The 56455-nt window shown below is 41.5% G+C and overlaps 1 protein-coding gene and 1 pseudogene across 12 annotated transcripts; one reads left to right on the top strand and one right to left on the bottom strand.

Moving 5' to 3' along the window:
• Window positions 1-24411: 24411 nt before the first annotated feature.
• KRBOX4 (KRAB box domain containing 4) lies at window positions 24412-51798 on the bottom strand. 12 transcript variants are annotated; one of them, XR_008497011.2, is made up of 8 exons: window positions 51680-51798; window positions 50712-50822; window positions 48564-48608; window positions 36213-36339; window positions 35781-35891; window positions 27866-27909; window positions 26909-27027; window positions 26288-26302 (listed from the first exon to the last, which is right to left on the bottom strand). XR_008497011.2 is itself a non-coding variant. In XM_054471016.2 (7 exons), the coding sequence occupies exons 3-6, from the start codon at window positions 48576-48578 to the stop codon at window positions 27866-27868; spliced, it is 297 nt and encodes a 98-aa protein (XP_054326991.1). In that variant the 5' UTR covers window positions 48579-48608; window positions 50712-50822; window positions 51680-51798; the 3' UTR covers window positions 24412-27027. The 12 variants fall into 12 exon arrangements, 11 of the variants coding, with proteins under 11 accessions (XP_054326991.1, XP_054326993.1, XP_054326987.1 ...); XM_054471016.2 differs by having other exon boundaries at window positions 24412-27027; XM_054471018.2 differs by having other exon boundaries at window positions 24412-27027; window positions 35796-35891.
• On the top strand, window positions 42166-44998 carry LOC129025396 (vezatin-like; annotated as a pseudogene).
• Window positions 51799-56455: the final 4657 nt, after the last annotated feature.

Genomic DNA, 56455 nt, shown 5'->3' with positions numbered 1-56455 from the left:
TATAAATTTAAGATATGTTCACTGTGGAGTAGAGTATGACTATTTATTTATTTAGAGATGGAGTTTCACTCTTGTCGCCCAGGCTGGAGTGCAGTGGCACGATCTTGGCTCACTGCAGCCTCTGCCTCCCAGGTTCAAGCGATTCTCCTGCCTCAGCCTCCCAAGTAGCTGGGATTACAGGCACCCGCCACCACACCCAGCTAATTTTTTTTTTTTTTGTATTTTTAGTAGAGACGTGGTTTTGCCATGTTGGGCAGGCTGGTCTCGAACTCCTGACCTCAGGTGATCCGCCCACCTCAGCCTCCCAAAGTGCTGGGATTACAGGCGAGAGCCAGCACGCTCAGTGAGTATGACATTTTTAAAAGAACAGTATAAAGCATAAAATATCCTATGTGGGGCAAACTCCCAGATTATTTTCCTAAACAAATAGAAAAAAATGCTTTCTTAAATAGGGTAAGAGAGGATGAGTCATCAGGATCCCTGAAACAAAGATCTCAAACAGGAGACCTTATGTATATTATTCATCAATATCTTCAGTGCAAAAATGCAAAGCCATTACAGAAAGGGCACATAGTAAGCTTTTACATACTTTCCTTAGGAACAGTGCTTAGAACTTAAAATTCTCCATGTTTTAAGAAAGTAACAATTTTATGGTGAAGCAATATTTAAAATTTTCAGAGTATCTTCCATAACAGCAGTATTATTTACAGTAGTGAAAAAATAAGACAATATCCAATGATAGATGATTAAAAATTGATATGTCAATTAGGTGAAATAACATGCACCAATTAAGACTACTGGCAAATTTGGGAAAATGTTCATGGTAAATCATTAAGTAAAAAATATAAAACAATAACCATATGATTAATATTGTAAAAACAGGAAGTATATGAACCATTATATCAGTGATTCTGGGTGGTTGACATATAAAAATTTTGTGATGAGTAAGGTTATATGCACATATAAGTATAAATTTGTATTTCATCTATATAAGTATAAATTTGTATTCACCTATTTCATAGGTGAGTGTGTATATAGATAAACACATGGAACAAAAAGGTATATCTGTGTAGTGTGGAGGGAAAAAGAAAAGAAACACACCAAATTATTAAGTAAATTGGCATTTGAGTGTGGGGATTATTGATGTGTAAAAATTTTTTTGAATGTAGTCTCCAGAAATCACCAATAAAATATATCGTTTAAAGTGTATCTTACACATGCTTATTTTCTTTTCCCATCCATTTTGCCACTCAGCTTTGTCTTTAATATGTAACATCATTCTCTTCTTAAAATGATCCCATTTTCACATATGTATACATATTGCCTATTTGTTTTCCATATGATTGAGTTTACAGGTTTGAGTGTGTACATAGTTGACCCTTGAACAACATGGGTTTGAACTGTGTATGTCCACTTATATGTGGATTTTCTTCCATATGTGCCACCACTGAGACAGCAAGATCAACCCTTCTTTCTCCTCCTCAGCCTATTCAATGTGAAGATGACGAGGATGAAAACTTCTTATGATCCACTTCACTGAATGAATAGTAAATAGGATACACATATAATACACAAAATGTGTTAATGGACTGTATACATGATCAGTAAGGTTTCTGGTCAACAGTAAGCTATTAGTAGTCAAATTTGGGGGGATTCATAAATTATATGCAGATATTTTATTGCTGGAGAGTCAGTGCCCATAATCCCATGTTCCAGGGTCAACAATATTTTGCATCTCGAGACTGGGTATCCTATAATATTTGGAGGCAGTGGCTCTCAGTATGTTGTTCAGGCTGGTCTCAAATTCCTGGGCCCAAGCAGTCCTGCTCGGCCTCCCAAGTAGCTGGGAATACAGTATCCTATGATTTTAATAATATCTGTATGTGATTTTCTGATAAAATCATCTCAATCGCTTGTTATTCTATAATCACCAAATCCTGTGATATAAGTTACTAGTTAACAAATTTTACAAGTGAGAGATGTAAGGAATGCTTAAGTGTTCAAGTAATGAGACAAAATGAACTTCTGAAGAAAGCTCTTTTCACTGTGATATTTGTGAGTGCTGCTGAATGCTTGTACTCCCTCTTGTCCCTGTCATTCTGTTAGCAGTTAAGGCAGAAACACTAGATGACCCCCAATGATTAATGCCCTATATAATCCCTTCCCTGAAGGTGGGCAGAACTGAGACTGCTGCTAGCCAATAGACTATGGGCAAAGGTGATGGGATGTCACTCCCATGACTACATTATGTTATATAAGACTGTCTTAGCAGACTGGAGAGATTTTCCTTGCTGGTTTGATGAAGTAAGCAGCCATATTGAAGAAGCCCATGTAGCAAGAGACTGCAGCTGGCTGATAGTACTTGAGGGAGCCCTGAGCTAAGACAATGGGACCTGAATGGAAAGATCCTGGTGACAAGAGGAGTGAAGAGAGACAAGTCCAATAGACCAAGCTACTTTTCCTCACAAGGAATATACTAATTGGTACATGGCTTGGGATAGATCTGGAAATTCACAGCAGCCAGGTGCAGAGCTTTTAGTAGAAAATTGTATGCCAAGGAAATCAGACTTGAAGTTCAGATTCCACCGGTGATGATGGGCCTTGTTAAATACCACAGGCTTTCAGTTGGAACCTCTGAAGGACTGTACCTAGGAATTAGGAAGGAGTAAACATAGACCAGATCTTAAGATTGATACCACACCTTGAATGAGCTCACTAACTGAATTCAGGTAATTTGCTCCTACTATAATTACCTTCAGAAACTAAAGCTTGGCTGTGTGTGGTGGCTCATGCCTCTAATCCCAGCACTTTGGGAGGCCAAGGTGGGAGAATTACTTGAGGCTAGGAGTTCGAAACCAGCCTCACAATATAGTGAGACCTTGTCTCTACAATAAATAAAAAATTAGCCAGGTGTGGTGGCTCACACCTGTAGTCCCAGCTACTCGGGAGGCTGAGGTGGGAGGATTGTTTGAGCCCAGGAGTTCAAGGCTGCAGTGAACTATGATTGTGCCACTGTACTCCAGCCTGGCTAACAGAGCAAGACACTGTCTCTAAACAAACAAAAGAAACAAAAGCTCATCTAGAGCTTCTACAATTTCTTATGCACAATGGCATTCAATCAAAAATTGCCAGGTATACCCAGAGTCAGAAGAAAAAAGTGGACAATAGAAGCAGGCCCACAGGCCTTTCAGATATAAAAGCTATGAATCATGGATTCTAAAATAATTGAATAATATGGTCAAGGAAATATATAACATTCATAAGAAAATATGAATTATTTTTAATAATCATTTATGCTTATTTAAAAATTTTCCTGGAGTTTCCTTTATTTTCTTGTTTGTCTAGGGTCTCAAATATACCATCTAATTTATGGAACTTCCCTTTTCTTTGGCATTACAATTCTGGATAGTTATTAACTTTGAGGGATGGGACTGGATTAGAGAAAAGGTACTGGCTCCATAGCAAGCTAGAAACTTCTTCTCTATAGAATAGTTATCTGCAGAGGATGATATTGCTTTGCTTCTGATATGCTTTGGCTGTGTCCCCACCCAAATCTCATCTTGAATTGTATCTCCCACAATTCCCACGTGTTGTGGGAGGGACCCAGTGGGAGGTAATTGAATCATGGGGCCAGTCTTTCTCATGCTATTCTCATGATAATGAATAAGTCTCACAAGATCTGATGGTTTTAAAAATGGGAGTTTCCCTGCACAAGCTCTCTCTCTTTGCCTGCTGCCACCCATGTAAGACATGACTCGGTCCTCCTTGCCTTCCACTATGATTGTGAGGCCTCCCCAGCCACATGGAACTGTAAGTCCATTAAACCTCTTTCTTTTGTAAATTGCTCAGTCTCGGGTACGTCTTTATCAGCAGCATGAAAACAGATTAATACAGCTTCCAAATCCTAATGGATTGTACTGTGACGCACAGGGACTTTCCAAGGGTGTCATACAACATTTCTATCTGGCACAGACACGTCAGCTCCATATGATATACTAGGTCATATGGCCCAAGAGACAGTGTGCATGACAGATCAGGTCTGTTTAAAAGTTATTCTTGCTCTGGGCCACAGCGAAAATTGGCAATTTTGTGGGTTAGTCAGTAAATGGACTGGAGCAGCATGACAAAATGAGGTTTATGGTGCCTAACACAAGCAGTGGTTTCTCAAAAGTAGTATAATTCTCTGTTGCAGATTTAATGGCCTTGCTCCAAAATCCCAGGGATGCTCTCACACTTCATTTTTTCCACCCCTGACACCTCCACGCCAAAGTCTGCCAGATCATATGATCTAAGCAACAAGGCTGTGTGTACCAAAGCTGTGTACTGTAGAGCCTTTCCTGCTCTAGGCCCCACTCAAAGCTGGCAGCCTTCTGTATCACTTGGTGTATGGGACAGAGAAGCACTTCTAGATGTGTAATATGTTACCTTTAGATCCCAAGGAGGCTTAACATGGGCTGTACTTCTCTTTTGCAAAATTAAACTTGGTCTCGTTGAGCTTGTGATATTCTACAGTCATTCTGTAGGATCTATCTGGTTTTTGAAAAGGCCAGAATGATTAATTAAACAGAAATATAATAGTAACCACCACTCCTTCATCATTTAGGTCTTTAATGGTGACACTATCATCCCCTAGAGTACAATATTGTTTTAAATTTACCATCTTGGCCAGGATGCCATTATTGCCTGGACCCATTAAGTCCCCACATGATAGGAGGGCCATGATGATGCTTTCAGTGTCTGTGTATTGATGTCAACTTTGAAAGCTTTTTCTGATAGTCCTAAAAATTTCTTGGTATTTCCTTTCCCAAGTGTATAGTCACCCAAATAAATGGCCATAGGTTACTTTGGGGAGAGACTAGGGTAAGCATTATAATCTATGCCTGCCATAAAACTGTAGGGTTCTTCCTCTGAGGCACATGGACAACTCTGTAGACAAATGGTTCTAGATCTGAAGATTGGCTCAGGTCTGGGAACTGAGCAAGGAACACTCATATTTTAATGAGGTAGTTGTCCTCAGACACCTGCTCTTTGAATCTTTCCTTTTTCCGATTGTAATATTAAATAGCTGACCTTTTGGGTACCCATCAATTTAACTCTTAGGAATGCCAGGCTTATCAGCAGAATTGATACAATTGAAAAAAGAATTAATGAGCTTGAGGCTGGGCATGGTAGCTCATGCCTGTAAACCCAGTACTTTGGGAGGCCAAGGCAGGAGGATCACTTGAGGCAAGGAGTTTGAGACTCAGCCTGGGCAACAAAGTGAGAACCCATCTCTACACACAGACACACACAGACACACACACATAGACACACACAGACACACAGACACACACACACACACAGTCCCAGCTTAGCCTGGGCAACAAAGTGAGAACCCGTCTCTACACACACACACACACACACACACACACACACACACACACACACACACACACACACACACACACACACACACACACACACACACAGAGACCCAGCTACTTGGGAGGCTGAGGTGGGAGGATCGCTTAGGCCCAGGAATTGGAGGCTACAGTGATCATGCCACTATACTCCAGCCTGGTCAACAAAGCAGGACCCTGTCTCTAAAAAATTTTTTTTTAAATAATAGAATTAATGAGCTTGAGAGTAAGCGTTCAGGGTTTCACTATTTAATATGATGTTGGCTGTGGCTTTTTGTAGCTGCTGTTTAACAGACTGAGGAATTTCCCTTCTATTCCTAGTTTACTGAGAGATGTTTATTTTCTTTCATGAATATATATTAATTTTCCAAGTGATTTTCCTGCAACCATTGAGATGATCATGGTTTATTTCTTTTTCTTAAGACAGCATCTCACTTTGCTGCCCAGGCTGGAGTGCAGTGGTGCAACCATGGCTCACTGAAACCTTGACCTCCTGGGCTCAAGCAATCCTCCCACATCGGCCTCCCAAGTAGCTGGGACTATAAGCATGCACCACTATGCCTGGCTAATATTTTAATTTTTTGTAGAAACAGAGTCTCCCTATGTTGCCCAGGCTGGTTTTGAACTCCTGGACTCAAGCAATCCTCCCACCTCAGCCTCCTGAATAGCTGGGACTACAGGGATGCACCACCACACCCAGCTACTTTTTAAATTTTTTGTAGATATGGGGTCTCACTGTGTTGCCCAGGCTAGTCTTGAATTCCTTCACTCAAGCAATCCTTCTTTAAATCCTCCCAAAGTGCTGTGATTACAGGTGTGAGCCACTGTGTCTGGCCTGCCTTCATTTTTGAATATTTTTTCTGGGTTTTGAATTCTATATCAACAATTTTGTTTTTTCTTTCTGCATTTTGAAGCTTTCATTCCTCTGTGTTTTGGGTTGCATCATTTCTGACATGAAGTTATCTTCCATTCCTCACCTTTCCTTTCAATCTTCAAGAATATTTCTAATATTTTAATAGATTTTTAAAAGTCCACCATATTTGTCATTTCTTGGTCTATTTTCATTATCTGATTTTTTTCTTAGCTAGGCATCACATTTCCTATATCTTCACATCTTAATATCTGATTGGATATTAAATAAATTTACATAATAAATTTACATTGTTGAATGCTATTTTGTTGTATTCCTTTAAAGAATGTTGGACTTCATTCTAGCAAGTGGTAAAGATGCTTCATTCTTTCAAGACTAATTTGTACCTTTGTTAGGGTAAGTTTAATGGTATCCTTCCCTCTAGGGATATTTTTATTAATTAATTAATTAATTTATTTATTACTTTAAGTTCCGGGATACATGTGCAGAACATGCAGGTTTGTTACATGGGTATGCGTGTGCCATGGTGGTTTGCTGCACCCATCCTCTAAGTTCCCTCCTACCAGGCCCTGGTGTGTGTTGTTCCCCTCCCTGTGTCCATGTGTTCTCATTGTTCAGCTCCCACTTATGAGTGAGAACATGCAGTGTTTGGTTTTCTGTTCCTGTGTTAGTTTGCTGAAGATGATGGCTTCCAGCTTCATCCATGTCCCTGCAAAGGACATGAACTCATCCTTTTTATGGCTGCATAGTATTCCATGGTGTATATGTACCACATTTTCTTTATCCGGTCTATCATTGATGGGCATTTGAGTTGGTTCCATGACTTTCCTATTGTAACTAGTGCTGCAGTAAACATACGTGTACATGTGTCTTTATAGTAGAATGCTTTATATTCTTGTGGGTATATACCCAGTAATGGGATCACTGGGTCAAATGGTATTTCTGGTTCTAGATCCTTGAGGAATCACCATACTGTCTTCCACAATGTTTGAACTAATTTACATTCCCACCAACAGTGTAAAAGCGTTCCTATTTCTCCACAGCCTCACCAGCATCTATTGTTTCTTGACTTTTTAATAATAACCATTCTGGCTGGCATGAGATGGTATCTCATTGTGGTTTTGATTTGCATTTCTCTAATGGTCAGTGATGTTGAGCTTTTTTTCCTATGTTTGTTGGCCACGTAAATGTCTTCTTTTAAGAACTGTCTGTTCATATCCTTTGCTCACTTTTTGATGGTTTTTTTTCTTGTAAATTTGTTTAAGTTCCTAGTAAATTCTGGATATTAGACCTTTGTCAGATGGGTAGATTGCAAAAATTTTCTCCCATTCCCTTCGAGGGCTATTTTATCCCCACTACTAAGACATGACTCCCGTGGGGTCTCCACTGATTGCCTGGGGGTGATTGACAAGAACTCTCCACTCTGACTTGCTAGAACTCACACATTCCATCCCTGTGTGACCTCTGGAAACTCTTCAGCTTACAGCTCCCCAACTGCTCTTTCCCTTGCCTTGTGGAGTTCCACTACACACAGCTTAATATTCAGTTACAAACCTAAGGGGACCTCATGCAGATTTCTCTTGTTCTCTCTTGTCAACTCCCTTTTCTGCTGAAACTTCCAGTAGCTTTGGACTTCCTGAGTACTGACCTCTTAACTCTGTGAACCATCATGTTCTTCTTCAAACCCCTGTCCCTGTATCACATTTTGCAAAGTACATCCAGGCAGGAAGCCAGGGCAATCATAGAGCTCACCTCATTTGTTTTCCTTTTCTCAGCTTTATAATCCTGTACTGCCTTTGTTCAATATACAAAAACTGTTACCTCATATAGTGTATATATATTATTTCTAGTTGTTTATAGCAGGTGGGTAAGTTTGGACCTGATTACTCCATCATGGCTGGAAATGAATTTTGGTATATTATTTGAATTGGGATTCTCAAAGCTTCTTGACCCCACAATTTGATCTCTTTCACTGGATTTTTATCAATTTTAACCATTGTCTCAAATATTATTCCTGTTCCAATGTTTCTGTCTTCTCTGGGACCCCAGTTATATGTGCTTTACCTTTTGGCTGTGTCCCAAATGCCTAACACTGTCTGTGTTATTTGCATTTTTTCCCTCCCAGTGAGACAAATCTATTGACTTGTCTTCACATTCATGAATCCTGTCTTCTGTTGTGTCCAATCTGCTGTTAAAACCCATACAGTAAGTTCTTGGCTACTGTATTTTGTTTCAGTTTGTAGCATAAATATTTCATTCATTTTTAGATATTACAAATATTTTGAAATCCTTCATATTTTAATCCATTTCCTTTACATCTGTTATATTAATGGTAATTTAAAGTGCTTTTGGCTAATTCCAGTATGAAAATCATCTAAGTTTTCTGCATTAGTTTTCTATTGCTGCCAAAACAAACCTCCAAAAACTTAGTGGTTTAAAACAACACCTATTTATTTATTTAGAGACAAAGTCTCACTCTCTTGCCTAGGCTGGAGTGCAATGGCGCAATCTTGGCTCACTGAAACCTCTGCCTCTCAGGTTCAAGCAATTCTCCTGCCTCAGCCTCCCAAGTAGCTGGGACTATAGGCACACACCACCATGCCTAGCTAATTTTTTTGTATTTTTAGTAGAGATGGGGTTTCACCATGTTAGTCAGGCTGGTCTCGAACTGACCTCAAATGATCTGCCCGCCTCAACCTCCCAAAGTGCTGGGATTACAGGTGTGAGCCACTGCATCTAGCCAACAACACCCATTTATTAATTCATAGTTTTGTAGGTCAGAATTACAGATGGGCTTAGCTGAGTTCTGTCTCACAAGGTGGAAATCATGATGTAAGCCAGGCTAGGAGCTTATCTGGAGGCTGAATCTGCTTATATGCTCATTAAGGTTCTTGGCTGAATTCTGTTTCTTTTGATTGTAGAATTGAGGTCCTCATTCTAGCTGGCTGTCAGCCAGGGGCTACTTTCAAATCCTGGAGGTTGTTCAAAGTTCCTTACTATGAGCCTTCTCCATATCAGTAACAGAATCTCCCTTGTGTTCTAATCCCTCCTGTACTTCAAATCTGTGACTCCCTCTTTTGCCACCCAACAGGAGAAAGTTCTCTGCTTTTAAAGAGCTCATGTGAAAACATTAGGCCCACTCAGACAATCTCCCTTTGGCCATTTAAAGTAACATAATCACAGAAGTGATATTTTATTGTATTCACAGCTTCTCCAGACACTCAAACTATTGAGGGAATGATACAATGAAGAGGGTCTATCACTGAATTATTTTTCTCAGCAAGGAACATCCCTGAGAAAGAGAATGCATCCCTGAGGGGAGGCCTCTGAAATGGCCACTTTGGGGATGGCTGTCTTTTACGGTTGTAGCTGAGGGATGAAATAAGCCCCGGTCTCCTGTAGCGCTCCCAGGCTTATTAAGATGAGGCAATTCCCGCCTAATAAATTTTGGTCAGTCTGGTTGTCTGCTCTCAAACCCTGTCTCCTGATAAGATGTTATCAATGACAGTGTGCACCCGAAACTTCATTAGCAATTTTAATTTTGCCCCGGTCCTGTGGTCCTGTGATCTTGCCCTGCCTCTGTTTGCCTTGTGATATTCTAGTACCTTGTGAAGTATGTGATCTCTGTGACCCACACCTATTCGTACACTCCCTCCCGTTTTGAAAATCACTAATAAAAACTTGCTGGTTTTATGGCTCAGGGGGCATCGTGGAACCTGCCGACATATGACGTCTCCCCCGGACGCCCAGCTTTAAAATTTCTCTCTTTTGTACTCTGTCCCTTTATTTCTCAGACCAGCCGACACTTAGAGAAAATAGAAAAGAACCTACGTGAAATATCGGGGGTGAATTTTGCCCGATATCTGACGCCCACGTGGTCTTTCTTTTTTCCTAAGTGCATGTGGGAACCTGATTCCCTTTGGTAGGTGCAGAGAAATGTCATTGGTTTGGGTCCACAGATACACGTGTTTGACTCCCTGATGACTGGTGAGTAGTCTGTGTATGGTCCGGGTTAACTATGGGTCACACGGAGTATAAAAATTATACTTATCTCTTCTATATTAAACTCCGGTTAAAACAGAAAAAGGTTCAAGTGCCCATGGGAAATATGGTCACTCTATTCAGGGCAGTGGTAAAATTCTGTCCTTGGTCTCCTGAAAAAGAAATCTTAGACGTAGACCTGTTGAAACAGGGAAGGGTCCGAGTAACCATGGAAAATATGGTCACTCTATTCAGGGCAGTGGAAAAATACTGTCCTTGGTTTCCTGAAAAAGGAACCGTATATGTAAAAGTATGGGATCATGTTGGTTCAACATTCTGGGAGCTGGTCCCGGCAGGGAATTATGTTACTGTCACTGTTTGGGGTGGTTGGGCCTTGGTGTGTGCTGTCTTGGTGGTGTGCCAATCCCGTGACCCCCTGCAGTTGCCACAGTTTTCTGCCTTTTCCTCTGTTTCTCTGCCTTTTCCTCAGCCTTCCTCTCCCACACGGCCTTCGTTATCTGCTCAGCCTCTCCCTTCGCCTACTCCTCCCCCACCTAACGATACTAAAAATTCAATGTCTAACTCTGGTAACTTTGGCTTAACGTTACCCCCAATGATCTTAAAAAAGTTTTGAGGGCCTAGTAGATACTGAGGCTGAAATTAATATTCCACATAACTCTTACAGTGCTCCCAGTCAGCATATGATGGAAAACATGGGGTTTGTTCGTGGGCTTGGTCTCGGTCCAAAGCATGAAGGGATTACTAAACCCCTCCCAATTACTATAAAATAAGACAGTAATGGTTTAGGTTATTCTTTTTAGTGGCGGCTGCTGCCACGCCTCCTGATCCTATCCCTTTACAATGGAAATCTGACACACCCGTTTGGATTCAGCAGTGGCCGCTTTCTAAAGAAAACTGGAAGCTTTAACTCAATTGGTTTCTGAACAGTTACAACTTGGAAATGTGGAACCTTCTCTTTCCCCCTGGAATTCTCCTGTGTTTCTAGTAAAAAAGAAATCAGGCAAATGGCGGATGGTAACCAATGTAAGGGCCATTAATGCTGTAATTAAACCTATGGGAGCTGTCCAACCTGGCATGCCTGCCTCTGCTTTAATACCTAAAAATTGGCCTCTCATAGTTATTGATCTTAAAGATTGTTTATATTGCTTTACATAAATTGGATTGTAAAAAAATTGATTTTACTGTACCATCTATCAATAATCAGGAGCCTGCAGCTCGTTATCAATGGAAAATACTTCCTTAGGGAATGCTAAATAGCCCTACAATCTGCCAGCTTTATGTTGGATAAGTGCTTTCACTAGTTTGAGCCCAATTTCCCCAGGCCTATATTCTTCATTATATTGATGATATTTTAATTGCCGCCCCCACTGATAAAGAATTAATTGACTGTTATCAAAGTTTGAACCGCCGTGTTATAGAGGCTGGATTACACATCGCTCAGGATAAAATTCAACAGACCACTGCTGTTCACTATTTAGGAATGGTGGTCGATAAACTACGTATTCAACCTCAAAAAGTTCAAATTAGGAGAGATACCTTCAAAACTTTAAATGACTTCCAAAAACTTTTGGGTAACATTAATTATTTAAGACCTACAGACAAGCTTATTTCTACCTCTTATACCTCTGCTCAAAAGGCAGAGTTAATTGCTGTAATTACTGCCTTACAGGATTTCCCCAAACTTTTAAATATTGTCTCTTATTCTACTTAATGTGGGAAAGAGGATATGCTTGTGTTTCACCAGGAGATCATCAAAAGAAAACCACAGAGAAAAGACGTCTGTGTCAGAGACTGTCCTCAGATGTGGTGAGATCTGTGCCAACTCCTCAGAAGCTGGCACACCAAATCACAATGGGTCTGATTCAATCCTCCCTGATGGCAATGGAGACCCATCTAACTAATCCCACTTCTCCTGATTACCTTTCTTTTTCTCCTTACAAACCTAAAAATCTCACCATTTCTATTAGCCTTAAAATAACATCCCTCTGTTCTTCTCTTCCTCCTTCAGCACTGAATCTCGCTTACACTAGGTTTTATTTAATGATTCTCCTCCTTATACTTTCTGTCTCACCAGTTTCCTCTCACACTGATTTACCTGCTACACATAATTATTCTTATTGGGCTTATCAGTTACAGATGACCATTGTCCTGCTCAATCAGGAGAAGAAGGCACTGCATTTAATGTTACCATGGGTTATAAATACCCTGCTCTGTGCCTCGAACATGCACCTGGTTTTATCCATCTAGAAACTCAAGTCTGGGCTGCTTATCTTCTGGGAGATGGCCAAATAGGAACAGCTCTGGTCTATAGCTCCCAGTGAGATTGATGCAGAAGATGGCTGATTTCTCCATTTCCAACTGAGGTACCTGGTTCATCTCATTAGGACAGTGGGTGCAGCCCATGGAGGGCGAGCCGAAGCAGGGCGGGGTGTCGCCTCACCCAGGAAGCGCAAGGGGTCGGGGATTTCCCTTTCCTAGCCAAGGGAAGCCAGGAGTGACTGTACCTGGAGGAGTGGTACACTCCTGCCCAAGTACTGTGCTTTTCCCACAGTCTTCACAACCAGCAAACCAGGAGATCCCCTTCCATGCCTGGCTCGGCAGGTCCCACGCCCGTGGAGCCTTGCTCGCTGCTAGTGCAGCAATCTGAGATCGACCTGGGACGCATGAGCTTGGCAAGGGGAGGGGGGTCAGCCATTGCTGAGGCTTGAATAGGCGGTTTTGTGCTCACAATGTAAACAAAGAGGCCAGGAAGCTCAAACTGGGTGGAGCCTACCACAGCTCAGCAAGGTCTACTGCCTCTCTAGATTTCACCTCTGAGGGCAGGGCATATCTGAACAAAAGGCAACAGACAGCTTCTCCAGACTTAAATGTCCCTGCCTGACAGCTCTGAAGAGAGCAGTGGTTCTCCCAGCGTGGCGTTCAAGCTCCGATAATGTACAGACTGCCTCTTCAAGTGGGTCCCTGACCCCTGTGTAGCCTGACTGGGAGACACCTCCCAGTAGGGGCCGACAGACACCTCATACAGGCAGGTGCCCCTCTGGGATAAAGCTTCCAGAGGAAGAATCAGGCAGCAATATTTGCTGTTCTGCAACCTCTGCTGGTGATACCCAGGCAAACAGGGTCTGGAGTAGACCTCCAGCAAACTCCAATAGACCTGCAGCTGAGGGGCCTGTCTGTTAAAAGGAAAACTAACAAAAGGAATAGCATCAACATCAACAAAAAGGACATCCACACCAAAACCCCATCCGTAGGTCACCAACATCAAAGACCAAAGGTAGATAAAACCACAAAGATGGGGAGAAACCAAAGCAGAAAGGCTGAAAATTCCAAAAACCAGAATGCCTCTAAACATCCAAAGGAACACAACTCTTTGCCAGCAAGGGAACAAAACTGGACAGAGAATGAGTTTGATGAGTTGACAGAAGTAGGCTTCAGAAGGTCAGTAATAACAAACTTCTCTGAGCTAAAGGAGTATGTTCTAGCCCATCACAAGGAAGCTACAAACCTTGAAAAAAGGTTAGATGAAATGGTAACTAGAATAACCAGTGTAGAGAAGAGCTTAAATGACCTGATGGAGCTGAAAACCACAGTATGAGAACTTCGTGAAGCATACACAAGCTTCAATAGCTGATTCAATCAAGCAGAAGAAAGGATATCAGTGATTGAAGATCAAATTAATGAAACAAAGCAAGAAGACAAGATTAGAGAAAACGAGTGAAAAGAAACGAACAAAGCCTCTAAGAAATATGGGACTATGAGAAAAGACCAAATCTACGTCTGATTGGTGTACCTGAAAGTGACGGGGAGAACAGAACCAAGTAGGAAAACACTCTTCAGGATATTATCCAGGAGAACTTCCCCAACCTAGCAAGGCAGACCAACATTCAAATTCAGGAAATACAGAGAACACCACAAAGATACTCCACGAGAAGAGCAACCCCAAGACACATAATTGTCAGATTCGCCAAGGTTAAAATGAAGGAAAAAATGTTAAGGGCAGCCAGAGAGGAAGGTGGGGTTACCCACAAAGGGAAGCCCATCAGACTAACAGGGGAGCTCTCTGTAGAAACCCTATAAGCCAGAAGAGGGTGGAGGCAAATATTCAACATTCTTTTTTTTTTTTTTGAGATGGAGTCTTGCTCTGTTGCCCAGGCTGGAGTGCAGTGGTGTGATCTCGGCTCACTGCAAGCTCTACCTTCTGGGTTCATGCCATTCTCCTGCCTCAGTCTCCCGAGTAGCTGGGACTACAGGTGCGTGCCACCACGCCCAGCTAATATTTTTGTATTTTTGGTAGAGATGGGGTTTCACCGTGTTAGCCAGGATGGCCTCAATCTCCTGACCTCATGATCCACTGCCTCGACCTCCCAAAGTGCTGGGATTACAGGCGTGAGCCACTGAACCCAGCCTCAACATTCTTAAAGAAAAGAATTTTCAACCCAGAATTTCATATCCAGCCAAACTAAACTTCATAAGTGAAGGAGAAATAAAATCCTTTACAAACAAGCAAATGCTGAGAGATTTTGTCACCACCAGGCCTGCCTTACAGAGCTCCTGAAGGAAGCACTAAACATGGAAAGGAACAACTGGTACCGGCCACTGCAAAAACATGCCAAATTGTAAAGACCATCAACCCTATGAAGAAACTGCATCAATTAACAAGCAAAATAACCAGCTAGCATCATAATGACAGGATCAAATTCACACATAACAATATTAACCTTAAATGTAAATGGGCTAAATGCCCCAATTAAAAGACACAGACTGGCAAATTGGATAAAGAGTCAAGACCCATCAGTGTGCTGTATTCAGAAGACACATCTCACGTGCAAAGACACAGATAGGCTCAAAATAAAGGTATGGAGGAAGATCTACCAAGCAAATGGACAGCAAAAAAAAAAAAAAAAAAAAAAAGCAGGGGTTTCAATCCTAGTCTCTGATAAAACAGACTTTAAAATAACAAAGATCAAAAGAGACAAACAAGGCCATTACATAATGGTAAAGGGATCAATTCAACAAGAAGAGCTAACTATCCTAAATATCTATGCACCCAATACAGGAGGACCCAGATTCATGAAGCAAGTCCTTAGAGACCTACAAAGAGACTTAGACTCCCACACAATAATAATGGGAGACTTTAACACCCCACTGTCAATATTAGACAGATCAATGAGACAGAAGCTTGACAAGGATATTCAGGACCAAGCCAACATAATAGACATCTATAGAACTCTCCACCCCAATCAACAGAATATACATTCTTCTCAGCACCACATACCACTTATTCTAAAATTGAACACATAATTGGAAGTAAAACACTCCTCAGCAAATGTAAAAGAACAGAAATCACAACGAGCTGTCTCTCAGACCACAATGCAATCAAATTAGAACTTGGGATTAAGAAACTCACTCAAAACTGCACAACTACATGGAAACTGAACAACCTGCTCCTGAATGACTACTGGGTAAATAACAAAATGAAGGCAGAAATAAAGATGTTCTTTGAAACCAATGAGAACAAAGACACAACGTAACAGAATCTCTGGGACACATGTAAAGCAGTGTGTAGAGGGAAATTTATAGCACTAAATGCCCACAAGAGAAAGCAGAAGAGATCTAAAATTGACACCCTAACATCACAATTAAAATAACTAGAGAAGCAAGAGCAAACACATTCAAAAGCTAGCAGAAGGCAAGAAATAACTAAGATCAGAGCAGAACTGAAGGAGATAGAGACACACACACAAAAAGCCCTTCAAAAAAATCAATGAATCCAGGAGCTGGTTTTTTTTAAAAGATCAACAAAATGATAGACTGCTAGCAAGACTAATAAAGAAGAAAAGAGAGAAGAATCAAATAGACACAATAAAAAAATGATAAAGAGGATATCACCACCAATCCCACAGAAATACAAAGTACCATCAGAGAATACTGTAAACACCTCTACGCAAATAAACTAGAAAAGCTAGAAGAAATGGATAAATTCCTGGACACATACACCCTCCCAAGACTAAACCAGGAAAAAGTTGAATCTCTGAATAGACCAATAACAGGTTCTGAAATTGAGGCAATAATTAATAGCCTACCAACCAAAAAAAGTCCAGGAACAGATGGATTCACAGCCGAATTCTATGAGAGGTACAAAGAGGAGCTGGTACCATTCCTTCTGAAACTATTCTGATCAATAGAAAAAGAGGGAATCCTCCCTAACTCATTTTATGATGCCAGCATCATCCTGATACCAAAGCCTGGAAGAGACACAACAACAAAAAAAGACAATTTTAGGCCAATATCCCTGATGAACATCGATGCAAAACTCCTCAATAAAATACTGGCAAGCCAGATCCAGCAGCACATCAAAAAGCTTATCCACCATGATCAAGTCAGCTTCATTCCTGGGATGCAAGCTTGGTTCAACATACACAAATCAATAAACGTAATCCATCACATAAACAGAACCAATGACAAAAAACACATGATTATCTCAATAGATGCAGAAAAGGCCTTTGACAAAATTCAACAGCCCTTCATGCTAAAAACTCTCAATAAACTAGGTGTCGATGGAACGTATCTCAAAATGATAAGAGCTATTTATGACAAACCCACAGCCAATATCATACTGAATGGGCAAAAACTGGAAGCATTCCCTTTGAAAATGGCACAAGACAGGGATGCCCTCTCTCACCACTCCTATTCAACATAGTGTTGGACGTTCTGGCCAGGGCAATCAGTCAAGAGAAAGCAATAAAGGGTATTCTGTTGGGAGCAGGCCCCCCAAAATCTGGCCATAAACTGGCCCCAAAACTGGCCATAAAGAAAATCTCTGCAGCACCGTAACATGTTCATAATGGCCCTAACGCCCAAGCTGGAAGGTTGTGGGTTTATGGGAATGAGGGCAAGGGACACCTGGCCTGCCCAGGGCAGAAAACCGCTTAAAGGCATTCTTAAGCCACCACCAACAGCATGAGTGATCTGTGCCTTAAGGACATGCTCCTGCTGCAGTTAACTAGCCCAACCTATTCCTTTAATTCAGCCCATCCCTTCGTTTCCCATAAGGGAAGCTTTTAGTTAATCGAATATCTATAGAAACAATGCTAATGACTGGCTTGCTGTTAATAAATATGTGGGTAAATCTCTGTTCGGGGCTTTCAGCTCTGAAGGCTGTGAGACCCCTGATTTCCCACTTCACACCTCTATATTTCTGTGTGTGTGTCTTTAATTTCTTTAGCGCCGCTGGGTTAGGGTCTCCCCGACCGAGCTGGTCTTGGCAGTATTCAATTAGGAAAAGAGGAAGTCAAATTGCCCCTGTTTGCAGATGACATGATTGTATATCTAGAAAATCCCATCGTCTCAGCCCAAAATCTCCTTAAGCTGATAAGCAACTTCAGCAAAGTCTCAGGATACAAAATCAATGTGCAAAAATCACAACCATTCCTATACACCAAAAACAGACAAACAGAGATCCAAATCATGAGTGAACTCCCATTCACAATTACTACAAAGAGAATAAAATACCTAGGAATCCAACTTACAAGGGATGTGAAGGACCTCTTCAAGGAGAACTACAAACCACTGCTCAACGAAATAAGAGGACACAAACAAATGGAAGAACATTCCATGCTCATGGATAGGAAGAATCAATATCATGAAAATGGCCATACTACCCAAGGCAATTTACAGATTCAATGCCATCCCCATCAAGCTACCAATGACTTTCTTCACAGAATTGGAAAAAACTAAAGTTCATATGGAACCAAAAAAGAGCTTGCATAGCTAAGACAATCCTAAGCAAAAAGAACAAAGCTGGAGGCATCATGCTACCTGACTTCAAACTACATTACAAGGCTACAGTAACCAAAACAGCATGGTACTGGTACCAAAACAGATATATAGACCAATGGAACAGAACAGAGGCCTCAGAAATAAAACCACACATCTACAACATCTGATCTTTGACAAACCTGACAAAAACAAGCAATGGGGAAAGGATTCCCTATTTAATAAATGGTGCTGGGAAAACTGGCTAGTCATATGTAGAAAGCTGAAACTGGATCCCTTCCTTACAACTTATACAAAAATTAAGATGGATTAAAGACTTAAATGTTAGACCTAAAACCATAAAAACCCTAGAAGAAAACCTAGGCAATACCATTCAGGACATAGGCATGGGCAAAGACTTCATGACTAAAACACCAAAAGCAATGGCAACAAAAGCCAAAATAGACAAATGAGATCTAAATAAACTAAAGAGCTTCTGCACAGCAAAAGAAACTATCATCAGAGTGAACAGGCAACTCAAAAGGCTAATATCCAGAATCTACAAAGAACTTAAACAAATTTACAAGAAGAAAACAAGCAACCCCATCAAAAAGTGGGCAAAGGATATGAACAGACACTTCTCAAAAGAAGACATTTATGCAGCCAACAGACATATGGAAAAATGTTCATCATCACTGCTCATCAGAGAAATGCGAATCCAAACCACAATGATATACCATCTCATGCCAGTTAGAATGGCGATCATTAAAAAGTAAGGAAACAACAGATGCTGGAGAGGATGTGGAGAAATAGGAACGCTTTTACACTGTTAGTGGAACCGTAAACTAGTTCAGCCATTGTGGAAGACAGTGTGGTGTTTCCTCAAGGATCTAGAACTAGAAATACCATTTGACCCAGCAATCCCATTACTGGGTATATACCCAAAGGATTATAAATCATCCTATTATAAAGATACATGCACACATATGTTTATTGCAGCACTATTCACAATAGCAAAGACTTGGAACCAACCCAAATGTCCATCAATGATAGACTGGATTGAGAAAATTTGGCACATATACACCATGGAATACTATGCAGCCATAAAAAAGGATGAGTTCATGTCCTTTGCAGGGACGTGGATGAAGCTGGAAACCATCATTCTCAGCAAACTATCATAAGGAAAGGAAACCAAACACCGCATGTTCTCACTCATAGGTGGGAATGGAACAATGAGAATACTTGGACACAGGGCGGGGAACATCACACACTGGGGCTTGTCGGGGGTTGGGGGGCTGGGGGAGGGATAGCATTAGGAGAAATACCTAATGTAAGTGACGAGTTGATGGGTGCAGCAAACTAACATGGCACATGTATACCTATGTAGCAAATCTGCACGTTCTGCACATATAACCTAGAACTTAAAGTATGATTAAAAAAAAAAAAGGACAGCAAAAAAAAAAAAAAACAAAAAACAAAAAAGAAATTTCCTTCACCAAATACCCTAAGTTATCTCTCTCAAGTTCAAAGTTACACAGATCTCTAGGGCAGGGGCAAAATGCTGCTAGTCTTTTTTTTTTTTTTTTTTTTTTTTGACAGGGTCTCATTCTGTCAGCTAGGCTCTGGAGTACAGTGGTTTGATCTTGGCTCACTGCAACCTCCACCTCCCAGGTTCAAGCAATTCTCCTGCCTCAGCCTCCCAAGTACCTGGGATTACAGGCATTCGCCACCATGCCCAGCTGATTTTGTGTATTTTTGGTAGAGACAGGGTTTTACTATGTTGCCCAGGCTGGTCTTGAACTCCTGGCCTCAAGTGATCTGCCCACCTCAGCCTCCCAAAGTGCTGGGATTACAGGCATGAGCCACCATGCCTGGCCTAGTCTCTTTGCAAAAGCATAGCAAGAGTCACCTTTGCTCCAGTTCCCAACAAGTTCTGCATCTCCATCTGAGACCACTTCAGCCTGGACTTCATTGTCCATATCACTATCAGCATTTTGGTCAAAGCCATTCAACAAGTCTTTAGGAAGTTCCAAACTTTCCCACATATTGCTGTCTTCTGAGCCCTCCAAGTCTCTAGGAAGTTCCAAACTTTCCCACATTTTCCTGTCTTCTTCTGAACCCTCCAAACTGTTCCAACCTCTGTCTGTTACCCAGTTCCAAAGTTGCTTCCACCTTTTCAGGTGTCCTCATAGCAGCACCTCACTCCTGGTACCAATTTACTGTGTTAGTCCATTTTCACACTGTTATGAAGAAATACCCGAGACTGGGTAATTTATAAAGGTAATTTATAAAGGAATTAACTCACAGTTCCACATGGCTGGGAAAGCCTCAGGAAACTTACAATCATGGCAGAAGGAGAAGCAAACATGTCCTTCTTCACATGGTGGCAGCAGAGAAGTGCTGAGCAAAGGGGGAACAGCCCCTTATAAAACCATCAGATCTTATGAGAACTCAGTCACTATCATAACAGCATGAGGATAACCACCCCCATGATTCAATTACCCCCCACCAGGTCCCTCCCACGACATGTGGGGATTATGGGAGCTACAATTCAAGACGAGATTTGGGTGGGCATACAGCCAAACCGTATCAGTCAGGCTGGTCTGAAACTCCTGGGCTCAATTGGTCCTCCCACCTCAGCCTTCCAAAGTGCTGGGATTATAGGTGTGAGCCACTGTGCCTGGCCTATTTTGTCCTAACAGCTGAATTTCTCTGCCTTTTCTTGCACCTAGTAATCTTTAATTTTGTGGTCATTGTGCATTTTAAAAACTGTAGATGATTGGGTGTGATGGCTCACACCTGTAATCCCATCACTTTGGGAGGCTGAGGCAGGAGGATCACTTGAGGTCAGGAGTTAGAGACCAGCCTGGGCAACATAGCAAGACTCCATCTCCACAAAAAATACAAAATTAGCAAGGCATGGTAGTGTATGTCTGTAGTCCCAGCTACTTAAGAGGCTGAGGTGGGAGGATTTCTTGAACCCTGGAGGTTGAGGCCTCAGTGAGCCATGGTCACACCACTGCACTCCAGCCTGGGTGACAGTGAGACCCTAAGTCAAAAAAACAAAACAAACTGTAGAGACTGTAGTTTATTATCTTTTCCTCTAAAGATAAGAGAGGTAAGGTAAGGCACTAATCACCTTAAACAATCAGGGCTTTAGTGTTACGAACACAACCCAGCTCTTGTTCATCACTGTGCCTCAGGTGTTTCCCTCCTGCACTTTTGCTGGAGAGCCTGTTTGGTCTATCTCCTCAGACTAGAAAAACTGCTTGAGATTTAGTTCTCCCCTTCATGGGTTTTGAGCTGAGCTCTTTAGCCTTCTTTCTCATGACTGTGGCAAGCCCATTCTCTTATTTGGACTGTTTCCAAAGCAGAGAGACGGCCTTTCTGGCCCAGTTCCCTAACCTCCCACATGATCACAAACTTAGCAAATGTCCGGTGGACAAAACTAATCATGTGCTTGAAGCTCTTCTAGTTTCTAAGTCAGCCCTATGTAACTTCCATAAGCCCTTCCGGATCTGTTCCTCTTGTAAAGTCTATCAGCCTAGACCAAGCCCCATCCTCAGCTCACAATGAAAATCAGCAAGTGCCCCCAGATGAGATAATGGTCAACAATTGTCAACTCCCCTAGAAAAAGCACTTCACTTTCTGGAATTTTAATTCATCTAGAACTCATTGTTTCCGCAGCTTGGCAATATCTTTAAACTTTTTTCAACTTATCTCCCCATCCCCCACCCCCTGCCCCGCCACAACTTGTTGCAGCATGATTGCTGGCCTGGCAATACCAACTACAATATACATGGAAATGAGGGCCTGTTCTTATTCAACATTTAAATCCAAGACAAAAATGAGAAGATACTAAATTACCACATAAGATGTTCCCTCCTCTCTTCCATTGGGTGAGGTGTAGAGGGATGAAAGACATTGTAGAGGAGCACAAATTGGCTGCATGGAGCCACACGGAATGTGTATCAGTGGCTAATGTTGCTATACTTCTTGTTTTCCATGAGTTTTAAGTAAACAAACTCCTTATGATTTTGCTTTTTCATCTATAAAATATCAGAAGGTATGTCTGATCGGTGGAGGTGGGACTGTCATTGTCTTCCCTCTTAATAGTGTTACCACGAGAATCAGTGGAATTTATCAATGTAATGCTTTTATAAAATGAAAAGCCTTTACTTTCATAACAAATCAATATTAAGAGATACTCACCACAGTGCATTTTGTGGGCTGGTGATAGGGAATATGGAAAAAAGAGGAAAAGAGAAAATAGTTATCCAATAGCAATCACCAGTATCAGAATTTATGTTTGGTTTCTGGAGGTTTGGGTTTTCGTCAGTTTGTTCTTATTACCCATGGGACCTTGAGTTACTCACTACAGTGTTTTCTCATATGTAAAATCTGGTATCTTCCAATTTAGGTCACAGGATTTGTGAGGATGAAGTGTAAAAGCAAGATGATGTTTTAGCTCTCATTAGAAAATCACTCTCCAAGTTAAAATCATAAGAGATACTTTCTCAAAGTTGTAGAATATGTTCTTCTAACAATGAGATCAAACAGACAACCACATGGAAAACAGAGTATGTGTAGACATGTCAAAGTGGGATGATGTGTGCAGAACAGAAAGTAGCAGAATAGTGTAATATATTGAAAATAAAACTGAATAGAAAAATAAGGAGGGATAAAGAAAACTATATAAAAGACATTGTAAATAATCCTTCTTGGTAGTTTGAAATTTGAGAGTATAATCAGAGGCATTAAAAATCAATAATTTTTGTTCCAAATATAACTATTAATAGACGGTGTAGTTTCTTCCTAGCTTTTTTTGTGTGTCTCTCCACATGTGAGAATAAACACATAGACAAGATAGAAAGGTAATATAAATATATACATATGTATCTAACTTTTTACTAATAAAAAATTTGCCTATATTCCTACAACCCAGAGACACTGAACTTATAATGGTGCATATCGCATATCGTTTTTTTTTTTTTTTTTTTTTGAGATGGAATGTCACTCTGTTGCCCAGGCTAGAGTGCAGTGGTGCGATCTCAGCTCACTGCAACCTCCGCCTCCTGGGTTCAAGGGATTCTCCTGCCTCAGCTTCCCGAGTAGCTGGGATTACAGGCCCGTGATGCCATGCCTGGCTAATTTTTGTATTTTTAGTAGAGATGGGGTTTCGCCATGTTGGCCAGGCTGGTCTCCAACTCCTGACCTCAGGTGATCCGCCCGCTTTGGCCTCCCAAAGTGCTAGGACTGCAGGCGTGAGCCACCACGCCCAGCCATATCCTTCTTATATATGCCATTTTACAACACAAATCATAAAGTAGTTTTATAGTCTTAGTTTACTATGAACATTTTCCACACTCCTTAAAATATGAATACATTAATGGAAGCATGATTCCAATTTATGAATATATCAACTCAATCACCTATTACTGGATATTCAAGTTGCTTATTTTTATTTCAATTAATACTGCTCTTATAGGATCTTTCCACCATAATTACTTTTTTTAAGAGAGAGTAATAAACTTTGACTTTTCAAAAGAAAAGTATCCCAGAAGAATATAACCTTTCTCCATAAGATGCTTCCACTTTTGTACTGATGATAGATAAAATACATGTGCAAGTCTATTTGGCAGTCCTGCTGGCTCATGTGCTCTCAGACTAATCTATTTAGGGATTATCTATTTACAGATAATCTTGGGGATTGGTCTAGTAAGGATTAATATGTTTTTCCTCTGTCCTCCTGATTATAAAATATATTTATACTTTCAGAAGCTTTTAAACCTATTCTACAGAGAATATGTGTATAATTTATAATTGAGTGCTTGACTGTAACCCCTGCGATCTTTTCTATAAAATGGATGATGACATATCTGAGACATGACTTTCCTTATATTATACAGGAAAGCTGGGTTATCAAATTTATTAAATTGATGTTTCCTGAATGTAAGTGCTCTGATATGACACCTCACTTCTTTCCAAAGGCATTCCAGTGTTTGCTAGCTTCATGGTTTCGACCCTTCATAAATTATTTGATGTACAATGTACTAAAACTCATGGGTAAGGAATTTATCATTTATTGGCTGGTCACAGTGGCTCACACCTGTAATCCTAGCACTCTGGGAGGCTGAGGTGGGCAGATCACTTGAGCCCAGGAGTTCCAGACTAGCTTGGGCAACATGGCAAAATCCCATCTAAAAAAAATACAAAAATTAGCTGGGTGTAGTGGCAGGTGCCTGTAGTCCCCACTACTCGGGAGGCTGAGGTGGGAGGATAACCTGAGCCTGGGAAGTCGAAGCTCTGGTGAGCCGTGATCATGCCACTGCATCCCAGCCTAAGTGACAGAGCGATAACCTGTCTCAAAAATGAATAAATAAATAAATAAATAATTTATCATTTATTGAATGATTTGAGTAACTTCTGAGTTTTCTTACATCAACCGAAGGCGAAATGATATCTGAGGGCTTTTTAAATGTGTGTTAGACTTACATGATTACACTCAATGAATTCTTTAATGCACAATATGACAAGGTACAGTAGTCCTCCCTTATCCATGGGGGATATGTTCCAAGATCCCTAGCGGATGCCTGAAACTGTGAATAGTACCGAACCCGATTGCTGTCAGAACCCATTTCTATTCACGCCTTCCACCCGCAAATTTAATGTCTTTTTCATCTTAGCACTTATGATGCACTGTGGCCATAACTTTTGCAGTTTGAGATGTGACAACAAAACTAGCACAAGTTTCTTTTTCCTTCTTCACAATTTCTTGGATAGAAGATTCATTCTTACTGTAAATCTTAACAACCTCAGCATACATTTTTTTTCTTTATTAAGTCAAGAACTTTAACCATTTCACTTTAAGGAAGCACTTTATAACTTATTTTTGGTGTATGCAAATTGCCAACATCACTACTCTTGCACTTTGGGGTCATTATACAATAAGGGTAGCTTTAATGCAAGCACTGCAATCCCATGACAGTCAATCTGACAACTGTGACAGCTAAGGGACTAGTGGGCGGGTAGCATATACAGCATGGATATAATACTGGACAAAAGGATGATTCAAGCCGGGTGCAGTGGCTCATGCCTGTAATCCCAGCACTTTGGGAGGCTGAGGCAGGCGGATCACTTGAGGTCAGGAGTTCAAGACCAGGCTGGCCAACATGGTGAAACCCTGTCTCTACTAAAAATACAAATTAGCTAGGTATGGTGGCATGTGCCTGTAATCCCAGCTATTGGGAGGTTGAGGCAGGAGAATCGGTTGAACCCAAGAGGCGGAGGTTGCAGTGAGCCAAGATTGTGCCACTGCACTCCAGTTTGGATGACAGAGCAAGACTCTGTCTCAAAAAAAAAAAAAAAAGATTCACTGATTTGCATCCTGAGCAGGAAAGAGCAGGACAGTGCAAAATTTCATCACACTACTCACAATAGCATGCAACTTATGCATTTATGTTCTGTGACATACAATTAGAGTTGATTTAACACTAAAAGATTTCCCACATTTATTACATTCACAAGGTTTCTCCTATATGAATTATCTGATGTTTAATGAGAGTTGACTTCCTACTGAAGGCTTTCTCACAGACACTGCATTTATAGGGTCTCTCTCCATATGAATTTTCTTATGTTTAATAAGTGGTGCCTTCTGGATAAAGGTTTTTCCACATTCACTGCATTCATAGGGCTTCTCCCCTGTGTGAGTTCTCTGGTGTGCTATGAGGGTTGACTTCTGGCTGAAGGCTTTTGCACATTCACAGCATTCATAAGGTTTCTCTCCAGTGTGAGTTCTTTGATGTACAACTAAGTTTGCTTTCTGGATAAACACTTTTCCACATTCAGTACATTTGTAGAGTTTCTCCCCAGTTTGACTTCTCTGACTTTTTCTAAGGGCTCGCTTTTGGTGGAGGGCTTTCTCTCGTTGATTAGGGTCAAAAAATCTCTCTGCAGGTTGAACTGTATGAAGATTATAATGGAGGCATACTTTCCAATATGCCTTACATCCATCATCTTTCTTTCTTACATAGCTTCTATTTTGACCAAGAAAGTTTAAATTATGTTTTGAATGCCTTTTCCCATGAATAACATTTAGGGAGTCTTTGTCTTACAGAATCAAATTCTGTGCTCAGATAAATGCTTTTTCTACATGTTCTGGATTCTTGACCACTTTCATCCTTCAGTGTTTCCTTGCCTATGAATGCAGCTTGCCAGGGAAGTTTGTCTTGGCTTTCCTTGTAGTGATCTATCTGCTCATCAACTTGCCAGACTTCTAGAAGAAAATGAATGAATCATCAAACTTGTTAAGTCTTTCCACTAGAATGTTATGGAATAACATTAATCCCTAAATGCCCAAGCAGTGAACTCCTATCAACATGACTTGAGCTGATGTGGATGGACCCTCCCCATGTCCCACCACCACCACCTCCCCTGAGTGCAAGTACAAAGAAATGCTGGCTCAAATTTAACAAAAATAATTTAATATGCAGCCAAGCTCAAACCAGAAAATAAATTTATTATGTGACAAAAATGAAGAAGAAATTTAAAGTGAGGGGGTGAACAGAAATTAAAGCTGTGTGGCTTTGCAGTTGGGGGACTAAGGCTCTAATCATGAGTGTGAAGTGAATTCTAGGCCACAGGGCACAAATGTGCAGAGAATTAGAATTGAGCTACCTGCTTAAAGCTGGGAGTCACAAAGGACATCTCTGTGTGTAAAATAGGAACTAGAAAGATGTCACCCACTGGCTAATGAAAATGTTAAGAAGAATCAGGGGTTACTTACAAGAAGTCAGAACCACAGTCCTGTACCACATGTAGGAGTGCATTCCAAATGGACATTTGAAGTATAATACAAAACCCCCGAAGTTGATAAATTCACCTATAAATTGTTCCTGCATTAGTGAAACCAGTGGGCCCCAGCAGTGGCAATCCAAATAGTTCTGCGGTGATGCTTTCATAGCTTAGGGTACACAGAATTTCCATGGAAAATAACTCTCACTGAAAAGGAGTTCACAGTAAAAAAAAATTACAAACTTCAAAAGGAAATGAACCACAATGAGTTGAAAACTTATGTCTACAGAAAAGCCTGCACGTGATGTTTATAGCAGCTTCATTCATAATGGCCCCAAACTGGAAGCAACCAAGATGTCCTTCAGTAGGTGAATGGATAAACAAAGTGATCCACAATGGAATATTATTCAGCAATAAAAAGAAATGGGCTATCAAGCCATGGACATGGAGGAAACTTAAATGCATATTGCTATTTGAAAGAAGCCAGTCTGAAAAGGCTACATACTATATGATTCCAACTATATGACATTCTAGAAAAGGCAAAACTATAGAGATAGTAAAAAGATCAGCACTTGCCAGGAGAGAGTGAAAAAGGGATGAAAAAGCAAAGCACAGGGGATTTTTAGGGCGGTAAGACTATTCTGTATGAAACAGTAATGGTGGATTTTTATGCATTTGACAAAACCCATAGAACTGAACAACACAAAGAGTGAACCTTAATGTAAGATGTGACTTTAGTTAATAATAATGTATTCAGTCACCAGTTGTAACACATGTACCATACTAATGCAAGATGTTACTATTAGGGGAAATTGGCGGGGTGGGGGTGGGTAGAGAGAGGTATAAGGAAACTCTCTGTAGAGAGATGTGTAAAGGGATGGAGATATACCATGAAAACCTAACCAAAAGAAAGCTGGAGAAATTACATTAATTTCAGACAATGACTTCAGAACAAGAAGGATTTTCTGGCACAAAGAGGGACATTACAAAATGATAAAACAGTCAATTCTTTGAGAAGAAATAACAATCCTAAAAGTGTATGTACCTAATAACAGCACTTCAAAATACATGAGGCAAAAATGGATACATCTGAAAGAGAAACAGACAAATCCACAATTATTGTTGGAGACTTCAACACTTTCTCTCAATAATTGATAGAACAAGTAGACAGAAAACCAGCAAGGATATAGATAATCTGAACAGCACCATCAACCAACTTCACCTAATTGACATTCAGAGAACACTGCATCCAACAACAGCAGAATATACATTCTTTTCAAGTGCATATGAAACATTCACCAAGATAGAACATATTCTGGGTCTTAAAACAAACTTGTACAAATTTATACGAAATCATATTATGTGCAATAAAAGTATTACAACAAAAATCAATGAGAAAGATACTTGGAAAACCCCAAATATTTGGAAATTTAAAGATATACTTACTTCTAAATAAGTCTTAAGGGGAATTTGAAACTATTTTGAATTAAATGAAAATGCAACATATCATAATTTGTGGGACACAGCAATTAGAGGGATATGTATAGCACTGAATGCATATATTAGAAATAAAGATCAAGCAGAAGAAAAGAAATAATAAGAGCAGAAATCAATGAAGTTGAAAACAGGAATGTTCTTCAAATGGTGAATGGCTAAACAAACTGTGGTACATCCATTTGGTGGAATATTAGTGACAAAAAGGAAGAAACTCTGGGTACTCACAACAGGATGAATCCAACTGAGAAGTATGCTGAGTGAAAACAACTAATCCCATAAAGTATCATACTGTATGACCGCATTTATGTAATATTCTTGAAATGACAAAATTATAGAAATGGAGAACAAATTAGTAGTTGCCAGGGCTTAAGAATGGGTGGGGTGGGAAGGAATGGGTATAGCTATACAAAGCAGTATGAGGGACCCTTGTAGTAATGGAAATTTTCTGTATCTTGACTTTCTCAATGTCAATATCCTTGTTGTGATTTGTAGTATAGTTTTTCAAGATGTCACCATTAGTGGAAACTGGGTAGAATACACGAGATTTGTCTGTATTATTTCCTACAAGGGCATGGGAATCTATTATTATCTCAATACAGAATGTTTAATTTTAAAAACAGTCAAATATTCCAAAGAGAAGAATGGTGAAGTAAAATAACAACAAAAAACCAAAAAGAAGTTTGGTTGGGGGGATGAACAGAAAATAAATTTAAAAAGGTACATGTAAATCCAATAATATCAATAATTACACAGGAAGTAATGGTCTAAAGGAGAAAAAACACCATCATAGGAATTGATCCATAAAAATAATTTATAACATCCATTCATAATAAAAAAAACTTTCAGAAAATCAGGATTAGAAGGAAATATCCTCAACCTTTATCAGGCCATTATGAAAAAACCTGCAAGTAAAATTATGCCTAATGGTAAGAGAGTAAATGCTTTTGTCCTAAGATCAGGATCAAGGCAAGTATGCTGCCCTCCCTACCCTAGTCAACATTATACTGAAGATCCTAGCCAGTAAGTACAATAAGGTAAGAAAAAGAAGTAAAGGCATCTAGACTGGGAAAAGAAATAAACTGTCCTTATTCATAACTACATGATTGTTTATGTAGAAAATACCAAACCATCTATAAAAGAGCTACTAGCACTAATATATGAGCTTATTAGAAAGGTTCCAGGATACAAAGCCAATATGGAAAGATCAATTACACTTCTATAAACTAGCAATGAGCAATAGGAAAATGAAATACAAAACAACTAGGTACATACACACACCCCATTTATATTACCTTGTAAGAACATAAAACACAGGGGTAAATTAAACAAAATATGTGCAAGACCTATCCATTCAAAACTATCAAATATTACTGAAATAAAATTTAAAAGAACTGAAATAGACGGATATACCATATTCATGATTTAGAAGGCTCAATATTGCACATCAATTATCCACAGATTCCATGCAATGTCAAAACCCCCTGCAGGCTTTTTTGCAAAAATTGACAAGCTGAGTCTAAAATTTCTAGGAAAATACCAAGGACCTAGACTAGCTAAAACATTACAAAAAGGAAGAACAAAGTAAGAGGACTCATATTACTTGATTTAAACACATAATATAAGGCTACAGCAATTAAGACATGTGGTACAGGTTGTGTATCATTTATGCAAAATGCTTGGAACGAGAAGTGTTTTGGATTTCAGATTTTGTTGATTTCCAGAATGTCTACATTATATATTTACTGGTTCAGCAGCCTAACCTGAAAACATGAAATCTGAAAAGCTTCAATGAGCATTTCCTTTGGATGCCATGTCGGTGCTCAAGAAGTTTTGGATTTTGGAGAATTTAGGATTTTGGATTTCTGGATTAGGGATACTCAACCTGTATTGGTGTACAGAGTGACACATATGTTCAAATACTTTTCAAAAAGGATGCCAAAGTAAGTTAATTAAGAAAGAACAGTCTAGAATAGACTGAATATTTGATAGTAACTTATCTTTCTTACTTAACCTCTCTTCTGCTCTGGTTAATCTGCTATTAAGTCTATATATTAAATTCTTTTTTTGTTGTTGCTTTTTAAATTTTGTGTTTCTTTTTTATATATATTAAATTCTTAATTTTCAATTTTCATTAGATTATTTTATATATCCTAGTTCCCCAGTGAAATTCTTACTATTAACATTTTTTTTTTGAGACAGAGTCTTGCTGTGTGGCCCAGGCTGGAGTGCTGGAGCACTGGAGTACAGCAGTGTGGTCTCGGCTCACTGCAACCTCTGCCTCCTAGGTTCAAGCGATTCTTGTGCCTCAGCCTCCCAAGTAGCTAGGACTACAGGTGCGCATCACCATGCCCAGCTAATTTTTTAGTATAGACGGGGTCTCACTATGTTGCCCTGGCTGGTCTTGATCTCCTGGGCTCAAGGGATCCTCCTGCCTCAGCCTCCCAAAGTGCTGGGATTATAGGTGTGAGGCACCACACTTGGCATCATTTTAAAGTAGATGTCAAATAATAAATGGATCACTTGTTGATCTGAGAAAAAGAAAGAATATTCTTTTCAAAAATATTACTGGAACAATTGGAAATGCAATGTAAAAATAATATAAAAATATGTTGACCCTTACCTCACATCAGATACAAAAATTAAGTCATTAACAGTCACAGACTTATAAATATAAGAACTAAAATTATGAATCTCCTGGAAGAAAATATACAGAAAAAATCTCTGTTACCCGGGGTTAGTGAGAGATTTGCTAAAGAGGACACAAAAAGCATGAACCATAAAAGAAAAATTTAATAAATTGGACTTTATAAAAACAGAAACATTTGTTTTTCAAAAGATACTGTTATGAACAAAACAAGCCACAGCCTAGGAGTAAATACTTGTAAAACACATAGCTGGTCAAGATTTATATCCATAATATATAAAGAACTCTCACAATTTAATAACAAACAATGGCAAAAGATTACAGTAGACACTTCACCACAGAACATATACAGATGGCAAATAAGCACATGAAAACATGCTCAACATCACTGATCATTACAGAAATGCAAATTTAAATCACAATGAGATCCCCCTATATACCTACTAGAAAGGTGTGTTGTTGGTGGGAAAACAAAATAGTACAGCCACACTAGAAAACAGTTTGGCAATATCTTATTATTATTATTATTATTTTTGAGAGACAGAGTCTTACTCTGTCACCCAGGCTGGAGTAGAGTGGCGTGATCTCGGCTCACTGCAATCTCCACCTGCTGGGTTCAAGCGATTCTCCTGCCTCAGCTTCCCAAGTAGCTGGGATTACAGGCGTGCACCACTACACCCAGCTAATTTTTGTATTTTTAGTAGAGACGGGGTTTTACTATATGCTGGCCAGGCTGGTCTCAAATTCCTGACCTCAAGTAATCCGCTCGCCTTGGCCTCCCAAAGTGCTGGGATTACCAGCGTGAGGCACCACACCCGGCCCAATGTCTTATAAAGTTAAACATATGCTTACCGTATGGCCAAGCAATCTCACTCCAGATATTTACCCAAGAGATATGAAAACACAGATCCATAGAAATGCCTGTACAAGAATGTTCGCCAGCTTCATTCATAATAACCAAAAAACCCCAGGGACAATTCAAATGTGCATTAACTGGTCCATCGACAGACAAACTGGAACACTACTCAGCTATCAAAAGGAACAAACTGATACATGCCACAACATGGATGAACCTAAAATGCATTAAGGTAAGTGAAAGAAGCCAGCCACATGATATTCTAGAAAGAACCAAACTAGAAGGAAAAGAGGTCAAGCCTGGGATGAGGAGAGAGACTGAATTATAAAAGGAAACATGGAGTTTTTTGCGGGGGATGAAAATGTCCAATGCTTTGATTGTAGTAGTAGTTACACAGCTATATATTTGTCAAAACTATACAACTATACACCTAAGAAAGATAAATTTCATGGTGTGTACATTATACCTTAATCAATTTCATTTGAAAAAATAAAAGGAATGCAGTCACATCAACCTAAATATATAATGACCACACATAAAAACACATATAGAAAATTATGTTCAAACATTAACATGTATGGCCAAAGATCATATGGTGCCATAAGGGCATTTTGTTTTATTAAAATACTTCATGAGCGCTAATGATAAAGTACTAACAAATATGGAACTCTAATTAATGATATGCCTGTGGAGGGACTTAGGGGTTAAGGGTACTGATCTCTGTAACTTCCTTTGAAATGCACTATAAGAAAATAAATCGAATTGATGGAAGGACAGAGGAATTGGCAGATGGACAGGGGATAAATATAGCAAAGCCTGGGGTAGGCCTTTTATAGTTATTATAAATCTAGGTGGAGGTATTATATGGGTGTTCAACCTACAATTCTTTTACTTGTTTTATACAAAAATTTTCATAATAAAATGTCGGGGGAGAAGCTAGATAAAGAACAGCAAAGTAAACTGAAAGTAAGTAGGAAAAAGGAAATAAAAGGAGAAATCAATAAAACAGAAAAACGGTAGAGAAAATTAACAAAGCTAAAACTTCTAAGAAAAGATCAACAAACTTGAAATAAACTTCAGTTTGTAGTACTACATGAGACTGGACAGTTTTCATTACTATAATGAGGCTACTCTTGAAAGTAACAGTTCCTAGAAGATTTTTATTATCTCAGAATGACCAGTGAACTTATGGGACCAACCAGAGGTTTCATCCAGGAGACAGAGGGAAAAATATAGTTCCTGAAATAGATTTAAATATGGAGAAATAGGGCAGAAATTCAAGTTGCTTTCTGCTGTTTTCTGCTTCCAACCCTGGGAGTTTGGAGAGCTGTCTAGGAGTGAGTCCATATGCTCCTGTCTTCCCATCCCATCCCGCTCGCATGCTCATTGCTGTCTCCTATTTCCTTGCAATTCCTCTCAGCAGATATTTCAAGTAGTGGATCTTAACCAAAGATGGGCATCAGAACCCTCTGGAGTGTCACTCAAAATGCACATAACCAGGCCTACCACAGGCTTTCTGAAACAATTTCTAGAGTGGGGGCCTACTCATGAGTATTCTGACAGATCCACAGGTAACTACGTAATACATCTCTGGTTAACAACCACTACATTAAATTAAAAAAACTGTTTTATGGATAATAACAATAATAAAAATAGTGATATCATTTGTTGAGTGTTTCCTTTATCCCAGGCACCCTTTTAGGTGCTTTACATGGATCAACTCATTAATTTCTGAAAATCATTCAGTTTTATCATTAGCCCCATTCTACAACAGGTAGAGAGGCCAACCAATGTGTACACAGTGATAGCTAGTGAGGGAAGTGGCCAGAATTCCAGCCCAGGCTATGTGACTCCACAGTCCATGCTCTTAGCCACTTGTATGTGGATGAATAACAAAGCTCCTTCCTCTGCCCAGGTCCAAAACAATCAGTGCAATATTTATTGAATGTCTTCCACCAGTCCCACACTGGAACAAGTCAGAACAAGATGTAGGCTCTTATGTCTAGGGGTTGTGTTTGAGCTAAAGAAATGAGCCACTGGCACTTAGCTAGATTTTTTAAAAGTTACCATATGAAATGCATAGCTATATTATTGAAAGTTACAAATGTAACCAATAAAGGAACTAAAAATAAGCATATAACAAACTTGTGAAGAGCTGGGGAGTGGAGGGCCAAAGTGTGAGGGAAATCCTTACTTTTCATAGAGGGAAGATAAAACTGAAAACCCGCAAAATGCAGATATAAAGGTATTCCCTAAACCTATGGAGGTGCTCACCAGAACCAAAAAGAGAAATCTTTAGAAGAAGCTGCCCTTGGGAGGTGTGATTGGGAATGCACCTAAGATTACTTTTTAGCCTATACTGTTCTGCACTCTTAGACTGAATACATAAATGTCTGTATTTTAATATAATATAGTTGTTCTTAGGGAATTGGGACTCAGGAGGGTAGACTGTGCCTGAATTTGCTTTTCCTCCCTTCTGGGATAGCACTGAAATGAGAACAAGACACACAGTCATTACAATTCCAGGCATCACTGGAAGAAAGCAAGCATACCATCAGCACACCAGAAATCCTGATGAATCTCTAAGCAGCAGATAGGGAATTACACTGAGCAACAAAGAGGTTATCATCACCCAAAACATTCCTGGGGGAAGCTACAGCGTGGTGGGAGCCACAAATGCCAGAACAGGGAGGATCTCAGAGAGTAGGTGTGTGTGCTGAGGAGTGGGTTCTGGAGGAAGCCATATGAGGAGTCACCTGTAGGTCCTTGGGGCCAGCACCTGACTACAGCTGATGCTCTGAAATTAATCTCTAATGAGCAGTGCTTCTCAAGCTTTACTGTGCCTATGGGGTCCCTGGGGAGCTTGTTGAAATGCACATTCTCTTTCAGAAAATCTAGAGTGGGGCCTCAGATTCTGATTTTCTACTTAGTGCCCCAACAATGCCCAGGCAGGGATCACCCTCTGAAGAGTAATAGCATTCTAAACAGGCTTCTTTGCCATGGGCCAGTGAAGGGGGTACTATGAAGGGGAGAGAAAGAGTAGACCAGTGTATCTGAAGAGTTTCTGGATCCTTGTAGGTAGCCCACAGGAAAAATAGACAAGGAAAAAGCAGTTCTATGCAGGACTAAAATACAGTTCACTGAAGTATTCCACCCTGGGAGTAATGTCCTCTCAAGTGTGTTTTTTTTTTTTTTTTTGAATAAGTAAAGAGATAATAACAAAAACAAGAGTTGAGTAGGAAGGATGTATTGAAAAATGGAGGAATCTGATAACAAGTAGTATGAAGTCAGAGTTGTAAGAGTCTGAGAAGAAATAAGTAGAGAAAACAGAAAATGGTGTGAGGTTTACAGTGTTAACCACAAAGTGAAAGCAGGCAAGAACGTGGTGGGTACCTGGCTGGGTAAAGGTCACTGGCAAAGCTTTGGTGTCCATACTGACTCAAAACAAACAAGCAAACAAACAAACAAACAAAAAACAAACAAACAAAAAACCAGGTATGATAATCTACCTTAGGCTAAAAAAAAAAAAAAGTCCAAATTTCAGCCTGAAAGGGCCCACAGTATGCCCAATAAAGAGGAAATGTTGACATCTATTAATACATCTACTATGGTGAAAATACAAAAGGCCAAGAAGGTGGGAGAATAAGTCTTAAAAGCTTTCAGAAAGGTGGTGGGAGAGGAATGAGAAGGGGCTTGGCACTTCTCACTAACAAGCCAGGAGGTTGGAAGGTAGAAATGGGATCTCAGAACAAGAGTGGCCACAATCTATGTGAATGCCAAGCAAAGAACACAGAGACTGTAACCGGCGGCCAGGCAGAAGCCTCATTTGGACATGACAACAGTTCCGCTCATCAGAGCCTAGGCATGTCCACAAGTCCGAGGCTCTGAGAAGGGCTCCTGAGCACATCCCAGAGGCCAAGATCTCACCAACGAACCTGGTCTCCTTTCCCCGGCCTGACTCACCTGGCCTGTCCTCACCTGCACAGGTCCGTAGCGGGGTCCCTCCATCTGCCATCCAGGACTCTTCACCTGGTCCCAACCTGAAGATCACATCTGGCTTCGCAACTAGATACCCTGTTCAGGGGAAATGACATAGGACTTCATTATTAATGCTGAGGAATTCCAGAACCTAGGCCCACCCCTGCAGGCCTCGGTGATGGCCCATGCACACAGCTATCTGCCCCTCAGTACAGAACATTCACATAGCAAGCAAGGGCACCAATATGCTCTCCAGTGTCCAAAGGGGACTACGAATACTACACAGTGGGCAGTAACCCAAACTCACTGAGGGTGGTAACCCACACTCATTGTTCCTAGGCCCCAGAGCTTGGAGCAGCTGAGAAAGAAACACAGTACTGGAGGCATTCTGCATCAGCCTGCGGCATGGTCCCTCACCCACGGACACCAGGTGGCTGTAGTTCTCCAGCATGACATCCCTGTAGAGGTTCTTCTGGGCAGAGTCCAGTTGCTGCCACTCCTCCAGGGTGAAGTCCACAAACACGTCCTTGAAGGTCAATGATTCCTGTAACAGCACATTCCTCTTTAGCACCCCAGGACCAGCCTGGGGCACTGGGACATGGCACCTCACACACACGGAGGGCTTACTCTGCGCCCTCTAGGAGAAACTTGACAGATGAAGAGCGTGAGGTGCACAGAGCCTAAGTAACTAGCCCAGGTCACACAGCCAGGAATGAGGAGAGTCGAATCCACGCAGTCTGGTTCCCACACCCACAATGGCCTTTCTTTTTTTTTTGAGACCAAGTCTCGCTCTGTCGCCCAGGCTGGAGTGCAGTGGCGTAATCTCGGCCATTGCTACCTCCGCCTCCCGGGTTCAAGCGATTCTCCTGCCTCAGTCTCCCGAGTAGCTGGGACTACAGGAGCCTGCCACCACGCCCGGCTAATTTTTGTATTGTTAGTACAGACGGAGTTTCACCATATTGGCCAGGCTGGTCTCGAACTCCTGACCTTGTGATCTGCCCGCCTTAGCCTCCCAAAGTGCTGGGATTACAGGCGTGAGCCATCGCGCCCGGCCTGGCCTTTCTCATGTAATTGTTCTTATGCCAGTCACTAGTCAGTTTGGCATAGTATATTACATAGAGTATCTATGTGACTAAAATCATTTTGAACTTTATAGGAGAAACAGATAGGGTATGAGAAATATTTTACCCTGGAAATTCATTCATTCAACACATGTTTACTGAATAGAGGCCGGGCTGGTAAGTCCTGTGAAGTAAAGATTGATACAAAACCACACCTCTTGAACTCAAGGAGCTTCACTTTAGTGGAGGGAGAAAAGCGACACTTAAGACACTCATAGATGAAACAGAGGCAGGGAGGAAGCCTGCCTCACAGGGACAGTGACAGATGTAGGAAGGGGTCCGGGTGGTCCACAAAGGAGGAAGTCAATCCTGCTTGGGGCTGACAGAGCAGGCTTCACAGGGGACACAGAGCTACAACAAACAGTTCTAAACATAGCTAATCAATCATGAAACAAAGAACACGAAGCCAGAGGTCTGTGGCCTGGGCAGCTGACTGAAGCAAAAGGGGAAAGGTCTGTGCTTGGCCTTATCACCACCAAACAAGAACTCACTTCTACAAGCGCCCCATTTCCTCGCAAAGACTAATAACCGGCCTGTTTCTGCTCCAGATCCTATCCTGTCACGCCGACACTTGGTGGCCTTCAATTCAAGCCACTCGCTGCACCCATAAGGCCCAAATCGGCCACAGTGGCACCAGTTTACCCAGCTGTGCAGAAGGAGAGGGGACAGGAAAGCCAGTGTGCCAGAGGGCGGGGACAGGCAGGTTTCTCCAGCAGGAGGGCTTCTCAGAGCAATCCAGGAGCTGTTAGCCCAATCTGCCCCTCCCTCGTGATAGCTCCGGTGCTGGGGAACAAAACCACACTGCTGAGTGCTAGGATGATGTTGCTTGGAAGCCCTAACCTGTTCCATAGACCAGTATCTCTTGTAATGGTCCCAGTGGCATGGCTTCCAGGGTCCCAGAAAAGATGTGCCCAGTTACATATCACTGAGTGACAATGTGCTCAGAAAACCCCAATCCATGGCTTCCTACCAGCCAGTCATAGTTTACTCAGTCCTCCAGTCCAGAGGCAGTTTGTTTACCAATCCAGAGTCATTTTTATCTGGAGTAATGTCACCTGGTTTGATATTGTGAAATATATATTTGGTTTTTGTCCTGTCTCCTGGCAAAAAGCTCCTGCGACCCTTGAAATAGCCTCTGAAGTGATCAAAGTGTCTTTTATATGCTAATGAGATGACTGTTAGCTGGCTGCCCCTAGGTAGCTTCTGGATGGAAGCTGGTCACCAGAAAACCAGACAGGATTAGAGGGTTGGGAATTTCATCTCCATCCTCAAAACTCCTGGGAGGGGAGAGAAGATGAAGGTTGAGTTGATCACCAAGGGCCAATGATGATCATGCCTCTGTGATGAAGCCTCCATAAAAACCCCACTGTGGCTGGGTGTGGTGGCTGGCTCCTGTGATCCCAGCACTAAGGGTGGCTGAGAAGGGAGGATCACTTGAGGCCAGGAGGTTGGGCCTGCAGTGAGCCAAGATTGCACCACTGTTCTCCAGCCTGGGGGACAGAGCAAGACCTTGTTTCTCAAAAACAACAATAACAACAACAACCAAAGGGCTGGGTGGGTTCAGACAGCTTCCACACAGCTGAACACTTGGTGGTTCCCGGATGGTAGTGAGTCCAGAGAGGGCATGAAAGGTCCGTGGACCTTCCCACATCCCTTGCCCTATGCATCTCTTCCATCTGGCGGTTCATCTGTATCCTCTGTAATATCCACCCTCCTGCCCCCAGCTTTTTTTTGGAGACTGAGTTTCGCTCTTGTTGCCCAGGCTGGAGTGCAATGATGCGATCTTGGCTCACTGCAACCTCTACCTCCCAGGTTCAAGCGATTCTTCTGCCTCAGCCTCCTGAGTAGCTAGGATTATAGGCATGCGCCACCACACCTGGCTAACTTTGTATTTTTAGTAGAGACGGGGTTTCTCCATGTTGGTCAGGCTGGTCTCAAACTCCCAACCTCAGGTGATCCGCCCGCCTTGGCCTCCCAAAGTGCTGGGATTAATGAGCCACCGCGCTTGGCCTGTAATATCCTTTATAACAAATAGAGGAAACGCAGGGAAACTGAAACTCACTCTAGCAAATTAATCAATCTTCAGGAGGGGTTCATGGGAACCCCCAATTTGTGGCCCATCAGTCAGATGTATAGGTGACACCGTACTTGTGACTAGCATCTCAAGTCGGGGCAGTCTTGTGGGACTAAGCCTCAACCTGTGGGAGCTCACACTAACTCCAGGCAGACGGTGTCAGAATGGAATTGACTTCACAGCACACCCAGCTGGTGTCCAGGGAAAACTGCTTGGTATGTGAGGGAACAGCCTGGGGCCTGGGATTACATATGGTGTCAGAAGTGTTGTGTCAAGTGAGAGTAGACAGTAGGAAAAACTTGGGTTTCCTTCCTTATCTCTCAGACCCAGTAAAACAGCCATCATTCCATTATCAGGCTTCCAGTAACACAGAGCTAAACATGACAATGATAATGAGAGTTAATAACCACTAACAGATCCTAGAAGTACAGTGTCAGAGGTTACTTCATAATAAAAGTATCTTAAATCTCTGCAGAAAAGATGTCATTAGGAAAATCTGGCTAGGCATTTATGGAGGGAAGAAACTCCATAAAAGCAAATTACTCATCTTACTCTGAGCCCCCAAGTAAATTACAGATGGATTAGAGATTTAAATGTGTACAAAATAACCATAAAAATGATAGATAAAAGTTTTGATAGTTTTGTAGTGACTGATAGCCTTTCTAAGCAATCCCCAAATTCAGAAAATACATAGCTACAGAGTGATAAACTTGACTACCTAGACATTAGAAATTTCTTTTTTTTTTCTTTTTTTTTTTTTTTGAGACAGAGTCTCACTCTGTTGCCCAGGCTGGAGTGCCGTGGCACTATCTTGGCTCACTGCAACCTCTGCCCCCCAGGTTCAAGCAATTCTCCTGCTTCAGCCTCCTGAGTAGGTGGGATTACAGGCATGCGCCACCATGCCTGGCTAATTTTTTGTATTTTTAGTAGAGACAGGGTTTCACCATGTTGGCCAGGCTGGTCTTGAACTCCTGACCTCAGGTGATCCACCCACCTCGGCCTCCCAAAGTGCTGGGATTACAGGTGTGAGTCACCATGCCCGGCTGCTCCTACTATGCTCTTCTGAACTTTGATTTTTTTCACTTAGACAAAAGTATCCCAGACATTCTTACATATGAGTCAATTTTTATCATGACAGTTCCAGAGTATGGATGTGGCAATTTATTTAACCACTCTGTAGTCCTCCTCGTCCATGTGAAGTTTATTTACCAATCAGGGGTCATTTTTATCATAAGCAATGCCACCTGGTAGTATAGCTGTCATTCTACCATTATTGGATTCTCAGGAACATGGGACACTTAGGGCTTTCTCCTTCTACTTTTCACTAGTATGAATAGAACTGCTTTGGAAATCTTTGTGGACATATAAATATTTCACTAGGATGGAGTCCTATCAATGCAACTGCTGATTAAAATAAGAAAAAGATCTTTAATAAGTACAGCCAAATTACCTCTCAACCAGCCAGTACTCTCATCCACAGTGGCTCTTATCTATCTTTTCAAAGTTTACCATTCTTACAGATAAATGACAGCAGGTATGTGAGTTTTAGTGAGGATTATAATCTCTTTGTAAGTTTCTAGGCCACTAATATTTCTGTTACTATGAGTCTTCATTCTGTTGGGTTGTCTTGTCTTATTGATATATTAAAGGTCTAGGGTAAAATTCTAGAAAGGGCATTACTGTGTTAAGGGTATTTGCAATGTAAATGTTGATATATATAAACCAACTGTTCCACCACAAAATGCTGTATATAGTTTATAACTTCTTTGGTGTTTTTTCTACATACTTGACTGTACTAACTATTATCAACCTTTTTAATGTTTAAGAATATGAAGTATGATACATGGTATACTATTCTACATACATTTCATACTCTTTCAGCTATATATTAGGTGTGATCTTCAATGATTTGTTACAATTTTAGTGTATAAAAGAAGGTAGCTCATTGTTATGTATAGTTCAAATATTTTTCTCACTTTGATATGGATGTGTTTGATAATTTTTAAGATTTTCATTGTGCTTAGAAATTTCTAATGTCGGGGCCAGGTGCGGTGGCTTATGCCTGTAATCCCAGCACTTTGAAAGGCCAAGGTGGGTGGATCACTTGAGGTCAGGAGTTTGACACCAGACTGGCCAACATGGTGAAACCTCATCTCTACTAAAAACACAAAAATTAGCTGGGCGTGGTGGCGGGCACCTGTAATCCCAGCTACTTGGGAGGCTGAGAGGGAGAATCGCTTGAACCCGGGAAGTAGAGGTTGTGGTGAGCCGACTGTGCCACTGCACTCCAGCCTGGGTGACAGAGCGAAACTCCATCTCAAAAAACAAACAAACAAACAAACAACAAAAACCCCAAAACAGAAAAGCATAGTAGGAGCATATTTTCATTAAAAACAACCCATGCAAAATGTTGTGGTTTTGTATATATATTAAAAAAAAAAAAAAACTCTGAAAGGCAAACAGTTGAAGGGCTGAGACTGGTTTCATTTGTTGGAATGCAACAGAAAGGGAGGAATGAAAATCAGCCCTGTTTTCCTGGCTTGAAAACTGGGGAAAGTAAAGATCTTTTCAAATGGCATCACACTTTTTTCTCATAAATTGCTTGCCTTATCTTTTTGACTATATGTCCACCACATTTTTTGTCTTCTTTCATCCTTTTTCATTTTCTATATATGAATCCTTTGCATATCATATGCATTGCATGTATTTTCTCTCAGCCTCAAATATGTCTTTTGACTCTACGGGTTTTAACATTTTAATACAGTTTAATCTGACAATCTTTCTCGTTATGGTTTCTAGGTTTCCCATCTTCATTAAAAATGTTTCTTCTGATTTCCCAACGTGCTGAAGTGGGTGGCATGGCAGAGAAGGATGACACTGGAGTTTGGCAAGGAGGTAGCTTTTGGAATTATCCGCTTTATCAGTACTTACAGGATCTGGGACACACAGACTTTGAAATATGTTCTTTGTCACCAAAAACAGAAAAATGCACCATGGAGGGACAACAAAAGCTTCCTACAAGAGTCCTACCAAAATACCTGGGATACAGTAATCACTCAATGAACATAAACTCCACTTACTGGCATGCTCAGGGAATGGGTTATTAAGCAACGCATTCTGTTAAAAGCGGCTAAAACCACCAAAAGTTGGTTTTTTTCTCAGCGCAGTAAGAAAGATGACTTACTTCACAAGTTGGATATTGGATTCCGACTCAACTCATTACATACCATTCTGCAACAGGAAGTCTTGTTTCAAGAGGATGTGGAGCTCACTGAGCTACTTGATTCCAGTATCCTGTAAACAGGGCAACCTCAACAACAGGAAAGTGGACACCTTCCAACACTTTGCTCCCTGGCAACCCCTAATATTTGGGATGTCTCAATGCTATTTGCCTTCATTAGTTTGCTTGTTATGCTTCCCGCTTGGTGGACGTTATCTTCCTGGCTGGTATGGGGAGTGATTCTATTTGTTTATTCGGTCATAAGAGCTTTGAGAGTATGAAGGACAGCTAAACTACAAGTGACCTGAAAAAAATACAATGTTCACTTGGAAGATATGGCAGCAAATAGCTGAGCTTTTACTAACCTTGTAAGAAAAGCTTTACATCTCATTCAAGAAAGTGAAGTGATTTCCAGAGGATTTATACTTTTGCTTGACAGGGTCAGTGCTTTATCCCATTTAATAAATGAGATAATTTATTAAATGATTAATAATAAATTATTAAATTTATAATAAATTATAATTTACATATTTATAAATTATATAATTTAATAATACATTATTAAATTATTAAATGATAAATAATTATTTATCCCATTTAATAAAGCTGGACGGCATCCCACTCAGTACCTCATCAGTCTCTGGAAAGCTGTCTACAGAACTTCCAAGTAGCAAGGCTATCTATCCTACAGATGCTGAAAAACTACCCCCTGAACTCTGAAAGTGACAATGCAACCAGCTATATCTGTGTCATGCCTTTTAAGGAGCTGGGCCTTGGACTTAGTGAAGAGTAGATTTCAGAAGAGGAAGCACCTAACTTTACAGATGACTTCAGCCTGCCTACATTGAAGGTTTTGTTCCAACTCTGGGTGGCAGAGTTCAGAATTCTTCAGATGGCTAGCCTTATTACTCTCTACAGCCAATTCACCTCCTGGGCCCTTACTTACTTCAGCACTTTTGCATCATCATATCTTATCTGATTTGACTCAAGGTCTACGTCATGCTTACTATGCCTGTTTGGAAGAGCTTAAGAGCAACTCTGAATTCTATCAGTACTTTGAAACTCAGCACTAGTCAGTACCAGTGTTTATCCAAAACTCAACAGAAGTCAAAAGAATTGAATAACATTCACACAGCAGTGTGCAACTTGCAGCTCCATGTGAAAGCATTACTGAATAAGGTAATAATTCTCAAAGATAAATTTGAAAAGCTTTTTTGTATTAAAGAAACACAAGAACAGTGTCAGAGGCTTATCAAATCCTAGAACAGAAATTAAAGTTGATTCAGCCCCATGTTTAAACAAGCAACAATTGCTGGGAAGAGGCCATTTCTCAGGTGGACAAACTGCTATGAAGAAATACAGATTTAAAAAAGGCAAGCCTGAGGTAGTGTGTGAAAACCCACACTGTACAGTGGTAACTTTGATGCAGCCTACTCTACACATTGCAGACAAAGATCCACTCCCTGAGGAGGATGAATAGGACTTAGAAGCTTATGTAGATGATACAGATATTGACAGTGATTGCAGAAAGGATGATTTTTATTACTTGTCTCAAGAAGACAAAGAAAGACAGAAGCACGAGCATGAAGAATCCAAGAGGGTGCTCTAAGAATTAAAATCTGTGCTGGGATTTAAAGCTTCAGAGGCAGAAAGGCAGAAGTGGTTATAACTTCTACTTAGTGATCATGCTGTGTTGAACTCCTTGTCTCCTGTAAACCCAGTGGAACCCACAAGTAATTCAGAACCATCAATGAATTCAGATACAGGAAAAGTCAGTAAAAATGATACTGAAGAGGAAGATAGTAAACACTCCACAAGTGACAATGAAATAAGTAGGACTGAGTATTTATGTGAAGACTCTCTAGAGCAGGGGTGTCCAATCTTTTGGCTTCCCTGGGCCATACTGGAAGAAGAACTGTCTTGGGCCACACATAAAATACACTAACACTAATGACAGCTGATAAGCTAAAAAAAAAAAAAAAAAAAAAAAAAAAAACTACAACAAAATGTCATAATGTTTTTTGTTGTTGTTTTTGTTTTTTTGAGACAGAGTCTCGCTCTGTCGCCCAGGCTGGAGTGCAGTGGCACGATCTCAGCTCACTGCAACCTCTGCCTCCTGGGTTCAAGCAATTCTCCTGCCTCAGCCTCCCGAGTAGCTGGGATTACAGGCACGCACCACCACGCCCAGCTGATTTTTGTATTTTTAGTACAGACAGGGTTTCACCATGTTGGTCAGGCTGGTCTCAAACTCCTGACCTTGTGATCCGCCTGCCTCGGCCTCCCAAAGTGCTGGGATTACAGGCATGAGCCCAAAAATCTCATAATGTTTTAAGAAAGTTTACGAATTGTGTTGGGCTTCATTCAAAGCTATCCTGGGCTGCATGTGGCCCGGGGCCATGGGTTGGACAAGCTTGATCTAGAGGGTAAAAATAAAGACAATTCTGCAAATGAAGTCTTCCTCCAAGGAGCAGAAGACAGAATGTGTTACCAATGTGAGGGCGAAGATGAATCTCAAGCAGATGGAGGCGTTCTGGTCACTACCCCTCCATCTCCCAGGGAGTCCTTACAGACTTCCATTCAGCAGAAGCTGGCACGGCTACAGCTGTCACTAAATTTTACCTTCACTGATGGCCTTGCTGTAGAAGTGGCTGCTACATCTCTCTCCTTTGCCACCATGCAGGAAGAGAATTTTTGTGATGAGGAGGAAGAACAAATGAGGTAGAAGAAAAGTAAGAACCAAGATTCACATGAAGTGATTTTAGGTTGTTTCTTTTGTGAAAGTGTTTAGCTTCAAGACTAGAGAGGGAATATGAGTGTACATCTACTATATATAAAGTTATGATGTACATTTACAGGAATAACCCTGGTTTGAGTAACTGATCTGAAATTAGTAGTTCCCTGTAAATGGCAGATCTTTCAGGAAAAAAAGAGAAAGGTAAGGGCTCTATTGAATAAACTGTGGTTTTACTTGTGGTATAACTGATCTTGGAAATAAGTATTTTTAATAAGAAATGAATGATCATTTCTTGCCAGAATTTGCTACCATAAGGTGATATGGATAATTGTGTTACAAGAACATTAACATTTAGTATGACTTTTTTACTGTATTCTTGCAGTTAATAACTGCAGCTATTATGTTAATAACAAGTTGTTTACATTTTATTTTTGTTTATACTAGTCTTAAAGATCCGGGTTCTAAATAAAAAAAATTAATTCATACAATTGATACATGCTGGGGCTTGGAACTAAGAAGTAGTTTCAAAAGTACTTGGGTTATGGCATTTCTTATGTTTCCTTATTCATGTGGTTACTTAGTAGTTAATTTTAAGATGTCCCAATGATCATTAAAAGAAAAACATTGTACCATTTAAAAAAAAAAGTGCACTAAGCAAGGTTATACCAATATCCTCTTAAATTTTCACCTAATTTTTCAAATATATATTTAGGTATTTGATCAATCTGGAATTCACTTTTATATGATGTAGAAGAGTTTCACTTTCTTTCCATCCAGATGGAGACTCAATGGTGCCACCATCATTCAGTAACCACTTTTTCCACATAACTGAAATGTCGTTTTTATAATCTCAACTCACAGAATCCTATTTAAGCAATACAAGAACTCTAGAAGCCACAAAATATTGTAAAATTAGACATTAAAAACACGTTAAGTGTCCACTCCCCAAGATGTATAAGACAAATCAAAGCAAATAATAAACTATGAAAAATATTGACAACATATATGACAGAGATCTCATTTGCTTAAGTTAACCCAAGGAGCTAACATCCAGCAATCAAAGTAATTCCACACCCAAGAGAAAAGGGGGCAAATGACTAGAATAAATATTTGAAAGAAAAAAGTACACATGGTGGTTAAAAATGAAAAAAGACACTCAAATCAAGAAAAACAAACTAAAATGCACGACTCTTTTCTCCCTCACAATGGCAAAAATCATAGCGGATAATACACTGTGATTTCCCATTTATAGGAAAAGGCATTATAATGTTGCCAGCAATGCAAATCAGTACATCCTATTTGGAAGGCAATTGACAGTTTTGAATCAAAATTCAAGATGCATAAACTTTGACCTAGAAACTTCCTATCTAGAAAGTTATCCTATAAATGTTCTCACATGCACACAATGGGAATCTACTATACACTGCTATGTTGTTTATGGTAGCAAAAGACTAGGAATATCCTAAATATCTATTACTAGGAGAAAGGTAAATAAATGGTGGTATTGCCATCAAATGAAATATCGAGCAGCCATTTTTGTAAGCGGGGTAGGCCACTGGTTTTAAACACTGGATAATTTTATTCCTCAGGGAATATTTGACAATGACAAGAGATATTTTGGTTGCCAAAACTGGAGGAGGGAGCACTATTGGCATCTAGTAGAGAGAGCCCAGGGATGCTGTTACATATACAATGCACAGGAAAGCAACCCATGACAAATAATGACCTCAACCAAAATGTCAATATTGCCACACTAAGAAACCCTGGTGTAGAGTTAATACAAGTGAAAAGTTCGTTAAAAAAAAAAAAAGGACCAGAAAGACCAGGATGTACTTTAACTTATTAAAGAGAGAAAGAGAAAGAGAGAGAGAGAGCACATGCAGGAGAGAACGAGTGATTGTGCGTAGGCAGAGAAAGAGATTCATGAGTTCAAGACCAGCCTGGGCAACATGGCAAAACTCCATCTCTACAAAAAATACAAAAATTGGCTGGGCATGGTGGCATGTGCCTGTAGTCCCAGCAACTTGGGAGGCTGAGGTGGGAGGATTGTTGAGTCTGGGAGGCAGAGGTTGCAGTGAGCTGAAATTGTGCCACCGCACTTCAGCCTGGGGGACAGAGCTAGACCCTGCATCAAAAAACAAAAACCACAAAAAACTTTTTTTGGTTGAACAAAGCTTTTGTTTGAATTTTTTTACCATGTGCATCCATTGCTTTTGAAATGCCCAATGCAATTTGTTAATGTTCTATTCAGAGTATTTTTAATATTTTGACATTTATATTCTTAAGGGAAACTGGTCTATAATTTTCTTTTTTGTAGTATCTTCCTCAAATTTCAGGTTAAGTGGCTTCACAAAATGAACTGGGTGCCTTTTCATCTTTAATAGCCTGGAAAATTGGAAGACAGAAATTATCTGGTCTTTACATTTAGTGAAAGGAGTAATTATGAAGGATTTCAGAGGGCAAATTTAAGTTTCAGTATCTTTTAGTCAAAACCCGACTTCCAGGTATAACCTCCATAAACACTGGTACTACAGAGCAAGTAGATACAGAGAAAGTTGTTCATGAGGCACTGTTTACAACAGTAAAAAGAAATTAAAAGCTTAAATATCCATAAATAAAGTTACATGATATTAATACATCCATACTATGAAATAGAAATTAAAACAATCTTTATATATCGACAAGGAACACCACCCAGAAAGTAATCAGGTGCAAAAGGCAACATGGATATGGGAGTATGATGCCATTTGTGTAAAAGCATGAAAACAATACGTATGTATATGTTTTTAGTTCATTAAATTGACATAAATGCATCTACCCCACATTTAACCCAACTGTTAACAGTGGGCATCTCTGACGAGGAACATGGTACTCGGGGGAGAAGGAATAGAATCCTTTGGGCTACTAGCTTTTTCTACGCACATCAAAACATTATGCACAAACTTATTATCATAAATATGAATGATGAAAAAGACCAAGTGATCTAGAAGTGAAGAAAGAGGAAAGAGCAAGATGAATCTATGTATGTAAACAATCTTCTGTGAGAAGGAAATGAAGAGAAGATGAGGTACAGTTCTCAGAAGAACAAGTAGAGAGCATGGTGGCTCACACCTGTAATCCCAGCACTTTGGAGGCCAAGGTTGGGGGATCACTTGAGGTCAGGAGTTCAAAACCAGCCTGGCCAACATGGTGAAGTCCTGTCTCTACTAAAAATACAAACATTAGCCAGGCGTGGTGGTGGGCACCTGTAATCTCAGCTACTTGGAAGGCTGAGGCAGGAGAATCGCTTGAACCCGGAAGGTGGAGGTTGCAGTGATCTGAGATTGCACCACTGCACTCCAGCCTGGGTGATACAGTGAGACTCTGTCTCAAAAAAAAAAAAAAAAAAAGAGAAAGAAAAAAGAAAAAGAAAAAGAAAAAACAAGAAGTAGAGAGAGGACTCATTGTTTTTCCTCTCTCCTGGTGAGGGGGAGGATCAGAGAAACCAGAGGTTGAGAACAAGTTGAATAGAAAACAGCCAGAGAAGAGGGGATAATTGGTATTTTCAAGTCTACTATATAGATTCCAAACCTTGCCTCAATTTCAATGGAAACAAAGTATGGGTAAATTAGGAACTCACCTGGGACATGGCCATCCTGTTCTGCTCTGGACAAAGGATGGAGATCTATAAAGGCAAAATTAGGAGAGTACACTCGGTAGGTACAGCCATTAGACCATCATTACCATCCCAATAATAATTACCCTTGTACCCTAGGGAGAGTGATCTAAAAACATGACCTGGTAGCTCCAGCCTGTTTCCATGAAACTCTACTAAGATCATGTAGGTTTTGCACATGAAATTTTGTTTCCCTTACTAGACAGATGTATGGCTTATGTCTAAAGATATCTACTTTAGAAATCAGTAACAATTAACATCTCCTTTATCTTAAGAGTTCTATTCTTAGACATTTGTCATAATGAAACAATCCTAAATGTGGAAAAGCTGAAAGAATGTTAACTGTAGTCACTTCTACCATTAAAATATTAATATGTGGAAGCGGCCGGGTGCAGTGGCTCATGCTTATAATCCCAGCACTTTGGGAGGCTGATGTGGGCAGATCACTGGAGCCCAGGAGTTTGAGACCAGCCTGGGCAACATGGCGAAACCCCATCTCTACAAAAATTAGCCAGGCATGGTAGCACATACCTGTAGTCCCTGCTATTCCGAAGGCTGGGTGGAACGATCACTTGAGCCCAGGAAGTGGAGGTTGCAGTGAGCCAAGATGGCACCACTGCACTCCAGCCTGGGTGACAGAGGGAATCCCTGTCTAAACAAAAAACAAATAAACAAACAAAAAAAATGGAAGCAACTAAATATCCAGCAAAGAGGACACAGTTAAAAAATATGACACATGCAAAAGCAGGTATACTGAACAGCTTTTCAAAATACTATGGAATTTGTTTTTAGTTCCTAATGTGTTTAAAAGCAGGTTCCAAGAAAGCAAGCGCAGTGTGATCTCATTTTTGATAATCAATATGCACATATATGATGTCTCAGAGGATTTATTAAAATGCTGATATTGGTTACTTCTGAGTGGTGATTTCAATTTTCTTCTTTTATTTGCATTTTCTCAATTTTTGACAAAGAATATCACTAGTAAAACAAAAACTAAAAATTATTAAAAATCACCTCTTATCAAACCGAGCCCTAGAGGTGAAAAGACCCTCTGCAAGTGTGTATAAGTAGGATCTCTTGATGTGGTTTGGAGGAAGGAGCCCAACAAGGGCTCAGAGGGCCACAGTGGAGGAGAGGTGTGGGGCTGGGTGGGTTCTGTGAGGGGCTGAAAACCACTGTGCCTGCTCCCCTGCATCTGCCTCTTTAACTGGCCACCTACCCTGCTCCCACCCCACCACTTCCTCCTTTCTCACAATTTGCATTTTGATTACCAGCCTCCTCCTTCTTTGGTAGTTTTTCAAATAAAGTTCCAGCAAGGAGCTTCTGTGCAGAGTAACCATTGCATACTGCAGCAATCATTGTGACAGTATCAGGACAACAGGGTTCAGCTTGGTGTAGCTTAGCAGGTCATGTCCCCTGGCCCACTTTCATTAAGCATTGAAATAAGGCAGCAGAGATGGATGACAGCGTACCTACAGACTACTTGGAAATTCTATAAACTAAAAATATATTTTCTGCACTTTGGTCAGGATGAAGGGACACTCAGCATTTCCCCTGGAAGCAGGTGCCTGGTTGATGGTGTGGGGCTGACTCAAATTCAGAAATAGCCAATGGCAAGAGACGGGAACACAGGGGTGCACAAATAGGTGTGCTAGGAGAGGCCAATCCTCTGTGGCTGGCTGTGATCCTTCCCAGCCTCATCCCGCCTTTGCAGGTACTACAGCAGGGCACCTGCCCCATGGGGGGACATCTATGCCTCCATCCACCTGTGACTTTCACCTGTCCCTCCTCCAGCAGGAATCAAACTGCACTGTCACACGGTCCTCCATGGCACCTGGAAGTTGAGCCAGCTTTGCTCTGTCTCAGCTGAAGTGAGGGACAAAGGCCACTACGGGTCCAGCTCTTCTAGGACCTGCTGTCCCGTGAGCCTCCTTTCTCTGCTCTGAGGATCTAGGTCTGGGCTCTTGCTGAGGCTTCTCCTCCAACTCGCCTCAGCTCAGCGTACTTCTCTTGTGTCCAAGGCGGCAGGACCAAGGGATTCAGAGACAAACACGCCCCAGTTGGGGCCATCACTATAGCAACAGATCTCTGCCTGTGACCCAGGGAACTCACCTCCTTCTGAGGCCTCAGCCTAAGTCTTCTGAGACTAAGTGAGGAAGCCGGGGCACAGATAAACTGGAGTCTGGAGTCGGTGAGCAGTGGTCTCAGGTCTGCACTCTGACCCTGGAAACACAGTGACCACGGGAGATTCAATTAGCAACACCTATGCTCCCTTCCATGCAGTGAAGTTGAGTGAAACCCAAAGGTTTTTACCCAGCAGAAGAGGGACAACCCCTCATTCTAGCTTTAAGAGTTAACATTCATGCACAGCTCAATTATCCTCAGTGAGCGAAACCCTGCCTTCCTGAGTCCGGGCTTTGGAACCAACTGATCGACTGCTGTGCCACTTTTATTCACTGAAGAAACGAGTGCCTTCCATGAGCCCGTTTTCCGTGCTGGAAATACATCAGTGAACAAAATCTCAAAGTCCCAGCTCCTGCAGAGTTTCTAGTCTAGCAGGGGAGACACACAGGAAACAATAAACATGATAAACAAAGCACAGGAAAAGAAAAAGAAAAAGGATTCCTCGGGTTTGCTACCTACGTGACTTTGGACAGGTTGTCAAGCCACACTGAGCCATTTTCTCTCTATAGCACGAAAATAATCATCGTAACACCTCACAGGGCTCCTGTGAAGATTAATGTGAAACATTTGCAAGGTTGCCTGGCATTTTTAGGCGCTCAGGAAACAGGCGCCGAGTGACTCAATCAATCAGTCACTCGCTGGCCCCGAACCTCGCCCCCAGCACTCACGCCCACAGGCCTGCGGGTCTCAGGGAACCGGACCCTGGTCCTGGCTCGGAGGGTCCTGAGAGCAAGGGGTCTGTCTCAGGCGGGGAAGTGGCCTGGAGTATGGGCTTTTGAGCTGGGCTGTAGAGCCACCTGTCACCTACAAAGGCGTTCACCCATGGCCCCATGACCCCACGACCCCGTCAACCCCCGCCCCCATCAAAACCATCACCACCTCCGCGTCCCTCTTACTTCACCGCCAAGAGCCTGAAACCTCAGAGGCCGATGACAACAGCCAGTGTGAACTAGCGACCGCCCTCCCGGGTCAGCGGAGCACTTCCGCTTCCCACCGCCCCCTGGGAACGCGGGATGCGGTCGGAGTGTGTCGCAGCGCCGCGCACGCGCAGTAGCACGGGAGTGGGTGCGCCACCGCCAATGGCCAAGATGGCGGCTTCCAAGGACCCTGTGTTTCTGATAGTGTTCGGTTTGAGGACAAAAGCGTGTGACCATTTTCCGTGGCGAGTGGTACAAAAGGCCCAGGGCGTCATCCCTTGGCGGCGAGAGGCGAGCGGACTTTCCAGCGGCCTAGCTCCCGCCCGCAGGGAGGCCGAAGTCCCCCTTGTCCCCCTTCTCCCATTTCGTCCTCCTGCATCGCGACCCTCCCAGTCGCTGCGGCATTGGGTGTTTGTGTCCCTCCGTCCCAAAAGCCATTGTTCCCGCTTGTTTCCCCTCCTGAGAATAGGAAAAAGAGTCGCGCCTCCGGCGTCAATAGCGCTCGGAGGCGTGGCCATCTAGGGTCCAGGCTGATCTCAGGGAACCCGACCCTGGGCCTGGCTCTGAGAGAGTCATGGGAGCAAGGGGTCTGGCTCAGACGGGGAAGTGGCCTGGAGGATGAGCTTTTGAATTGGGCTGCAGAGCCAGCGATCTCTTGAAATGAGGAAAGAAACCCTCATTCTGATTTTTCTCTACGCAATAGAGGGGCTCCAATTCCTGAGATCCTAGACACCCTGGGAGAATCTGGATTTTACTTTTTTGAAAACGCACTGTAAATAGCAAAGAGGTGTTTTCTCTGAGATTGCCAGCCAGTGGTAACATGGTCCCCTAAAAAGGCCTGTAATGGCCTTGAGGAAAGTTTTCTGTTTCCTGTCTGGGCCTGGGGGAAACAGACCAAGTGTGTTCTCCATCCTTCTGTGCCTGCCTAGTTACCAAGCAGGCTTCCTTGGGTCAGGCATGGCAGGGTCTCCACCAGGTACAAAGCAATCCCTTTTGTGCTGGAGCCAGTTGGTGCCAGACATTGTTTATAGATGAAAGTGTTAAAGCTGATCATGGAATCCATCAGATATGTATTTAATTTCCATTTGAACATGGGTCTTTCTCCTTTTTCTTTTTCTCTTTCTCCTCTGCAGGTTAACTTGCATTCCCCAGGTAGTTTGAATGAGTCTCAGCCCAAATTTGCAAACTCAGTACAGCCATTCCCTGGGAAGTTACCCTGTCTAAGCCTCCTGTACAAGTCCTAGGAAAAGAACCTGTTTTCCTTTGGGCATGTGAGCAGTGAATTATTGCTCATTCATAATTTCATGTGTATGTGTTGCTGATGGCCAGGTTTAGAGATACCAACCTATTTGTTTTTAGAGGAGAGGTGAACTGATAACATTCTTTTCAGACATCACTATCACTAGACAGGAAAGGGCTAATAGTATGACAGTGTCCTGAGGACAATAGAGAAACTGCAAACTGCAGAAGCACCTGGTCTGTGTCCCTGACGAGCATCTCTCCATATCAGGATATGGAGATTCTGCAGGAACAGGTATTTCTTCAGAAAGAGAAGGGACTGATATTTTAGATGTGACCAGATGCAGGGCACGCTCTTATTGCCATGCCAGCATTTGCTATTCGTGATGTTAGTATTCAAAAATTAAGAAACACCCTGCCTGGGCCATTGGTGTCTACTAATCCATTGGAAGAGAAGACTGGAATCCACCACTTGCTAGCTTCTTGGGTCTCATTCCCCCCCTTTCTCCCATAGCTGAGGACCACCTATCCTAGATGGCTGCTGTTATTGTTCAAAGGAACATCTTTAGAGCCTCAAGCCCAGGAATAGCCCGTGGCAGGCACCTGGTAAATGTTAGTTTTCACTGTCCTCTCCCAACACTATGAAACATGCAGCACTCTCTACAACTGCCCCTGTGGATTTCCATAGGCAGGAGAATATCCAGTGTTAAGTGGAGCTGGTATTTTCAGAAATGAAGCCCCTTTCCTTGTTCGTGCCAGCCCGTTTTGTCTTAGGCATATGTGCATTGCATTATTGCCCACTCTGTATTTTATTTGCATCTGTAACGATGGCCAGGTTCGGAGATACCATCCTATTTACTTCTAGAGGAGAGGTGAACTGATGATAACCTTTTTTTCTCATATCATTATCTCTAGGTAGGAAAGGGTTAATAGAGTTAGTGTGACAGTGTGGTGTGGACAGCATAGAAACCTCCCCACCCTCCACCCGCCCGCAAGCTGCAGAAGTACCTGGTTTGTGGCCTTTGCCAGCCTCTCTTCATATCCCGATTCTGCAGGAACAGGTGCTTGAACATTAGGAGAAGGGGCTGAATCTTTGGATGGGGTTTCATGAAGGGCACACCGTTATTGGGATGCTAGCATTTGCCATTCATGACATTGGCATTCGGGTATCATGAAACACAGGAAGGTTTTTCCAACCCCCCACCGTATTGACTGTTGGGATCTACTAATCCATTAGAAGAGAAGGCTCAAATCCATCACTTACTGACCCGTTGGGCTTAAGTTCCCTCCTCTTTGCCATAGCCAAGCACCACCTATCCTAGATGGCTCCTGTTTTGTTCAGAGGAACATCTCTAGAGCCGCAGGCCCAGGAATAGCCCTTGGCAGGCATCTGGTAAATGGTGTTTTCATTTTCCTCTCTCCCACACTATGGAACATGCTGGTGCCCCTTTTGGACTTTTCCATACTGTGGGCTTCCCTTTTGCCATTTCCTTGCACAGTTGTGCCTGTGCCTGGCACCAACTTTGCCCAGGATCACCACTTGTATCCACCTGCAGACATTTTTAAACGCATAAGTTAGGCCTCTTATTGAGTTGAAATTTATTTTATTCCTGATGCTACAATATTATTTGCATTGATACCCAGTCCACAGTTTGTTTCAGTCATCCTGGTGGGGTGGGCCTTCTGAAATCCAGTTTGAGCCCCCCTGTAGCAAAAGACTTGCAAGGTTATTTATCAGGAAGTTCCAGACCTTAGCAGCAGTTACTGCAAGGCACTGCTGGGCTTTTTCCACATCTGAAGGGCAGAGGTCCTGAGTAATTGCAGTGGGCAGGAGCTGAGTCATGCTTGGTTTCTTGCTGTGGTTTGGTATGTTGCTAATGATCCCTGGAACCTGCCTCTTCCTAGATCCTTTCCCTCCAGTGAGTGTGACAGGCCAACATCCCTCCAGTGATGTTGCCTGTGACAGGCCCATCAGGCAATGCCTTGATGACATTCCACTCTTTGAACTGTGAGTTCCTGTAGGGAAAGGAAAGCCAGTTACAAGTGGTCATCTCCCACCTGGATGGCACTGCTCTGTATATGGCTGCCCTGTGGATTTTCACAGGGAAGGGAGTATCTAGACTTGAGTGTAACTGGAATAGACAACAAAGGAATGGGGAATACATGCAAGGGAACTGGTTGGTGGCCTAAGATAATACCATGAAGCCAATCTCATGCCTGTCTGGTGATTCAGAGGTTAGAGCTCCAGTCTTTGAGCGACCGTGCCCATTGTTGAGAAGTATGTATACTATCATAAACACCAAAGGTGGGAGTCTTCAGCAAGCCTCCAGGTGGCTCTATTCTAGAGGTCTCTTTCTGTTCTTGAAAGATGGTACAGGAAGTCAGAGTATAATAAGATGTACAGTGAATTTAGATGATGCCAGGCCTTGTGCTATGTGATTTACATTAATTACTTCATTTTAAAATCTTTTTTTTTTTTTTTTTTTTTTTTTTTAGACAGAGTCTCGCTCTGTCACCCAGGCTGAAGTGCAGTGGCGTGATCTTGGCTCACTTCAACCTCCACCTCCTGGATTCAAGCGATTGTCCTGCCTCAGCCTCCCCAGTAGCTGGGATTACAGGCGCGTGCCACCATACCCAGCTAATTTTTGTATTTTTAGTAGAGATGGGGTTTCACCATGTTGTCCAGCTGGTCTTGAATTCCTGACCTCAGGTGATCAGCCTGCCTCAGTCTCCCAAAGTGCTGGGATTACAGGCATGAACCACCGCACCTGGCCCATTTTAAAATTCTCAATGTCTGTCACTATTATGATACCGTATCTTACAGATAAAGAGACTGAAGCCCACAGATATCAAGCAACTCACCAAAAGCTTCATAGCTGATAAATGAACTCAAGATTTAAGGTTAGACAGTTTGGCTCCAGAACATACACCATTGATCTTGACACCATTCTGTAGTTACTAGAGCACCACATTTACAAAAAAAGGATCAGGGTGATTACATGACTTGCTCAGTTTGGACAGCCAGTGAGTGCCAGAATTAAAGCTAACACCTAGGTCTCCTGACTTCAAATCCCATTCTTTTTTTAGGCTGACATTTGTCTTATCCCAGGTCCTCTGGAGCAGTGCATCTCAGACTTGAATGCACATTGGTATCCCCTTAAGGATCTTGTTAAATTGGGGATTCTGATTCAATACTTCTGTAAAGGGCCTGAAATTCTGCATTTCTAACAAGCTCCCAGGCAATGCTATTGCTGCCAGTCCTCAGACTATGCTTTCAGTCAAAAGAAGATTTGAGCAACCCTCTGGTTTAGCAGCTGTGGCTTCCGAGCAGGAGAATTTCCTTAAACACATATCTACCTACACACACACACACACACACACACACACACACACACACACACACACAAAGACACAGCAGGTGTGTTCTCTGAGTCTCACTTCTGAGATCCCTTAACAATTCCCTTCTGGGGTGAAGAGTCTGAGGCCCAAGGAGGGAAAAGACTCTTTAGGGAGTTA

Source organism: Pongo pygmaeus, chromosome X (genome assembly GCF_028885625.2).
Source record: "Pongo pygmaeus isolate AG05252 chromosome X, NHGRI_mPonPyg2-v2.0_pri, whole genome shotgun sequence".
Classification (NCBI taxonomy): Eukaryota; Metazoa; Chordata; class Mammalia; order Primates; family Hominidae; genus Pongo; species Pongo pygmaeus.
Note: the sequence above shows the minus strand (reverse complement) of the source record. Positions and strands in the feature narration are given on the sequence as shown.

Excerpts from the sequence above, each read along its gene's own strand:
- KRBOX4 (XM_054471012.2), bottom strand. Across the intron at positions 35,892-36,212 it reads CAGCCACCTGGTGTCCGTGG|GGTATCTAGTTGCGAAGCCA; the intron begins GTGAGGGACCAT and ends TCCCCTGAACAG. Across the intron at positions 26,303-35,780 it reads TGCAGGTGAGGACAGGCCAG|AAGTCTGGCAAGTTGATGAG; the intron begins GTGAGTCAGGCC and ends ATTTTCTTCTAG.